The following is a 72089-nucleotide window of genomic DNA, read 5'->3' as shown; positions in this document are numbered from 1 at the left end:
ATGATACCATTAATTATAATGAGATTATTTAGTGAATTACTTATTTGTATAAGATAGTAATATAGACTTAACCGATAAAAAGATTTTTAACACATTGTAAATGTGAATCTGATCAACAACATGTCAATTTCGTTGGTCGCGACGCAACGCGCACGAATCAATCTTCTAGTAAATTATTAATATACATTCAAACCTTTTGTTTTATGATATTTATATTTATATTTTTTTTCTTTTATGCATTTTTAATTGGTATTATTTTTTTAATAGCGGTTCTCTTTGCTTTTTCTTTCTTTTATAGATTTTTGGTTTTAGTTGTTTTTGTGTTTTTTAATTGGTATTATCGAAACCGATAACGACCAAAGTCACACCATGTAGTACGGGGAAAACGATTAAACTCCCACCGCATAGCGTCGGGGAAAAACCTTTTTTGTAATTGATATTATCATAACCAATATCGATATTCGCTTTTATGGTTTAGCACGGGAAAAAATGTTCAAACTCCCAGCGTGTCGCACAGGAGGAAAAACCTATTTTTAGTTGATATTATCGGAACCAGGATCGATATTCATTTTTTTTTGGTTTTCGATGAGTTGAGCAATAACGACCAAAGTCACGATGCGTGGTAGGGGGAAAACGAACAAATTCCCGCCGCGTAGCGCAGGGAGAAAAAACCTAGTATATATATTGTTAACGAGGGCTGATTAATAGTAACTTTATTTTTATACTAATATAGAGTTTTTTATTATTTTATAATTTAATATATTATAATAGTTTATTATTATATTTACTTTTAATAACATATTTTTCTTTTTTAAAACATATAATTCCTTTACTTTTTTTTAATAATTTTTTTTTCTTTTTTTGAACATAGTTAACGAGGACTGATTAATAGTAACTTTATTTTTATAATAATATATAGTTTTTTATTATTTTATTATTTAATATATTATAATAATTTATTATTATATTTACTTTTAATAACATATTTTTCTTTTTTTAAACATATATTTCCTTTACCTTTTTTTAATAATTGTTTTTTTTCTTTTTTTGAACATATATTAATTTATCCATTAATTTGATACTTCTTTAATAATTTACGTTTATGACTTTTTTTCTAAAAACTTAAGTACGTAGTTGTGCTTGATTTGTTTCCCTGACATTCCGTTATAAGTTTTGTTAAAAACGAAGTTGTACTCAAAATAATGTATTTATTTGGTATCATAAAACGGTACGATGATAAACTAAATCGTTCTAATGGTTTGACTTTCTAAATAACAAGCTTTATTTTCAAATCACGTTTGTTTTACAATATCATTTGCTCGGTTTCGCTGTAACGCGCGATATAAAAAAACTAGTGTAAATAAAGTACTGTAACACCTCGAAAATTCATGTCCAATAATATATCGACACGTGTCATGGACTTAAAATGTGTAAAGGATTGATTTAGAGGGACTGAAGTTGACAAACAAGGAATCTATGTGTGTAAAAGGATTCAAAGTGTCAACAATGAATAAATATATCTTTCAATAACCCTACATGATGTTTATACCCTTAAACGAATAAATCATGGATCATACGAAGCTAATTGTGAAAGAAAGTGAGAGATTGCAAACTATAGGGGTTAAATGTGTCAACATGTTTAAAGTATACCTCTGAGTGACCTTTTAGCAAACCCGAAGCTTTGTAATGATTAATTATGCTCACGAGAATAAGTGATAAAATTTCACAAGGTTTCGATAAAGTATGAGAAACTTATGACAATATTCGTATACGAGGGGTTAAAAGCGTCAACGTTGGAATTTAGGACTTTTCGGTGATCTATGAATAACCGGAGACTTAACAAAGTTGGTTTATGACTTGGGGTCCTTAAAAGTCAAGTTTGGGGGTTAAAAGTGCAAGAAACCATGTAAAAATCAAGTTTGGAAGGATCAGGGGCCAAAATTGCAATATTTGAAACTTGCTGACCGGAGAACCACTTTCACACGGGCCGCGTAAGGCTTGCCCAGGACCTTACGCGGGCCGCCTGGGACTGCCAGCATCAGAAAATGTGGACAACTGCCTGTTAAAGCTGTGTAACCGACTTTAAACACTTGTTTTCAATTCTATGGGCTTGTTTGATGGTTTATTATGGCCTAGGGACACCTGTAATGATCCCATAACATCCATAGACCTTGTTGGAATGATCTTGGAGCTCTAAGAAACCTATTTAAGGGCCATGAGTTCATTTGTTCAAGTGCTCATTCACTTGCAACCAGTGTTGTAAAAGTCGCTAGGCGGTCCCTAGTCGGCCGACTGGGGAGTTGGGAGTAATCGGAGTACTCGGAGAGTACTCGGGGAGTACGCGGACATGGTAAATATAAAGAAAATTAATTGTTATATATTATTTATGTGTTAAAATAAGTATAATTCATGTCAACTGAGTATAATTTAAAATGAAACATGTTTAAAGTTCAAATATTCTGAATACAAGTCCGACTAGTCTGAGTACAAGGCCGAGTAGTCCGAGTACAAGGCCGAGTAGGCCGATTTTGACCGAGTTTGACCGATTAAAAGTCAACAAACCACGTTGACCGCCTAGACCGACTAGGCCGACTACGTCCGACTAGGCCGACTAGGCACCGAGTACTCCCGAGTAATCCCGAGGCCGACTAATTGAGACCGCCTAGGAGGAAGTCGCCTCGGAGGGGGTCCGAGGACCGAGTACTCGCCGAGTACTCGGCCGAGTAATCCGACTTTTACAACACTGCTTGCAACAATTCAAGCACTCATTTCTGGAGGTAGCTGACTTGGGAGAAGATTAGGAAGTGTAGAAAAGATAGCAAGGACCTTAAGTAAGAGTTCTAATCCTTTTTTAGTTCTTTTAATTAGCTTTTAAACCAAAAAGTCAAACCATCGTAATTAAGATTTGACTTCGTCATTAATCTTAATTTGTCCAGTCAAAATTCAAATTGAAAGGACCTATGAGTAGGTAATTATGTGGGCAATAAACCCTTAAAAGGGCACCCTCTGATTTCCACTCTAACTAGGTCAATTGTCGGGTCAAACTTGATATTAAAAAGGCAACAGAAAGCTAATTTTCAAATTAATGCATAATTAGCAATGTAGAAGCTATGCAACCTGTTTTGTCATTAATATAACTTGGTAATTAATGTAAGAACATGTCTAAACATGTTCAACTCAACAATTTTCAGTTTAAGCTCGGTTTGGAAACGAAAGTCGCAAAAGTAGACTTTTGCTTTGACTTTCAGTTTTGACCCATTAGGGCATAGTTTAGAAATGTCTTAGAGCTTTAATAGGACCAGGTTTCATATAAGTATAACCCTCTGTGATTATACAACTTGGTCCATTAGTTATCCGATTCATATGCATATTTCCGTTAAATGCCTAAATGTTGACTATTATGCCCATATGACCTTAAAACATGAATTTTGAAAATGTAAAAGAGTAGAAACCTTAGTTACTGATTTATAAACTTGTACCTAAAATTTGACATCAGTTTGAGGTCTAGATTAAGAGTTACGCTCAATAGCGTAATTAGAAAGCTTTTTAGTAATTAAATGGCGTAATTAGCATATAGCCTATCTAAACCCAAATTTTGATACCAAACTTTATACCCACTGATATAAAATAATATTTTGGGATTCTTGGAGATTTTTATTTATTTTTAGGCTAAGATTAACATAGAGTTCTAAGCTTGATCCGGTAATTGTCGGTTTTACCCTTTTAGGCAATAAAATGAGTTTTACCAATCATTTTGATACCAAACCTTTTTCTACTGATCCAATATGATATATAGAATATTTTAAACCTTTTGGAATAATAAAAATATCAGCTTTTCTTATAAAACCCAAAAATCGCTTAAAATCGCCTCTTTACGCGTTTTAAGCGCATAGTATGTATTAAAAACCATTTTAGATATATAAGACTTGATACCTACTGATGCTTTAAGTAAATTTTTATACTTTAGCAGTAAGCAAAAGTTTTAAACTCAGATTTCCAGATTTGACCTTTAAACCTTAGGTGAAATTACCAAAATGTCCCTTCGGTGCATAGTATGGTTAGAAATGATAAATTTCACATATAGGTTATACCCTACTGATATAACTTAGTAAATTAAGTATTTTTACTAATTACATCAGACCCGAAACTCAGAATTACATTTAAACTGTTTTATAACCTTTTAAATGACCAAATTGCCCTTACGGGGCATAATTTGAGTTTAAATACATTTGGGGCATAATAGGAGATATCTTACTGATGTCACAACATACTTAAGGCATATTAACTTAGGAAACTTGTATATGACTCATTTGGTTACTCGTTACGCACTTTTCGCGTTCGGATCGGCTTATGTAACTAGTTTGCATATATTAGCCGAAACGGGTCAAACCATATCGTTTTCATCTCAAAATCCAGAATGTGTTTAAGTTACCCATATTAAACAAGTGTCCAAGCTTTTCAGGTCAAAACCACATTCTAAACCGGTCTTCGCTTTATCATGCGTTTGAACCGTGTCTTCCTTTTGAAAACTAACCGGTCTAAGTCTAAGCTTAATTAAAGACCCGTTAGGATTCTAATAGGTTATTAAAAACCTTCGTTCCAGATTAGGAGCCCAGTAAAAGCTACGTGCACTTGCTGTATTTGATTTATACTTTGCTCAGGTAAATACTCTTAACTTATTTTCCCTATACGGGCTTGGGATACGGTACTATAAAAGTACCGCTTGGTCGGGTGTGTAGTCATTTGAATCGGATTGTGATTAATGTATTTACATGACCCGTTTAATATGTATTATTTGGTGTACGGCCTTTGGGGGTTAAATGACCATGTCCCGGATATCCTTGGCATCATTCAAAGAAATGGCCACGACCTAAGCACGGGGTGTAGGCGTACACCTGACAGTTGCATATGTAAAAACTGGTAGTCCACTTAAAGGAATCAACCTTGTGGGTATTATACCTGTGGCGTGTCAGTTAATCTAGACCGGCCCTACAAAGCGGCCCTGATTGGACGACAAATAAGTAAAACTGTATACAAGATTATTTTTAAATAATTGTCCCAAGTTATAAAAGATATTTTTGCTGAAGTGCATTCAAATCAATTTTCAAACTCTTTTCAAAATGAGTCAGTTAAGTTGTATTTACCAGTGTAAACTGACGTATTTTCCAAAAAGGCTAAGTGCAGGTACTATACGAAATAGGCTGGTTACTCCAGGCATCAATAATCAAATCTCGCAAGCTCTAGATGTCAAAGTTTGTTGAACAGTTTTCCTTTTTATTCGATTCGCCTGTGGATCTGTTTCAACTATTCGATAAAATCACATAAATCATTCTTAAAATGGGTTATTCCAACTTCCCTTATTAAAATAATCATCCCTTAAGGATGAAGTGCCTACGGGCTATAATTAACGTCCTTTGAGACTAAAGACAGTGGTAGCCTACAACTCCCTGTCAAGAAAAGGTACTGAACTTTCATTCAAACCTTAATGCCTCGATTCCATTAAAATATGGGCTTATAAATTAAACTTGTCTACGTGACTAGGTGATGTGTGTAAAATGCAACATATAAATTACATCAAATGAGGCATAAAACTAACCCTTTTTAAGTACTAATGTTGGAAAAAGAGTGTTTTTGTCTTCCTTTTGTATTTTCAGGATTAAATGAGCTCAAATTCACAAAAAAAAGAAGCAAAAAGACAGCTAAATCTAACATAAATACAAGAAAAGGAACATAAGTGGATTGCCCGACCCCTCAACAGCATCCTCCCAAGCAAAATAGAGAAGGCAGAAGACTGAACACACCCCGTGCTCAGCCAGCACGAAGCCGTGCCCAAGAAGCAGCAGAAAAGACAAACCTATAGAAGCTTCTATTGCCCACCACGGGGCCGTGCCCAGTGAACACGGGGGCGTGGCGAAAGTACAGCAGGCGCATTAATTGTAATTGCGAATTACAATTAATGAAGAGAGAGAGTGTCAGACAGGCACGGGGCCGTGTCCAGCGGACACGGGGCCGTGCCCAGCCTTCTGTTCAGCCTATAAATAGGAGTGCTTGGTTTCATTGCAACTCATCCCTTGGCACACCACCTCTCTCACACTTCATCCACCACCCACCACCATCACAACACCATCATCCACCACCATCATCCATTGTCCATCATAGAGTGTGTGAGTCGTCTCGGGATCCAAGATTGATCGTAAGAGTTCTTGACAATCAAGGCCATGTTTGCCTAAGTCTCTTACATCACTTGGTGAAGACAAGTGTTTAGTATAATACTTTTTATTTTTAATCTTTTGCACTTTTTATTTGGTTTTGTATTAATGACTTTAATAACTAGTTGCTTATGTTGAAGGTGATCCTTCCTTATCGTTTGTCCGTGGTGTCTTGGCATTATTTTACTGTCTATATAAAATAAAAGATTTTCATCATTCATATCTCCACGGTCTATATGGAGGTATGTTGGCTACCTGGTCGGGGGTTAAGGGAACGGTTTGGTAAGGGTCTTGCCCTTGTTCAGCGTTTAGAGGTCCTGCAAGGGACCTGGGTCAAATTTAGTAGGATCTCCTTCAATACCCATAGGTATTGGATGGCGGGGATCCAAACTCTTTGACCGCCTCATAAGGTAACTACTATTAATACTATAACCCGGCTATTTAGGACTGTATCCCTGCTGACTTAGGCTACTTAGTCGAGGGTAACGTCACCTCCAAAAGATGGGCCTACCATAATTTGCATTAATAACTTAAGTCATTATCTTTCAATAATCCGGCCCTTTAGGATTGTATCCTTGCTGACTCAAACTACTGGGTTGAGGGTAACGTCGCCTTCAAAAGAGGGGCCTACTACAATAACTAAGATAATCTCTTAAACAAGTGCAAAAGTGCGAAAATAATCAAAGGTTATACTAATACACGAGTCGGATCCAAGTGATTCATCTTGTCTATCTGTTTTTATTTTTTTTATTTTATTTTTCAGCATTTAGTTAGTTTTCATTTTCTTAGTTTAAAAATCTTTTCTAACTTTTTGATTTGATTAGACGTTGAGGATAAACCGGTATTAAAAGCTCTTGTGTCCTTGGACGACCTCGGTATCTTACCAACACTATACTACGTCCACGATGGGTGCACTTGCCCATATGTGTGTTTAGTGTTAGTGAATATCGTGTTTTATAAATTTAAAACTTGGCTAAAAGTGTAAAAAGGGCTTAAAATATACATCTAAAATATATTACACTACACACGCATCAAGTTTTTGGCGCCGTTGCCGGGGACACAAGGATTTTAAGAAAGTTAGGAATCAACGGCCTGATCATATTTTTATTTTTCTTTTTAATTTTTTAGGATTTTCTTAGTTTTTCAGCTTCTGCAGAGCTCAGCACGGGCCGTGTCTGGTCGGACACAGGCCGTGCCCAGCGTTGTTACTGGCAGTTTTTAGTTTTCCAAGTTACAGAAGGCTGACCACGGGGCCGTGTCGGTGCAACACGGGGCCGTGTCCAACTCTCCAGTAACTGGGATCTGGAAAACAATCATTGTAACTCCGACCACGGGCCGTGTTCACTGAGCACGGGGCCGTGGTGAACCTTCTGACCAGCATTCTTTATTTTTTTTTGTTTTTATTGCAGGACTTGGAACCAGACGCCACCTCTACGTAGTGTATGAGCTCCAGTTCTAATAAGGACATAAAAGAATCTCTAGAAGAACCCGAACACTTTCTCAGAAAAAGACTAAAAGCCAAAAACCAAGAGAAAGTTTCGGGAAATCCACCCCCAATGGCGGATCAACGTACTCTCATGGATTATCTACGACCCACCGTAGGTAACCTCGGCGCCGCTATCAATGCACCGAATGTTGAAGCCAATAACTTCGAACTTCGGCCGCATTTGATACAAATACTCCAAAACTCCGCAACCTTCCATGGGCTTGCGGACGAGGATCCCCATCTACATATTACTAATTTCTTAGAAATATGTGATACCTTTTGGATCAATGGAGCATCAAATGACGCCATCCGCCTTCGAATGTTTCCTTTCTCACTAAAAGACCGAGCAAAAGCTTGGCTTAACGCTCTCCCAGCTGGATCGGTAAACACCTGGGATGAACTAGCCCAAAAATTTCTATATAAGTATTTCCCTCCCGCTAAAACGGCTAAATTAATGACTGAAATTAATACATATTCACAAGAGGACGGGGAATCCTTATATGAAACTTGGGAAAGGTTCAAGGAGCTATTGCAAAAGTGTCTACATCACGGCCTTGCGATATGGCAACAAGTATCCACTTTCTATAATGGGTTGTTGCCACACACAAGGCAGACACTTGACTATAGCTCCGGGGGACTTTTAGGTAATCGCCGCCCACATGAAATATATAACCAAATTGAGGAAATTGCTCAAACCAATTTCCAGTGGCACACTCCCCGAGGCAATAAATCTATTGCCCCGGGCGCCCATAAGGTTGATGAAAACACTTCCTTACAAGCCCAAATCGAGGCCCTTTCTTCAAAAATAAAAAAAATGGAAATGACAAAAACGGTCTCGGTTATGGCTTGTGAAGGGTGTGGTGGGCCACATGAAAATTGGAGTTGTATGAAAGAAACGGACGATCAACAAGAGTCGGTAAGCTACATTGACAATAAACCTAGGCCGTCGAGTCCTCCAACGGGCACTTACAACCAAGGATGGCGGAATCATCCTAACCTTGGTTGGAGAGAACCCGGCAATAGTAGTAACCAACAAAACCAACGAACAAACTTTCAACAACCAAGAAATGAGTCACAAAATTTCACTCAACAACAAGGTGGATGAGAAAGGCTTGAAGATACTGTATCTCGCCTCATCTCCGACACTGAAAAGAAAAACTCGGAAATGTCTCTACAATTAGAATCAAATTTTAGAAATCAACAAGCTAGTATTCAAAACATAGAAAAACAATTAAGTCAACTAGCCCAAAATTTTTCCGAGAGACCACCAGGCGCATTACCAAGCAATACCGAAACAAACCCAAAAGCGCAAGTTCATCTCATCACGTTACGAAACCGTACCGTGGGGCCTGCGGAAGCGCCACCGCCGACCGAGGAGACTGCACCACCACCTCTGCAAGAAAAGGACTCCCCTCCATCATCAGAGCCTATCAAAGCTCCTCGAGTTCCGTACCCCGGTAGGTTAATTCGTCAAAAGACCAATGAGCAATTCGCAAAATTCGAAAGTCTATTAAAACAATTGCATGTCAACATTCCTTTTATTGATGTCCTAACCCAAATGCCTAAATATTCTAAGTTCATGAGGGACTTCCTCACTCATAAAAAGAAAATTGAAACGTTGCAATTAGTTAACTTAGGCGAAGAATGCTCTGCCCTCGTACGCAACAAACTCCCCCCAAAAGAAAATCGATCCCGGAAGCTTCACAATTCGTTGCTCGATCGGGGACTCTCCCGTTCGTAATGCACTAGCCGACCTTGGGGCTAGCATTAACCTCATGCCCTCATCAATGTTCAAAAGACTCGGCCTAGGAACAACGAGTCCTACAAAAATGAGCATACAACTTGCTGATCGATCCGTCAAATTCCCACAAGGTGTCATCGAAAATGTCCTAGTAAAGGTAAACAAATTTGTCTACCCGGCCGACTTTGTTATACTTGATATGGAAGAAGACACCGAAGTCCCCCTCATACTAGGGAGACCATTTCTAGCCACCGCACAAGCCGTGGTAGACATGAATGACGGAACGCTCACCTTAAGGTACGGAGATGATGAAGTAAAGTTCGGGGTTGGGAGGAGAATAGAGGACGATGACCCGGTCAACTACATGAAGGTTATTGATTCGAGTTTGGATACCGCTCTCCGACGGTGCAACATGGGATGCAAAACATCCCACTCAGAAAATATATAACCTCACTTTGGGTCTAGCCAAAGACCCTTATAAACGTGGCGCACCACGGAGGCACTCCGCGGAACTACCCTTAGCTTAGTTTAATCTTTTAGTTTTAATTTGCATAAATAAAACACACTCATGGTGGTAAAGGATGATAAGGGAAATGAGAAACATGGCCCCCATGCACAAGAACAAGGCCACACGTCGACAATTTCTCCGTTACAGTAGGTTCAACACGGCCTCGTGCTGAACCCCCTGCAGAAAAATGCCCAGTTCAGGTAACTGGACACGGGCCGTGTTCACCAGACACGCCCCCGTGTCCAGGCTTCTGTTTCTTTTTCTTAATTATCGTTACTGGCACCTGACCACGGGGCCGTGTCCGGTCCCCACGGGCCGTGTCCAGGCTGCCAGTAACATTAATTTTTGCTTTTAAACACCATGTTACACATTCAATCAACCTAAAAATTTATTTTTGGGACACATTGAGGACAATGTGTAATTTAAGTGTGGGGGGGATGCTAAAACCTTGAAATTTTGCAAGTCCTAATAACAAGCCTTACACAAAACTCTATTGGAACCGCTAATCACCCCAAATTTTTGCAAAAAAAAAAATATATTTTTTTTACTTGTCTAAAGTTTAAGTTGGGAATTCTAAGATTAATAAGGTTATATTTTTGCAAGTTTACAACCGATAGCGTCGTGATAAAAAGAACTAACATAAGAAAATTATGAAACGGCATGACAAGCTTAGTTAAAATTCGATTATATATACTTGATCACATAGAAAAAACCCATTCCCACAAAAAATGAGTTTTGAGCCTTTATTGAGCATACAAATACACATCTTTAGACTAAATGCTCATTTTTCGTTTCTTGTGTGAATAGCCGCTTGGTTCTTACGACTTTAGAAGTTGCCACGACGATTCATTCCCGGTCCTTACCAACTTAAACCCAAGTAAGTAAATGATGGAGGCATTAGGACTAACCCTTTTTCTTTCAAAACCATTATTTTCATTTTTCTTTTCACCTACCCAAAAAACTCCCCCTAGTTAACCCCTTTGAGCCTAAACCTTTCATTTCTTTACCTTAAAACCCTTTTACCCACCAAAACCCTTTTTATTTTTACCCTTTATTTTAGTAACAAGCTCGGTTTTCATGTGACTAAAAAAAAATGAAAATGATGAAGTTAGAAATAAACAAACAAAGCTCTTAAAACAAAAAGCTTGTTTGAAGAAATACTTCATTAAGAATAAAAAGTCACTAAAACAAAATGTTTTACGAAAACCGACGCTTTTTACGCTTTTCGCCCTTTTCTACTAACCACTAACCCAACTACCCACCTTTAGCCCAAGCCTTTACCCAAAAAGTCCTCTTGATATTTACAAAGGTAACAAGTTAAAAAGGAGGAGGATTGATTGCTTGGCAAGCCTATGGTAGGGATAAGTTCCACGCCGCTCTCGAGTGATTCACCAAAAATACACCTTCGGCCGAGTGTGAGTGATTTCTCCCGTGAGGTATGTGAACTTGTATATAAATGAAATTTCAAAAAGGCATGCTATGCCCAAATAAGTAATTTATCCTATGAAACGTTCTAAATAAATCATAACGAATAGGATTGTAAATAAATAAAAATAAAGACAAAAAGATCTTGGATTCCCGACACTCTATGACAAGCCAAAACCTTCTCTTCTACCCATTCCATTTGGGAGTGTAGGCCACGTATTAAAGAGTTTTGCTTGAGGACAAGCAAAAATTCAAGTGTGGGGGTATTTGATGTGTGTAAAATGCAACATATAAATTACATCAAATGAGGCATAAAACTAATCCTTTTTAAGTACTAATGTTGGAAAAAGAGTGTTTTTGTCTTCCTTTTGTATTTTCAGGATTAAATGAGCTCAAATTTACAAAAGAAGCAAAAGACAGCTAAATCAAACATAAATACAAGAAAAGGAACATAAGTGGATCGCCTGACCCCTCAACAGCATCCTCCCAAGCAAAATAGAGAAGGCAGAAGACTGAACACGCCCCGTGCTCAGCCAGCACGGGGCCGTGCCCAAGAAGCAGCAGAAAAGACAAACCTATAGAAGCTTCTATTGCCCACCACGGGGCCGTGCCCAGTGAACACAGGGGCGTGGCGAAAGTACAGCAGGCGCATTAATTGTAATTGCGAATTACAATTAATGAAGAGAGAGAGAGAGTGTTAGACAGGCACGGGGCCGTGTCCAGCGGACACGGGGCCGTGCCCAGCCTTCTGTTCAGCCTATAAATAGGAGTGCTTGGTTTCATTGCAACTCATCCCTTGGCACACCACCTCTCTCACACTTCATCCACCACCGACCACCATCACAACACCATCATCATCCATTGTCCATCATAGAGTGTGTGAGTCGTCTCGGGATCCAAGATTGATCGTAAGAGTTCTTGACAATCAAGGCCATGTTTGCCTAAGTCTCTTACATCACTTGGTGAAGACAAGTGTTTAGTATAATACTTTTTATTTTTAATCTTTTGCACTTTTTATCTGGTTTTGTATTAATGACTTTAATAACTAGTTGCTTATGTTGAAGGTGATCCTTCCTTATCGTTTGTCCGTGGTGTCTTGGCATTATTTTACTGTCTATATAAAATAAAAGATTTTCACCATTCATATCTCCACGGTCTATATGGAGGTATGTTGGCTACCTGGTCGGGGATTAAGGGAACGGTTTGGTAAGGGTCTTGCCCTTGTTCAGCGTTTAGAGGTCCTGCAAGGGACCTGGGTCAAATTTAGTAGGATCTCCTTCAATACCCATAGGTATTGGATGGCGGGGATCCAAACTCTTTGACCCCCTCATAAGTTAACTACTATTAATACTATAACCCGGCTATTTAGGACTGTATCCCTGCTGACTCAGACTACTTAGTCGAGGGTAACGTCACCTCCAAAAGAGGGGCCTACCATAATTTGCATTAATAACTTAATTCATTATCTTTCAATAATCCGACCCTTTAGGATTGTATCCTTGCTGACTCAAACTACTGGGTTGAGGGTAACGTCGCCTTCAAAAGAGGGGCCTACTACAATAACTAAGATAATCTCTTAAACAAGTGCAAAAGTGCGAAAATAATCAAAGGTTATACTAATACACGAGTCGGATCCAAGTGATTCATCTTGTCTATCTGTTTTTATTTTTTTTTATTTTATTTTTCAGCATTTAGTTAGCTTTCATTTTCTTAGTTTAAAAATCTTTTCTAACTTTTTGATTTGATTAGACGTTGAGGATAAACCGGTACTAAAAGCTCTTGTGTCCTTGGACGACCTCGGTATCTTACCAATACTATACTACGTCCACGATGGGTGCACTTGCCCATATGTGTGTTTAGTGTTAGTGAATATCGTGTTTTCTAAATTTAAAACTTGGCTAAAAGTGTAAAAAGGGCTTAAAATATACATCTAAAATATATTACACTACACACGGATCACTAGGCTTTTTGTGCTATTATTAAATTATAATTTAGGATTTATGATAAAGGTCCTGAATAATTATATACTTAACAAATTAACTAAAATGGGTATTAAAAACCATGGTTAATAAATCGTCAAGAACGATAAAGCTGTATAGGCTTCCAAATAAACATTGTCTTTATTTGATTTTATGTAGCAATTAAGCTACATGACTAGGTCAGAAGAAGTAAACAGTCATCCGGTAGAAAATCATGAAAATACCAAGATACATGTGACCGGAGCAGAACTGCAAGCATTAATAGATAATGCTGTTGCAAAAGCTATGGAGCGACAGTATAATGAATTTAGTGGGACACATAGTAGAACCTCTTCAGTACCCCACTCTAAGTCTGTCCCTAAAACTCATTCAGAAGCTCACAGCAAGCCACCCTCTAAGAAAGATGAACCCAAGAAAGAGGATGTTCAACATTCCTCAAACCAACACAGTGTTCCATCCAAGAGGATAGTGTTCGATAATGAACCGTGTACCAAGTCTTGTACCTATAGTACTTTGTTTCCTGCAAACCCTGGGATTTCATTGGGGAGAAAGGGGCAATTGATTGTATGACTTGGTTATATGAAATGGACACTGTAGTTGATATCAGTGGATGTGCTGAAAGGGATATAGTGAAGTATGTATCCCAATCATTCAAAGGAGAGGCATTAGCTTGGGGGAAGTCTCTCATTCAAGCTGCTGGGAAGATCCCACTCTCCAATTTGTCATGGGATCAGTTCGTTGCTCTCATTAAGGAGAATTATTGCCCGCAGCATGAGGTTGAAAGAATTGAATCGGATTTCTTATCATTGGTGATGAAGAATTTAGATTGTCAAGTTTACCTCACCAGTTTCAATACCATGTCCAGACTGGTTCTGTATCTGGTAACCCCGGAACCCAAAAGGATTGCTCGCTTCATTGGGGGTTTAGCCTCAGAAATCAAAGCCAGTGTTAAGGCTTCAAGACCTGCTACTTTTAGATCAGCAGCTGATCTATCTCTCTCTCTTACTTTAGATGCGGTCAGGTTGAGATCGCTAAAGAATTCTGAAGAAGGTAAGAGAACGCGTGAGGATGATAACTCACGAGGGTCGGAGAAGAAGCACAAAGGAAACACTGATTCCAAGAAGTTTGGGTCTGGAAAGAATAGTCAACGAACAGAGGAGAACCCAAAGTGCACGACTTGCCAAAAACGCGCACTTTGGAAAATGCAGGCTTGAGACCAAGTCTCAGTCCGGACCACCTGCATGTGGGTTATGCAAGTCTAAGGAGCACAAAACAATAGTCTGCAAGAAGATTAAAGATGCCACGTGCTACAACTGCAATGAGAAAGGGCACATCAAAACCAACTGCCCTAAATACGCCAAGAAACCTGAGGAAGCCAAGAAGACCAATGCTAGGGTCTTCCAGATGAACACACAGGAGGCGATTTAGAACGACAATGTGATCACAGGTACCTTCCTCATAAATGATGTTTACGCAAGAGTATTATTTGATTCTGGAGCAGATAAGTCTTTTGTTGATGATAAGTTCTGTAAGTTGTTAAACCTACCTGTTAGAACCTTAAGTGTGAAATATGAGGTTGAATTAGCCGATGGAACCATAGAAACCGCATCAACCGTGTTAGATGGATGTGTTATATCCATTAGGAACTACTCTTTTCCTTTGTCCTTGCTTCCTTTGAAGTTAGCCGGTTTTGATATAGTTATAGGCATGGATTGGTTATCGTATAACCAAGCCCAGATCGTCTGCAATAAGAAGCAAGTGGTGATCAAGACTCCGTCTGGTGAGCCACTTACCATTCAGGGAGATACCCAGTATGGATTGCCTGAGCAAGTGTCTATGCTCAAGGCATCTAGATGTTTGAAGAAGGGTTGTGTCATTTATATGGCACATGTGACTATTGATGAGCAGAAGCCTAAGGTTGAAGATATTCCCATCATTTCTGAATACCCTGAAGTTTTCCTTGAAGAACTACCTGGTTTACCACCAGATATGCAAGTAGAATTCAGAATTAACATCATCCCCGGAGCAGCACCTGTTGCGAGAACGCCTTATAGGTTGGCACCAACAGAGATGAAGGAATTGAGGACACAACTAGATGATTTGCTAGCCAAAGGTTTTATTAGACCTAGTTCGTCTCCTTGGGGAGCGCCAATCTTGTTTGTCAAGAAGAAAGATGGATCGATGCGCTTATGTATCGATTATCGTGAACCTAATAAGGTCACTATCAAGAATAGGTATCCTTTGCCCATGATCGACGATCTGTTCGATCAGCTACAAGGAGCAAGCTACTTTTCTAAGATCGATTTGAGGTCAGGCTATCATCAATTGAAGGTTAAGGATGAAGATGTGTACAAGACTGCATTTAGGACTCGTTATGGTCATTACGAGTTCCTAGTGATGCCTTTTAGGCTCACTAATGCACCTGCCGCATTCATGGATCTCATGAATCGCGTCTACAAGCCTTACTTGGATAAATTTGTCACCGTCTTCATCGATGACATTCTCATTTACTCGAAGAGCCAAGCTGACCACGAGAAGCATCTCCGTTGCATTCTGAAACTGCTTCATCAAGAAAAGCTCTATGCCAAATTTTCACAGTGTGAATTTTGGCTTCGAAAAGTTCAATTCCTTGGACATGTTGTGAGTGAGCGTGGTATCCAAGTAGATCCCGCTAAGATTGAAGCTATTATGAACTGGAAAGAGCCGAAGACGCCTACGGAAATTCGCAGTTTTCTAGGACTGGCAGGATACTACAGGCGATTTATTGAAAACTTCTCAAGAATTGCAGCACCCCTGACTCTACTCACCCGCAAGAATAGCAAGTTTGATTGGGGGCCTAAGCAGCAAGAATCTTTTGATATTCTGAAGCAAAAGTTAAGCAACGCTCCAGTACTGACGTTGCCTGATGGAATTGATGAGTTTGTAGTATATTGTGATGCATCACACCGAAATGGGATGTGTGCTTATGCAAAAAGGGTCATTGCCTATGTTTCACGTCAGTTAAAGGTGCATGAAAAGAACTACACCACCCATGACTTGGAGCTGGGTGCCGTTGTATTCGCACTAAAACTGTGGAGGCATTACTTGTATGGAACTAAATGTGTGATCTATTCTAATCACAAGAGCCTTCAACACTTGTTTAATCAGAAGGATTTAAACATGAGGCAGCGACGTTGGATGGAAACTTTGAATGATTATGACTGTGAGATAAGATACCATCCTAGCAAGGCAAATGTAGTCGCTGATGCCTTAAGTAGAAAGGAGAGAGTGAAGCCTATAAGAATCAATGCCAAGAGCATTGAGATAAAGAATAGTTTGAATGAAAGGTTGTTAGCTGCGCAGAAGGAAGCTGTCTTAGAAGCTAACTATCCTGATGAAAAGCTATGAATAACTGAGGAGCAGTTATCTTATGGCAAGGACGGAATTCTGAGGTTAAATGGACGAATATGGGTTCCAGTTTATGGAGGACTTCGGGATGTTATCCTCCAGGAAGCCCATAGTTCTAAGTATTCCGTTCATCCTGGAGCTGATAAGATGTGCCAGGATCTGAAGGCAAACTATTGGTGATAGGCTTGAAGAAGTCTATAGCTGCCTATGTAGCTAAGTGTTTGACGTGCGCGCAAGTCAAAGCTGAACATCAGAAGCCGTCAGGTTTGCTACAACAGCCTGAACTTCCCACATGGAAGTGGGAGATGGTGACAATGGATTTCATCACCAAGTTGCCAAAGACAAAGAAAGGAAATGATACTATATGGGTGATAGTAGATAGACTGACTAAGTCAGCACATTTCCTACCCATTAAGGAGACTTACAGCTCCGACATGTTAGCCCAATTGTACGTAGATAAGATTGTATCTCTTCATGGCGTATCAGTATCTATTATCTCTGACAGGGATACTAGATACACCTCACATTTTTGGAAAAGTTTCCAACAATCTTTGGGCACGCGCTTAAATTTTAGTACGGCTTACCATCCTCAGACGGACGGGCAGAGTGAGCGTACCATTCAAACTTTGGAAGACATGCTTCGTGCATGTGTGTTTGACTTAGGTGGTAGTTGGGATAACCACCTGCCATTGATCGAGTTCTCCTATAAATAGCTACCATACAAGCATTCATGTTGCGCCTTTTGAGGCATTATATGGTAGGAAATGTAGAACGCCTATTTGTTGGGCAGAAGTAGGGGAAGCTCAATGATCAGGACTTGACATAGTCTTTGAAACGACGAACAAGATTGTCCAGATTCGTGACCGCCTGAAAGCTGCCAGGGATAGACAGAGAAGTTATGCTGATAAAAGGCGAAAACCTCTAAAGTTTGAGGTTGGTGATAAAGTCTTGCTTAAAGTATCACCCTGGAAGGGGGTGATGCGATTTGGTAAGAAAGGTAAGTTAAGCCCGAGGTATATAGGACCATTCGAGATCATCGAATGTGTAGGAACAGTGGCTTATAAGTTAAACTTACCTGAAGAGCTCAGTGGTATTCACAATGTATTCCACATCTGCAATCTGAAGAAATGTCTGGCTGATGAATCACTAGTCATACCATATACAGATGTGCACATAGATGAGAGCTTAAATTTGTGGAAAAACCTTTGTCGATTGAGGATCGACAGGTTAAGAAGCTTCGGAGGAAGCATGTGCCTATTGTAAAGGTTAAATGGGATGCCCGCAGAGGTCCCGAGTACACGTGGGAGGTAGAGTCCACAATGAAAGAAAAGTACCCTCATTTATTTCAGTAAATCTCGAGGGCGAGATTTCTTTTAAGGGGGTGAGAATGTAACACCTCGAAAATTCATGTCCAATAATATATCGACACATGTCATGGACTTAAAACGTGTAAAGGATTGATTTAGAGGGACTGAAGTTGACAAACGAGGAATCTATGTGTGTAAAAGGATTCAAAGTGTCAACAATGAATAAATATATCTTTCAATAACCCTACATGATGTTTATACCCTTAAACGAATAAATCATGGATCATGCGAAGCTAATTGTGAAAGAAAGTGAGAGATTGCAAACTACAGGGGTTAAATGTGTCAACATGTTTAAAGTATACCTCTGAGTGACCTTTTAGCAAACCCGAAGCTTTGTAATAATTAATTATGCTCACAAGAATAAGTGATAAAATTTCACAAGGTTTCGATAAAGTATGAGAAAGTTATGACAATATTCGTATACGAGGGGTTAAAAGCGTCAACGTTGGAATTTAAGACTTTTCGGTGATCTATGAATAATCGGGGACTTAACAAAGTTGGTTTATGACTTGGGGTCCTTAAAAGTCAAGTTTGGGGGTTAAAAGTGCAAGAAACCATGTAAAAATCAAGTTTGGAAGGACCAGGGGCCAAAATTGCAATATTTGAAACTTGCTGACCGGAGAACCACCTTCACACGGGCCGCGTAAGGCTTGCCCAGGACCTTACGCGGGCCGCCTGGGACTGCCAGCATCAGAAAATGTGGACAACTGCCTGTTAAAGCTGTGTAACCGACTTTAAACACTTGTTTTCGATTCTATGGGCTTGTTTGATGGTTTATTATGGCCTAGGGACACCTGTAATGATCCCATAACATCCATAGACCTTGTTGGAATGATCTTGGAGCTCTAAGAAACCTATTTAAGGGCCATGAGTTCATTTGTTCAAGTGCTCATTCACTTGCAACAATTCAAGCACTCATTTCTGGAGGTAGCTGACTTGGGAGAAGATTAAGAAGTGTAGAAAAGATAGCAAGGACCTTAAGTAAGAGTTCTAATCCTTTGTTAGTTCTTTTAATTAGCTTTTAAACCAAAAAGTCAAACCGTCGTAATTAAGATTTGACTTCGTCATTAATCTTAATTTGTCCAGTCAAAATTCAAATTGAAAGTACCTATGAGTAGGTAATTATGTGGGCTATAAACCCTTAAAAGGGCACCCTTTGATTCCCACTCTAACTAGGTCAATTGTCGGGTCAAACTTGATATTAAAAAGGCAACAGAAAGCTAATTTTCAAATTAATGCATAATTAGCAATGTAGAAGCTATGCAACCTGTTTTGTCATTAATATAACTTGGTAATTAATGTAAGAACATGTCTAAACATGTTCAACTCGACAATTTTCAGTTTAAACTCGGTTCGGAACCGAAAGTCGCAAAAGTAGACTTTTGCTTTGACTTTCAGTTCTGACCCATTAGAGCATAGTTTAGAAATGTCTTAGAGCTTTAATAGGACCAGGTTTCATATAAGTATAACCCTCTGTGATTATACAACTTGGTTCATTAGTTATCCGATTCATATGCATATTTCCGTTAAATGCCTAAATGTTGACTATTATGCCCATATGACCTTAAAACATGAATTTTGAAAATGTAAAAGAGTAGAAACCTTAGTTACTGATTTATAAACTTGTACCTAAAATTTGACATCAGTTTGAGGTCTAGATTAAGAGTTACGCTCAATAGCGTAATTAGAAAGCTTTTTAGTAATTAAATGGCGTAATTAGCATATAGCCTATCTAAACCCAAATTTTGATACCAAACTTTATACCCACTGATATAAAATAATATTTTGGGATTTTTGGAGATTTTTTATTTATTTTTAGGCTAAGCATAACATAGAGTTCTAAGCTTGATCCGGTAATTGTCGGTTTTACCCTTTTAGGCTATAAAATGAGTTTTACCAATCCTTTTGATACCAAACCTTTTTCTACTGATCCAATATGATAAATAGAATATTTTAAGCCTTCTGGAATAATAAAAATAACCTTTTAAATGACCAAATTGCCCTTACGGGGCATAATTTGAGTTTAAATACATTTGGGGCATAATAGGAGATATCTTACTGATGTCACAACATATTTACGGCATATTAACTTAGGAAACTTGTATATGACTCATTTGGTTACTCGTTACGCACTTTTCGCGTTCGGATCGGCTTGTGTAATTAGTTTGCATATATTAGCCGAAACGGGTCAAACCATATCGTTTTCATCTCAAAATCCAGAATGTGTTTAAGTTACCCATATTAAACAGTGTCCAAGCTTTTCGGGTCAAAACCACATTCTAAACCGGTCTTCGCTTTATCCTGCGTTTGAACCGTGTCTTCCTTTTGAAAACTAACCGGTCTAAGTCTAAGCTTAATTAAAGACCCGTTAGGATTCTAGGGGAAGGTTCATTTGAGAAGAAATTTAATGTGAGAAGAAAAAGAAGAAAGGGTATAATGGTAAAACATTAAATAGTTTATAACTCCCCCCATTAATTATGTTATCTCTCATTAATAAAGCCAAAAACATTTTATCCTACACATTTCAAAATTTATCTTACATATATCTTACACTTACCGAAATTTACCCTACGCATATCTGTATTTATCATACACATTTAAGAAATTTATCCTACACATGTCGAAAATTGTCCTTCACCCTAAATTATTTTATCTTGAAAGAGTATATTTAAAAGTGAGTTACGAATTTAATTAGTTAGCTAATTAATTACAATTATAAATTTACCTATATGCCCTTATTAATAGCATTAAATACACATATTAAATGAAGTAAAATGGAGCATTTTTATTGGTTTAAAACTTATTCTTTTTATTCTTACAAAATTTTCTTCTCATTTGAACCCTCCACTAGGATTCTAATAGGTTATTAAAAACCTTCGTTCCAGATTAGGAGCCCAGTAAAAGCTACGTGCACTTGCTGTATTTGATTTATACTTTGCTCAGGTAAATACTCTTAACTTATTTTCCCTATACGGGCTTGGGATACGGTACTATAAAAGTACCGCTTGGTCGGGTGTGTAGTCATTTGAATCGGATTGTGATTAATGTATTTACATGACCCGTTTAATATGTATTATTTGGTGTACGGCCTTTGGGGGTTAAATGACCATGTCCCGGATATCCTTGGCATCATTCAAAGAAATGGCCACGACCTAAGCACGGGGTGTAGGCGTACACCTGACAGTTGCATATGTAAAAACTGGTAGTCCACTTAAAGGAATCAACCTTGTGGGTATTATACCTGTGGCGTGTCAGTTAATCTAGACCGGCCCTACAAACCGGCCCTGATTGGACGACAAATAAGTAAAACTGTATACAAGATTATTTTTAAATAATTGTCCCAAGTTATAAAAGATATTTTTGCCGAAGTGCATTCAAATCAATTTTCAAACTCTTTTCAAAATGAGTCAGTTAAGTTGTATTTACCAGTGTAAACTGACGTATTTTCCAAAAAGGCTAAGTGCAGGTACTATACGAAATAGGCTGGTTACTCCAGGCATCAATAATCAAGTCTCGCAAGCTCTAGATGTCAAAGTCTGTTGAACAGTTTTCCTTTTTATTCGATCCGCCTGTGGATTTGTTTCAACTATTTTGTGATACTTAATATTACAATTTATTCAGTTGAAATATATCTAGCTTTTGCTTCCGCTGTGCATTTAAATTTGTGTTGTTTGACTATGATGATATCAACTACGTCACGATACTCCCCACCGAGTCTACCGGTAATACGTGGAAATATCGGGGTGTGACAGGTACTAACACCATTATATAAGCCCAAAATCAGCTTTAGGCTTTTGTTTACGGGCCGTCCTTGGTGGGAGGGGGAACGAGCAAGAGGTAATAGTTAAAAGAGACTTACTTAGAATCTAGAAACATATATGCTCGGTTACGAAGGACATTATGAAGGCTGAGGTGATTGGGGCAGATAATATGGGTATTGAGGGGGAGTATCAAGTTTTCTTAGTAGCACGAAAAGTTTTGTTTTTAGTTTTGGAAGATTTTTTTGGGAGTATACCGGTTAAAAAAACACTTCTTAATCGTGGAATGCTTATTTTGGACACAACATGTAGTTTTTGCGGGTATGGTGAGGAAACCATGAACCATCTAGCAACAGAGTGTGTTATGGTTAGAGCAGTTTGGTTGCATAATTCCGTGTGGACGAAACCCACGGTCCTGGTTTCAGGCTACGTCTTTCCGGGTTGTGGTGGACAAGACAAACAAGATGAAGGGTTCAATGAATGGAAAAAAAAGTGTCTCCGGGATGTGGTGGACAAGATAAATAAGATAAAGGGTTCGATTAATGGAAAAAATTGATGGACACGATCCACTATGCGACTATTTGGAGGGTATGGAATGGCCGAAATGAGCGCGTCTTTCATGGTTCACCGTTCTCAGTCAATGTGGTGGACCCGATAAAGGAAGAGACGTTTATGTGGCTTAAACGCAGAGCACCTTTTAGCTACTTAGTTTGGGAGAGATAGTGTGATTTTAATGTTCGTGATTTTATTTTGTAAGTTTGTTTGTTTATTGGGACTTCCAGTTTCCTACTGGCCCCTTTGTACTATTTTATGATCTAATGAAGTATATGTTGTTAAAAAATGTAAATGAGGATTGGATTTTGGACATATTAACTATTACGTGCAAGACAAGATAACTAAAAGTTTATGGTTTGCTAAAACGAACTATAATGAAATAGGTATGTAAGTTCCGAAAATACAAATATCAAGTAATATCAACCGTTTGGCGAAATCAAACTGTTGATTGAAGAACAAACATGAAGAACCATAATTGATAACTTGCATATGATTGAATAGAATACCTTGTTAATTGTCTGATACAAGCACTAACCTCTAACACTGCTAACCAAATAATTGAGGGAGGAATCCCCTTATAAAGGCTAGCCAATATTGCCCCACACGGGCTCAATATGAGCCGCCCCCTATGGCTCACATGGCCTAGGCGACCCAGACAACCCAATGTAATATAGAGATGACAATGGTCGGGTTTGGGTTGGGTCTTGGTAATCCCATACCCATACCCGGTTGTAAAATCGTGTCTCATACCCGACTCAATACCCGTCGGGTTATTACCCGTTGGGTAGCGGGTATACGCGTGGGTATCAGATATATACCCATTAGTTTGTTAAAGGATATACATTAGGATTTTCAAATACATTTTTTACTATTATAAGTATTATATAATTTTATTTATACAGTAACTATTATAAATTAAAAAATACATTACATATATATAAGTTTTATCATAGAATAATAATAACTTTATAATAATTATACACTTATATGTATAGAGTTAAGTTCACGAAAAAAATAAAATAAACGTACGAGACGTATGAATTGAAAGAAAAGTAAAAAAAAAGTGACGGTGTCATTTTGGTAATTATCAGCAACTTCAAAATTTTGAGCTTCTGTAGAGTAATTTTGTAAATGTTCATGTAGAGTAATTTTGGTCGTTTGGGGTAATTATCAAAATTGTAGGGTAATTATCAAAATTACACTAACCCCCCACCCCCAAAAAACCTAAACCACCACCCCCCCCCCCCTCAAAAAACCTAAACCACACCCCACCCCCACCCCCCCCCCCCAAAAAAAAAAAAAAAAAAAAAAAACCTAAACCATTGTAAATGTTCATGTAGAGTAATTTTGGTCGTGTAGGGTAATTATCAAAATTACACTAACCACCCCCACCCCCCCCCAAAAACCTAAAAAAACCAAAACCACCTCCACCCCCAAAAACCTAAAAAAAACTTAACCCCCCCCCCCCCTCCAAAAAAAAAAAAAACCTAACCCCCTCCCCCCCCAATTAAAAGCTAAAAACTAAACTATAAAGCTAAACCCCATAACTAAATGCTAACAAAGTTACTCTATAAAGACATTTTCCAAAATTACTCTACAGAAGTCAAAATTACTCTACTAGAGTAATTTGATAATTACCCCACATTTCCCAAAATTACTCTATAGATGCTCAAATTACTCTACAAGACACTTTTTGTTTTTTCCCCAGTAATTTAGAAGTTGCTGATAATTAACAAAATGACACCGTCACTTTTTGCTTTTTCCCTCAATGCGTACGTTTCGTACGTTAATATTATTTTTATTTGATCGTTTACCTATATGTATATACTTCACAACATACATAATAAAATACTATTATCAAATACATATACTAAAAGAAAATTTATTTTTTCACATTATAAACATACTAAAATAAATCACTAATAGACAAGAGTTAATAGAAAATTAAAATATAAATTAAAAAATCCGGGTATATGATCGGGTATATAGTTCGGGTAAACGGGTAAGTGGTTTCGAGTAATCGGGTTGGTATCATCTAATCCCATACCCGACCTATACCGGCAAAATTTTTTAAAACTAATCCCATACCTGGCACAAAACTCGTCGGGTATCTGGTATACCCGTCCCATTTTGTCGGGTTTCGGGTATACCCTCGGACTCGGGTATTTTTATCATCCCTAGTCTAATACAAAACAGTCCAAAATATTAACCCGTTTAAAATATAGAAAACGTAAATCTAAACTATGGACATTACAAGGTATAGTTAGAAAATATGGTTGTCTGCCCTTAATTATTAAGATGAAATGTTCACATTCTGTAAAGTGCAAGTATAGAAATATATAGTTGTAGATTGTTTTGTTGAAAACAAAGTTTATCTTTATATATGTTTTGGTGTAAATTTTATTCGATAACTTGGCTTCATATACAACGACATGATGTTTCTATGATTTTCAAATATATATTGTTATGACATTGTTTTTTTATCATCACGCTCGCTACTTCCTTATCTTTATCTACGTTTTAAATCGCAGTAAAGTGCTAATGATAACCCACTAATTTAATCATTAAACACGAACACGATGTGATACATTGATCAAAGGCATGTTTCTCATGACATTTAGAATGACGTTTCATCCAATAATATAGGAACACGAAAAAAATAAATACTGTTCATAATATCCTATGCCACCTGAATATAACTATACTATGATTTTTCTATGATATTTAACAATATCTTCATAATATTCTTCTTTAAAATGATAAACATATGTGGTTAACCAAACCTCAATGATATATTGATGCGTCAAGCCATGACGTCACCACCTAAAATGGTCCAATACATTCACCACGTGATTTTAAATAAACATTTATTTTTTCAATTATTCATTTCAACTTGCCCACTTGTCCACCACACCCATTATAAAACTTTCATTTCACCCCTCCAAGATTTTAAAATATCTACAAAGACCCCCTCATATCCATGCTTATATAAATACAACATCATCTTCCGTTTTTCCAAAATCTTTTCATTAATTTCCTCTTCTCACTTCAATATTATCCAAAGCCCACTTTATAAATCAAAACACTTTTCTAAGGTATCTATATATATAAATAGCAATCCAATACAGCAGACGAGTAACAAGTTGCGTCGCTAGCATTTTATAAAATGATGCAGATTCCATCGTACGGCTTGGATGCTTTTCCTGTGATAAATAGCGAAATTCCAGTGTTTTGCCGGAGTACAAGTTTTAGTAGTCTCATGCCATGCTTAACGGAAAATTGGGGTGACTTGCCGTTAAAAGTTGATGATTCGGAAGATATGGTGATATATGGTATATTGCGTGACGCGGTTAGTGTTGGATGGACGCCGTTTAATTTAGCCGGTAAAGAGGTTAAAGCTGAGCCGACAGAATTAAAAGCTGAGCCAATTGAATTAAAAACTGAGCCAAATGAGCTAAAAACTGAGCCGGCTTATTTGGCGGCTCGGGCGAAGGGAAAACACTACCGAGGAGTTCGGCAACGACCGTGGGGGAAGTTTGCGGCGGAGATAAGAGACCCGTCTAAGAGTGGCGCGAGGGTGTGGCTTGGGACGTATGAGACGGCTGAGGAAGCCGCAACGGCTTATGATATAGCCGCATATAGGATGCGAGGCTCAAAGGCTTTGTTGAACTTTCCACATAGGATTGGCTTGAATGAGCCGGAACCGGTTAGAGTGACGTCAAAAAGAAGGTCACCCGAGCCGTCAACTTCGGCTTCATCAAGTGGCTCCCCTAAAAGAAGAAACGTAAAAGTGTTAACGGCTGAGCCGGAAGTGCAAAGCCGATCATTAAATGTGGCTCAAGCCGTTACTAGTTAAGTTGAAAAGTATAGATATTTCATATTTGTGTTGCCAAAGTGCAACTACATGAGGCCTATGAGCCAAGGGTAATGTGAAAGATACTTGCCAACCCGACCCGACACGACCCGGGTGTTATCGGATATTTGGATTTGGGTTGGTAAATACCAAAACTACCCTGCTTCAAGAAAGGGTCATGTAAAAAGATTTGGGGTCATAAATGGAAAATTGCCACCATATTACTTGGTGCCTTTTTTGTGAGTATATTATTACAAGTTATTACAAATAATGTGTGATGGGTGAAAGAGTTTTCTAATGTTTTCAACTTTATTTTAAAGGTTTAAAGCATGATCATGACAAGTTGGAAGCTTTCTTAAAACTTAATATTTTATATAACCATTTCTTTAATTTAAAAATGCTATAGGTGGGTACTATTAGGTGGATGCTATTATCATATTCATAGTTAAAGACAAAGCAATGAATTATCAATAAGAGTATAATTATTTTTGTGGGGACGAATGTGTATAAATAAATTCCACATTATTCACATTTTATTTCTATTTCTATTTAATATGATGAATCTATCTTATGAAAACCAATGTCATGTGACATCAATTTTTTTTTTTTTTTTTTTTTTTATATCTTAGAAGATAAAATTATCAACAAAAAATAATGACATAGATTCACTTGAGAATCAACATGTTTTGCTAACAATTGCAAAAAAATATTTATAATCACTGTCAATTTTCATTTATGTTTCTTAACATTTTAATTGATTAGAAAAGAAGTGTTGGATTGTTTAATTAACAAGTTTTTCTTTAAGAAATAACAATCATAATTTTTTTCCCTGAAAAAACTAAAGTAAGAGTCACTTATAATAGAATCTATTATAGACTACATGATATTACATTTACGAATATAAGTTTAGAATTATTTAACTTTAATTTCCTTTACATAAATATTTTGTAAACGTGTTTTTTTTATTATTTTATATCAAACTAGGTTATAACCCCGTGTATTACACGGGTTAAGTAAATAAAAAATCAAATAGTCAATAACGAAGATTTAACAATTATAAAACAATATTTTTAAGACGGTTTTCTGACATCCAAACAAAATTATGTGTCATGTATGATCAAAACCTGTGATGTTTGTCAAGTTTATAAATCTGAAAGCATTGGAACTATCTATTAGAAGACAAACTGTATCATCGACTTTCTCACAAGTTTTAACAGTCATGTGAAAATACATTTAATAACCTAAGTTTTATTTAAATAATAGTGGCATTAATTTATTAGTTCTAAAAAAATGTTGAAATAGTAAATTACAATTTTGACCCATGTGGTTATATCACTCTTACCCTTTTAGCCCAAAAAAGAATTTTTTAACATCTGAGCCCTCAACGTCTTTTTTTTCTAACACTTTTTGCCCTTAACACTAACCCTATCCAGTAAATGTTAGGGGCCAAACGGGTTAGAAAAAAGACGTTAGGGGGCAAAAGGGTTAGGAAAAAGACGTTGGGAGCTCATATGTTAAAAAATTATTTTTTGGGCTAAAATGGTAAAAGTGATATAACCACAGGGGTCAAAATCGTAATTTACCCTAATTTAAATTATATAATAATTATCTACAATTAAGGAATTAAGATATAATTTCTACTCTAGTAATTAATATAGATAATAATAAGATATTTTATGGAACTTTATCCGTAGTTTATTAAATGTTTGAAATATATTAAATTTAATAATTTAAATTAAATAATAATTATATAAAATTAATGATGGTCTAGAATAGTGACAAGTGTCCTCAAAATGGTTTCTTTTATTATATAGTATAGATTATCAATGTGACAATGTGGGACATGTTACACAAGGAGGACATAGAAAACTAGAAAGAAGTTAGTGAAATTTGAAACTTTTAAATAAAAAAGATTCCACCTTTCCACCTGAATAAATCAATTAAATATATTTCTCATGCATAAAAGTAATTCTTCTATCTGGAAATACATTAAATTTAATTGGAGTACACATTATGATTTATATATTGATAATGATAACATGGGAATAAATATTTTATACATGAGTACTAAGCTAATCAATAAAAAGCATAGGTTGTTGGTTTGATTTCTTGAATATAATAGTTAATATTAAGGAAAAATGTCAAAGACTAATTTAATCAAATAACCTTTCGTCACATATTCTTTAATAGCTAACAAGTCGTCATTACTACATTTATTACAATAATTTAAGCAAGCAAAGATAAAGATAAGATTTAAGAGAGCAAAAGTATCTATATTACATAAAGAAAAGTTTATGATAAAAAAAATTACAACTTGCTTAGAGGTAATTTGTGCCTGCTGACTTCAACGCATGTTCTTTAAGTTTGGCGTAAAAATTTCAAACCTCTTAAACTCCTTTGTATGGAATAAAAAGTCATGTCTCAATCTTCAGAACTTTCATCATAAAGTCATAAAGTCATGTCGTTTGAAGCACCGTTTCGAGGTAAGTTTTACATCAATAGACTGGTATCCTTGTTCTGATCAAAAGCCCTAAAACAACAGTTTGTAATTCGGAAAAAAACTTAACTCCGTTAAGTTTTTTTAACTGAGTACCGATGGAGGAAAAATAGTTGAAATGTGGGACTGCCAGTGGGAATAAAAAAAGATGAGACTATCAATGACCAATGACGTCTGCTTGTGATTATTAGAGGCCAATATCCCAATCTGAAATACTTATACAAAAAAGCAGATGAAGGCTAATTTGCCTACTTGGATAGTTAAGCATGTATCAATTCATAGATCTTTGGGCCTTGATTACCTAGGAACAGAGGCTTTACAAATCTAACCATGGGATTAGCATTCCATTACTATCATTTTATATGTATATGGTTACAATTATCTCCGCTCCTAATGTGACTAGGCGGACTATTAGATAGTGTGTATCATCTTACTAGACTAAAGTATGCCATGGGTCAAGGTGATGGGGTATGCATAAAAGTATTTGCATTGAGAAGGGATCCAAAATTCTATATATTTTCTAGGTTTGGAAACATGTTAATCAGGTGTATCGGACTGGTTAAACCGGGTAATGTTTTAAAAACCAGTTCAAATCGGCCCCTAGTACCGGTTGAACCGTCCGGTACAATCGGTTAAACCGTCCGTTAAAACCGGTTAAACCGCCCGGTACACCTGGTTGAACCGCTCGATACACTTGATTAAACCGTTTCTGATCCCATCCCAGTACGGTATAAAAATTGGATTTTAAAACATTGCAACCGGGTGTACCGAACGGTTCAAACCGTACAACCGGCCGGTTTGAACCGGTTTACGTAAATATTCTAAGCCCAAATACATTGTAAAGAGGGGGGGGGGGGGATATTCCACGGTCCTCCCAACCGTCGAGGTGATCCCACCTCGCAGACCGCCACCCAGCAAGCCTGAGTCTGGGGTAAATCCGCTACCGTAGGGGCATTGGGAACGAGCAAGACTCGAACCCGCCACCTCCGGGTTAGAATGCGGGCTGGTGGCCATTGGGCTGACACCCAATGGTTATGTAAAGAGTCACCTGCCACGGCCCAATTTGTACAAAAAATTGTAAAAAGTAGAAGCCCATCACGGCCCAATTTGCAGCAAACTTTAATGCATGTAAGCCCAAATATAAAGATCCAACAAATAAGCAAAAACAAGATTATGAGACAAAAGCCAGCCACTCAGCCAGGTGCCTTCAAGATAAAGCATGCAACCGTCAAATGACAATCATCTTGTACACGTGACATCACCCTTCAGACACGTGTCACTCCGACCCTCTTTATAAACCCACCATCGCTCCCCTCTCCACCATAACAACCATTACCACCGTCCACCACCACAAAATGACGGACATACACACCAAAGAACAAGGCCAGCAACAGTCACGTTGGCATGTAGAACCACAACACCAAAGCCAGCATTGGACCACACAGTCCCAACGCCAGTGGAACGAGCCCCGGGCCCACCAGGTCGTGAAAGCGGCCACCGCGGCAGCTGTCGGTGGCTCGCTTCTCGTCCTGGCGGGCCTGGTGCTCGCTGGGACAGTGATCGCGCTGACACTGGCGACACCGGTGCTGGTCATATTTAGCCCGGTGCTCGTGCCAGCGCTGATCGCTGTCTTTCTGCTGGTCAGCGGGTTTTTGACGTCGGGCGGGTTCGGTGTGGCCGCGGCGACGGTGTTGGCGTGGATGTATCGGTATGTGACCGGGGAGCAGCCGAGTGGTGCGGATACGTCGGATGAGGTGTCGCACAGGCTCGGAGCGAAGGCGCGGGATATTAAGGACCGAGGCGAGCATGCGGGCCGAGGGGGTCATTATGGAACCGCGGGGGTTCATACGGGCGGACCCGGAGGGGGAGTAGGTACTTATGTTTGAATCAAGGATGGAGTATGATCATGATGTCTCTTTGAGGGTTTATAATAAAATGTATTAGAGGTTTTGTTTGTTTTAATTGTGTGTTTAATTATATGTGGATGTAATAATAAGTAATGACAATCTATGCAGTAATTTCATGTGTTTTCTAGTTGGTGTTGAATAAAGAACATCATGTTGAATAAGTTGGTTTCTAGTGATGAATAAATAAAGAGCATCATGTGTTGGTTATAATTGGATTTTAGTCCTCAAATGGGTGTACAACTACAAACACTTAATTTAGTTATAAAGTTGTAATGAAAATTAATTTGTAAAATTCTTGTTGAAACTTCACAAAAGCAATTTTATTGTAATTTTGGTTATTATATTAGAAGCAATTTTAAGTTGTTAAAAGAAATATTTTTTAAAGTAGACTAAAACGATGTAATAAGAAATATTTTCTAAAGTAGACTAAACGATTTAATTAAATATAATAAAATTATATTTAAACTAGGATTCTCTGCGCTAGACAGAAAATAACATTTTAAAAATTCCAAAATAGGCAAATCCAAAAAATTACGGAGTTCAAATTTTGACCATGTTTCCTGTATAAAACAGGTCGACACGATAAGACCTTATAGGTTTCGTGTCTAAACAGGTTAAAATCCGTTAACCTGTTAAGACCCGTTACATTTTTACAATAAAAGATTAAAAAAATATTATATGTGAGTGTGGATAGGGGGTTATCAATCGTGGTACCTGAGATGAATTATACACAAACACACGCGATTATTTTTTCACAATGCAATCCTTAATTTTTAAATCTCTCTCACAAACACCATCATTCTCTATTCGGTTTACAGCTTCCCCAATTCGGTCATGTTCGTGTCTTAAACAGGTCGTGTTCGTGTCTTAACAGGTCGTGTTCGTGTCTTAAACATGTCGTATGATACGTTGGTAATTTTTTCGTGTCTTAACAGGTTGTTTCGTGTAACCTGTTTATTAACAGGTCCATGTTCGTGTTTCAAAAATCTAACACGATAATTAAGATTTCGTGTCGTGTTCATGTTTACGTGTTTCGGATTCAGGTTCGTGTCTTAACAGATCGGGTTAACCCGTTATGTCAGCCCTAGTTCAAAAGAGAAAAAGGTTTATAAAGGAAATTAAATTTTTTTTTTAGCGATATAGTTAAGTTATATATATATATTCTAGCAACAAGCTAGAACCTACAAGATTACATCAAAACAAAACAAATATTGAAATTACATCATTTACGCCATTTCAATGCGAGAACTTTTATATAAATTTAAAGGCAAAGTCTTGAGAATGTACAATGTAGTGTGGACGACTCTGGGTATGTTTGGCAAAAATAGCTGTTGCTGGTAGCTGGAAGCTGTAAGCTGGTAGCTGGTGGCTGGAAGCTGGTAGCTGGTAGCTAGTAGCTGTAGCTTTTTAGATATATTTGGTGTTTGGTAGAGTAGCTGGAGCTTTTAATAAAATGTGTAAAATGACCAAAATGGACATAACTAAAAATTTAGAAAGTTTGTGCATTAAAAAGTTTCCTATTTTTAGAGGTTAAAATAGTCATTTTTTCCCTAAAAGCTTGTAGCTCCTTCTAAACGCTACTAGTAGTAGCGTTCAACAAAAAGCTTCAAGCTCCTAACCTAAAAGCTTAAAGCTCCTTCAACTAAACAAGACTTTTTATTGACTAGAAGCTTTTTCTTAAAAGCTTAAAGCTAGAAGCTCCTAAAAGCTTCTAAAAGCTCCATGCCAAACATACCCTCTGTGTGATAAACCAAAACTAGGATTATTATAATTTAAATAGATAGTCTAGTTAACAAGCCCGTTTTTTTTCACCCCTAAATTTCTTTTTGATCTTTTTTTTTTTTTTTTATATAACCATTCATCTTTTTTTTTTATATGGTGAGCATTTAACAAACACAAGAAGGAAAATGGAATTCTTGGATTTTCTGACTCACCCCCGGCTACTTGTCCTTTGGACCTTTCGCCAGCCCGCCACTAGTGGAAGCAAGCACCTTGAAGGGAATTTCCATCGGATTGACGCACAACTTTTTGTACATGTGCATCAAAGCCAACCAATGAAAACCGGTACGTGTACCATGCACACAACCTTTTGTACTTGTGTGCCAAAGGACATGGTGAGGAGGCTATCTGTTCTCGTCTAATGTTCAACGGGTCAGTTAAATCTTTCTCTTTACTAAACAAGACATTTCATTGAAAATTCGATAAGACATCGAAGAATCTAAATAAGATATGTTGAATTGAAATTCTAAAGCCAATTATGCCATGAATCAAATCCTTTTTGTCTTGCAAAATCTACAAAACGTTGGAGAATGAACAAGTATCATAAGATATTACATGAGGAGAAATAAAAGTACTTCACACTAAATCACTAATCTTTTGACTAACAACATTAACACTTACTGACTGAAATTGGATAATATTTTTCTTACCTACACACTCACACTCATACATACATTGTTTCCAAATAGATCATCAACCCTAGACCAAAGTTAAATTAGAAAATACCATTTTTCAAGAAATTAGGTAATCTAACTTGATATAAATAACACCAAAATCACATTTCATCTTCTATGCCATCTACAACAAATGGCAAATATAGTTTATCTATTGTTGACTCTTTTAACCATCACTACCTTTGCAACAAGATGTCTAGCCACAACCTACACGGTTGGCGACTCGATGGGCTGGGACATAAGCACCGACGTCGATTCATGGGCCAAAGACAAACATTTTGTCGTCGGTGATGTTCTTTGTTAGTATCCTATTTCTAAAAAAATATGTTGGTACTAAAATAACAAAATATGAACTTTTGTTTTGTGACTTTGTCTTATGAATTCATATCTTTGTGCTTTTTGTAGTGTTTCAATTTTCATCAAGTCATAGTGTGGCTGAGGTGAACCGAGACAGTTACCAGGGGTGCAACACGACCAACGTACTACAACCGAGTAGTAGTAATGGGAGCACAACATTCGCTTTGACAAAGCCCGGTGATAGGTACTTTGTATGCGGTAACAGGCTACATTGCTATGCTGGAATGAAGCTACACGTGGTTGTCGATGGAAAAGCGGCAGAAGGGCCTGTAGCAGCAGCCCCAGAGCCGCAGGCTGGTGGCGATTCCACCACTACTACTACTGCTACTACTACTACTGCTACTACTACTACAACCCCTACCACCACCACCACCACCACTAACACCCCTTCGAAAAATAAAAAACCTTCATCACTTGTCCCTAATTCAGTCGTTTCTGTGCCTACCGGATTAAAGTCATTTGTTTTCGTCGGTTTTACATGTATCCTATCTTGGATTATTTAAGAACTTTGTATTGTTTTGAAGTTTGCTTTTGGTATGTTATATCTGTTAAGTAAAGGTTTATGTTGTTGAGTTGTTGCTATATCAAACAACTTTAACATATATCCAGTGTTTTGAACATTGGACCAGTCATCTTATTGGTTCACTCTTTAGCTATACAAGACTACTTTTTATTGAAATTAGGTAAATGAGTCAAATAGGTTGAGGGTTTGTAAATGGGTAGTATCAAGTTGTAAACATGTTAAGCAGGTTATTAGTTTGTAGATAATCGGTATGGGTCGTAAATAGGGTGGCCACCCGTTTAGTTAAATGAGACAAACAGGTCAACCCGAACGCAATATATTGATAAAACTGGTTACAAGCAATTCGAACACAACATATTTATTAAAAAGGTTATATATAACATCGGAAATCTTATTACTTTCATGTGATGTTAAAATGTGTTACACCTCATATAGTCCTAAGAATAAGAATGTGACATGATTCCATTAACATGCTCATAGTGTGATGGAGTCACATGAGACCATCAAAAAGTCATGAAAACCCCCTTCGCCGTTTCACATTAAATATCCCTTCACCTATTTTTCCAATAGAAAAAAAATTGAAAGAATGTAAAATGGTTTTGTTTTTTTGAGTTAAATGCCATTTTAGTCCCTATTGTTTGGGTCATTTTGTCAGTTTAGTCCAAATGTTTCATTTTTCGCCTGTGGGTCCAAAAAGGTTTCACCGTTGCCGTTTTAGTCCATTGTGTTAACAAAATTACATATAAAATGACTTAATTGTCCTTCTCGTTAACAGAAAAAATAGATGAAGTTAACCCAGTGAACTAAAATGACAACGGTGAAATTTTTTTGTACCCACAGGCGAAAAAAATGAACCTTTGAACTAAACTGGCAAAATAACTCAAACCATAAAGACTAAAATGGCATTTAACTCCTGTTTTTAACATTCATCAATTTCTTGCACTTACACAACGAAATTAATATACAATTTTTTTTTTATCATTGAAGTTTACTAGAAGTGTTAGCATTTTGACATTTATTTATTTATGGATCAGTCGATTTGAGCTACGATTTTACGCTATTTAGATTAAAAAAACGATTTAATAACTAAACGGATCAAACAAACGAGTCAAATGGGACAAAAGATCCATTGTAAGCCATTCCAACCTCAGATAGATGTATATTACATCTAAACATGTAATCATACAATGTCAACAAAAGTCAAACAATGAGAAATGTTGACTTTTTTGTAAAGTCAACCCACATTTCTGATCTCCAAAAATCCTTATAGCTGGAATGTAGCTTACTAGTTGATTAATAATCACCATTTCTCACTAAACAGCTAGCTGTGGTTGATGATGTTGAGATTGACAATCATCATCGTTGATCGAACAATGATCCGCGCCTATCGTAGGAACCGGTGGAGGTGAGCACACAGGAGGAAACCCCGTCAACCCCGTCATCATCTCTGTTTGGAGATACATACAGTAGTCATAAAATGTGTTTGGTGTCACGTTTAATTGGAACCCCAATCCGAATAAGAAATCAACTTCTAGCAAGTTCATCTCAGCCGTTGATATCCCTCCAACTTTAGCATAGTATGCATTGTTATAACATCTGGAATGTAAAACACTCATTTAATCCTTACACAAACCTTATAAACACAAAAAACAAAAATAAAAAAGAGTTAATTACTGTTTTCATCCATGTGGTTTGTCAAAAATCATTATTTCAGTTCATTAGTTTAAAAATTGCGATTTCAGTCCTAGTGGTTTCACTTTCATAATCATTTCAGTTGCTGAGGCTTCACTTTCGTAACCATTTCAAGCCATTTATTCTGTTAAGTATAGGGACTGAAATGGTTACGAAGTGGACTGAAATGGTTACGGAAGTGAAACTACAGGGACTGAAATTGCAATTTTTAAATTAATGGACTGAAATAGTGATTTTTGACAAACCACAGGGACGAAAACAGTAATTAACTCTAAAATTATCTATACCTAATAACTAACTGACTGGTCACGTCACCTGTTATAATTCTTACACAAACCTTATTAACAAAAAAAAAAAAAAACAAAAACAAAAAAACAAAAAAATATCTATACATAATAACCAAGTAACTAACTGACTGGTCGCGTCACATGTCATAATTCTGTAAGCCCAAGAGTCTTTCTACCGCTTCTTGTATTTCATTCTACATAATATATTTCTTAAGTTAAATCATATTTTATCTTGAAATCTCGTTTTATAATTCTAAAATCTTCATTATTAACTATTGAATATTTCAATTATTCAACACGTGTAAATGAATGGGTTTCTGATCTAGTAATAATAAAAATAAATAAATAAACACTCACATGTCATCCATGAATTTGATCGAAACAAGGACGCTAGCAACGAGCAATCGATGAACATTAAACGAATTAATCGGCAACAATGGTTGTTTCTTCACAAACCGATCAAGATAAACATACGCTACAACATAGCACGACGGGCTGCAATTGGCGTATTTGAAGATCCGCTCCAAGTACTGCTGGATGCTTATACCAGGCCGGACCAAAGCATTAAATATCGATAACTTCTGAGTGTCCAACGAGCGGTTTAGATCATTAGATTCCGCTACTCGCTGGAGAAGAGATGATAACAGATTTATAAGCTTAGGCATTAGGAGATCTGCCATTGAGGAACACATAGAACACTATTGAAGTGTGTGTGTATATATACATATATACATATATACACATATATACAATAGGATTGTGATATAGAAAAGAGTTTTGGAGAATAGAGAACGCGTTGGGTGTGAGCTGGTGACACTTTTTTGGAAGAATTCATGACATGCATGTCCTTAAGCTACAGGTAAGCCTTAGCTAGATATCCGTTGTTTTTTTATTTGTTTGTTTTTTTATATTTATAAAAAATTGTATTTTTTGAGTTTAGAGTATGAAAACAAACAAAATGGTATTTCTCTTGCTCCAATAATCACGCCAGATGAAAATCCTTTTTCCTTTTTTAAAATATTTTAAATGATTTTAATGGAGAATGAGTAAGAAATGAGAATATCAAATGGTTGAAAAATGGTTGAAAAAGAGTAAACAGCCATTTTGGTCCCTGAGGTTTGGGCAGTTTTGCCACTTTAGTCCAAATCTCAAACCTTTTATATCTAAATCCTTGTGGTTTCAGTTTTGTTGCCATTTTGGTCCAAAAGTGAAATCAGCTCAAATTCCTCAAATTAAATCCTTATGTTTTGTCCATTTCTTCAGGGGTAATTTGGTCATTTCTTTTTTTCACCCATTTATACAATATCCCACCCACAACACCATCACCATTAACTGTTTTTTATGAACTTTAGGTGAGTGTTCCTTGCACCAGCTTGTTCAAGACAGTGACAGTCCGGTGTGGTCACTGCACCAACCTCCTGCCGGTTAACATGCCTGGCTTGATGATACCACCGTTAGTGAATCAGTTTGATTTTGGTCACTATAATATCTTCGATCCTTCTAGTCATACACTTCTGGTAATTAGTATCACATATTTCAAGATTTTATTTTGCAAGTCTTTTTATTATTTAACAACATAATTGATGAAACAATGGTTAACCGGGCAGGGTTAACTCACTGATCTCGTCAAGAAGGGTTAATCCCTTCCTCCCGAGGATCGTTGACTGGATCACCGGTGGGTTGATCTCCTGCACAAGGAAACAAACCGTGACTCGTAACAAGGAGGATGGGGTGGGGGGTGCTCCTTGTTACCACTCTCCGGCGTGAGAATCAGTAATCTGCTTGGGAAGCAAAGTATGATAGTAGTAGTAGTGAGAGAGTTGTGAAGAGATACCTCAAACCTAGTTTGGGGTTGGTATTTATAGCCGAGGAGTGAAGGAGGAGGATGATGGACAGACTGACGACGTGCTGCACCTTTGCAGGTGTGTTAGGCTTGTCGGGTGTGGAGGTTACGCCACGTCAGTCTGTTACTTACGTAGCCTTGACAGATGACTGTCATTGGCGCTACTTACACTGGTGTGTCAGTCCCACTTGTTGGGCGTATAGGATGCGGTGCGGGCCGCATCGCTGCCTGCGGTAACATCTGATGTTATCGCGTCTCTTGCTTGTGATCAAGAAATACGCGAGATGCGGTGCTAGCCGCATCGTCGCCTGTGGTGACTGTTGCTGTTATCCAGCTTCCTTGTATTGATAGAAGTGTTCACTGGACGCGGTGCGAGGCCGCATCGCTGTGAATACTTCCGTTTTCATACACCAGATGTGATGCTATGCCGCATCACTCTACCGTTCTAATATTCCAGGTAAGTCCTCCTCCATCACTGGACAGATTGGATTCAACCACTGTGTCGATGCGTTCCCGCATGGACATAAGTAGGTTGTTAGCTAATGGGGGTTTTGATAAGGGTAATGGTCACTCGCGGTCGATGCTGACGCGAGATCTGGGACCATACCCCTTCAAGTCCCCCCAGTCTAGTGTTGCTGCCATATGCAAGTTGCATGTGGGAGGAGTACTGGACTATGGTGTTTAGAAGGTAGTTTGGAGTTTGGAGAAGATCCTAGACCATGTGGATGGTCTTTGCTGTTTGTAAATCAAGCTGGAGGTCTGGAAGGGTCATTTGACGCCTCTTCCGTACCGGTGAAAATGTTTCGTCTGATGCGAAATTCTCAGCCTCGGGTTGGGTGCCACCTGTTGGTGTGTCGAACCAACCTTGAGACCCTGCTGGGCTTATGCACAAACTTCGAACCAATCTCTGAGATGGTGGTTGAAGGTGTGCACAAACTTCGAACCAACATTTGAGGTGGTGAACGAAGAAGAGAGTTTTCTGATGTCATGATTGGACATCAAATGATGATCCCTTTTATGGGGTGTTCATGTTCTTCCAATTAGCTCTCTAGTAACCGCACGTCCTTTGCGGTTACCTCGTTGCTTGACATTGTTGGCCACGGTTGTGGGAACAACGTTGAGTACTTGCGTCATTGTTGGCCATGTTTGGTCGAACAATGTGATTCTGGATAATGGTCAAATAAACATGGTCATAGGCATGGTAATGCCCACCATTGTTTATTCTATCCATCTTACAAGTAGGGTAACAAAGTCATAAGCAGACTTGTTACCGCTTGTTCGATCACTTGTTGTTCGACAAGGTCTCGTATGATCATTGGGGATCTCGTCCGCATCTCTTCCTTAGGCACCTTCCTTCACGCTCCAATACCGAGGAGTTTTCCTTGAAGTAGTTTCGCTCCTCGATGTGAAGTTAGTTGTGGCTCTTCCGTAGCAACCGTTTGCGGAAGCTATGGTTGTGTCCGCAGTGACTTGTGAGTGTCTGCGGTTTTATCACCCGATATTCGCTTGAAACGGGTGTGTTGCTCGGATGTGGCCCTTGAAGGATCAGGAGTCAGGGTTGCTGATGTGAGTTCACGTATATTCCCTTCCTTCTTCTCGTTGAAGAAGTTGTTTATGCACCCTCTGTGGTTGTGAACCGGATAGGAGGGATTTGAAGCTTGAAGAGAATGAAGGCAATGCGGTTTACCTGTTTCTGAGATGTGGTTCAGTCCAAAGAACAACGCTGGTTCTGAGTATCTGACACACCTGAACGGGCTCGTGTGTGTCATTTCCGCATATTCCACGTGTGCTCGTGGGTAGTGCGGATAGGTATTATACCCCCTTATAGTGTGGAGATATATATTTTTGCCTATTTTTAGGGGTATGTAAAAAAAACGACATGCGGTATGGGTTATGGTGCGGTATACCAGAGATGTGACACCCCAAGGAAACCAAGAATCAACGTAACTTAACTAGCTTCCTCAGTAACCGCATGCTAAATTTCGGGACGAAATTTCTTTCAAGTTGGGGATGATGTGACAACCCGAACTTCAGAGATTAGTGTCATTTAGTCTTGTAACCTTAATAAATTCCCTAAAACGTAAGACATGGTTGTATATGTTGCACATCTAAGGATTTAGTAGGCCGCAATTATTAATAACAAACACATTAAACCTTTGGTCCACACAGTGATGGGTTTTGCGGCCCAAAACACTTGCAAACACTTGGATTGCACAAGTGATAAGCACACAACACATATTACACGACACACATTAAGCCCAACTCTTAGCCCAGTCTTTCCCTTTAAACCCAATCGGTCATGGCCCACTCTTCTCTAACTTATGTATACGTGAATGCATATCAGGGGGCACAGAATCTCCTTGCACAAATATAGCAAACCCTAAACACCCACACCCTTTTTCTCTAAACCGCGACAGCAGCCCCTAGAGTTCGAAGTCTTCCTTCCTCTTGCTTATCACGTCACTCCTTCCTCTCGTAAACAGGTTAGTTCGTGACTCGTATTCTTGATTAATTAACTTACTGATCAATGAGCCATGAGAATAACGACTCATAATGATTATGAAGGGAATGAATCGTTGTTACTAGATTCACTAGATTATGATGTTCGCTTTATAATGAATGATTACGGTTAGTATTTGGATATTGATTGAATGATTTACATGTTTTGTTCTTGACTTCGTATACTTGATTTTCGGTTACGTAACTGTATACGAAGCATGATATCGATCTAGGGTTCTAGGATTGATGATATGAATGTGATCAGGTTTTGAAAACAGATTAACATACCAATAGGGTCGATTAGGTGATATGTTATGTTAGTCGGCTGGATGATATACGCATATATGTTTAATGATTGAACTGGATGATGATTATGTTACATGGCACGTAGATGATGACTCGGATTGTATTGATGAATGATAAATAATTAAATCTACATGAATTGAATGTTATGCTGAGATTAATTTCGATGGATATGTGATCTGAATTAACTGTTCATGAGTAATGTTTAGATCATAACTAGGATTTGATGCTCAATGATATCAGATTGTTATGATGATTATTTGCATGTGATCATGGCAGTAGCCATGTGAGTCTGCATAGGATTGTGTAAATCAATAAAGTCTATACAATTGAATGCCAGCAGTAACTACCCATGCATTTATTTGAGGCTCATATGATGGTGTCAAGTGATTGATTATGGTAATGTAATGATGATCTTTAGTGTTGAATGATGTGACTGTTGTTGATGTTGATGTCACCAACGAAAACACAAGGTGTTTTTGTCACCCTTATGCCCAACGAAGACCCATAGGGATGTCGGCCCAAAAGGGGATATCGGCCCATGTGAGATGGTGAGGGAGGTCCAATGAAATTCTAATGCGATTAGTTAAAAGCTGAATGTTTGGGTCGAGATGTGGTTTGTGTCAGTAAGCATCACGTGAAATATTCATTCTCATATTTAATTTAGAGTAGTAATTATAATGGTTAATATAAACGTGGAAGTTGAACTGATAATATGCTCGGTTGTGGGCTTATAATTTGATGGGTCACACACAAATACTCATGTCGCACAATAATATCGATGGGGTATACAGTTTCTATTCGCATGCTTTATTTGAAACCGCACACTTAAATTGTGATTATGAGATGTTGAACGTGATGTATTGGATATGTAATGGCTCTCGTGTTGAATAGGAAACATCTAAATATGTTATGATTGTTACACGATTCCTAGGTACTATGTGTTATTCATTGGTGAATGTGACCGTATTTGAATATGAGCCTAATGATTAAATGGAATAATAGGGTGTGACCAGTTTAATAACTAAAACAAGTGAAATATTCTGCCGAGCAAATCAAGGTGAGTTCATTGCATTTTCTCAAGCATGCGTCCCGGTGGTTTGGGACAACTGGTAAACATTTGGAAGGGAAACATTGGGTAAATAACTTAATCGGTTTTGGTTATTGCCTGGAGGGCAATGGGGGTGATTAGTTGATAGCGCTATTAGGTGGGAAACCTCACACCGGGCCGTAAGGACGGACGTGAACTAATTATCTGGATAGGGCTATGGTTGTTAGAGGCACACTCCTCGGATACATATGGGCACTCTCCCTAGGGTATCTAACGAAGGCAACATAGCAAACGATCGTTAAGGGGTACCCACTCCCCGGATACACATGGGCACACTCCCTAGGGTATCTAACATGAGCAACATCGTAACGCAACATTAAATCACATTAACATACATATGGTAACATAACTTGTTAACAAAATCTTGAACTCACCAGCGTAGTCTGACACACTTGTTTACATGCTTGTAGGTAATTATTGAAGGAACTTGGGAACTTGCCGTCTGATGCTGCTGGAGTGGTTATGGTCATGATAAACAATTACATTGATTTGGTTTTGATACATTTATACATTTATACTTTTATGCTTCCGCTCAATACTTTGGTTTTGGTTTAACTTTTCAAACGATATATTTCTCTCAATTGGGTATTTCAATACATTATAACTTGTGTTTAATATGATTGGTGGCTCTTTGTTGGATCGTTGCACCTCCAATAGGGACATACCCTAGGTGGTAATTTGGGGGTGTGACAGAAACCGCATGCCGCTTATAATTGGATAATGTAGTCGCTTTTTGTTGCATATGTGGCTGATCTCACGTGTGAGTTAGTGGAAGTTGGTGAGATCATTCTGGCATGTGCTGAAATGAAAGGACATTTGCACTGCCCGAGGCATTAAATGCACTGTAGCAAGGAGTGTAAAGGTCTCTCTTGTCAGGCGCGTGGCGGCCACGCGCGCGTGGTAACCGTCAGCGGAATCGGCGCTTGACACGTGGTGTCGCGTAATTCGCTCTTTTTGAACGTGATGATTCAGTTTCTCCCTCCGCATTAATTGCGATGGGTATATAAGGGGAAACCGTTCGTGGTTTCCTCTCACTCGTTCAAAAATTTGAAAATTTTTCCGGTGAGAGAAAGTTCCATTGTCTTCTCCGATCAATTGTTTGAAGTTGCCGGTGAGGTTTTCTGAGTTTTTTCGAACTCATTTTTCTTCTTTCTTACATTCTGTTACATGGCTGAACCATCAAGTCCACACAATGTGGAGGGTGAGAACCCTGAACAGCCGGTAGTGGCGGCTGACGAAGACGAAGATGATGACGTTGATGTTGCCGGTGGTGGGCTACCGGTGTTGAAGTGGTCAAAGAGTGGTTTTAAAAACCTGATGACCACTATTCAAATGGCCGACGACTGGGAGGCTACTTACCCACAAGAGGGGGACACCGGTGCCGATGCTCCGGCCGGTTATATTACAATGTGGGCCGATTTTTTCACCAAAGGCAACCTTCGGTTGCCGGTGACGGTGTTTGTTGCGGAAGTTTTGGAGAACTGTCATCTCCATATCTCGCAACTTAGTCCATTTGGGATGTTCCGAATTAGGAAGTTTGAGTATACCTTCCGTGCTCATGGGCTGCCCATTACTGTTGAGAATTTCCAGCGGTTTTATTAGTTGACGGTAAACACCGGTTTTTTCTCTTTTACTCAACGTCACGGTAGTTTGAAGTTGATGACACCCCCTAAGGGTGTGACTGGTTGGAAGAAGAAGTTCTTCTTTGTTAAAGCCTGTGCGGTATATGCCAATATGACATTCCGGGATGTCAATATTTGTGTCACTGATGAGGACATTCCTATTGCCACCGCGAAGACTGTGGACTGGTTCTCTAGGCTGCGGCCTATTGAACTCAAGAAGTTAGACAACAACCAGCTGTGGGTGTTGCGGATGATGCTTACTAGGCCGGACAGGAAGGCAAGGCCCGTTTTGCGGGAAAAGAGTGGTGGTAAGCCTGTTACTCTTTATTGTTTTCCTTGCTTCATTATCCTTATAGTAATATGCATGCATGTGTTATATCAGTGGATGCGGTCGGCTTGTGGAGGATGTTTGAGCCCGATTTCGAGGGCCGAGTTGAGTTAATTCCGGTTGGGTTACGGGAAGGTTTTAATCTGGAAATATTTAGCAACTTCCGCGTACCCAAGCGTGATGTGCTGCAGGCACCCGTGCCAGAAGGTGCAAAAGGTATTTTCTAAGTTGTATTTGTTTTCCCAGTTTACCTTCGTAATTTGTTTGTTGATTTCTCCCATGCAGCTATTCTTGGGGACTTGGGAAAGTTTGAAAAGCGCATCCCCAAGAAGTACGTAGAGAAGAAGCAGGTGAAGAAAACCACGCGGGGTCGTGGTAAGGGGAGGGCTGAAGGCTCAGTTGTCCTTCCTTCGGTGTCTCAGGCCGCAGGTACCTATCGATCCAGTTATCGCAGATATACCGATTATGTGGTAGTATCTGATACCCTTGAGGGTTTGGGTGTTCTAGGTAGCGGTGCGGCTGCAGGTGGAACTGCTACAGGTCCCCCCCCCCCGTTGTTGGGGAGAAGAGAGAACCAGAGCAAAAGGCTGCTGGTGGTGGTGAACCGAAACGTCGGAGGTTGCAGTCGAAAAGGGCTGCTCCCGTGCAAAAGAAACCTGCGGTTGCTGCTGGTGAGTTTAACTTTCTGCATTGTTTTGCATGCACAATCTGTTGTATTAATAGTTATTGCTCTTTGCATTGCAGAATCACAAGATGCGGGTTTTTCGTTCTTTGATTTTCCTGCAGGGGTGCCAAAGGAGCCTGAGGTGCCACAGGAGCCTGAGGTGCCAAAGGAGCCTGCGGCACCTTTTGATGTGACTCCTGATCCCACCGTGCAGGTGGAGAAGACGAGTGACCATTACCCTTATCAAAACCCCCATTAGCTAACAACCTACTTATGTCCATGCGGGAACGCATCGACACAGTGGTTGAATCCAATCTGTCCAGTGATGGAGGAGGACTTACCTGGAATATTAGAACGGTAGAGTGATGCGGCATAACATCACATCGGGTGTATGAAAACGGAAGTATTCACAGCGATGCGGCCTCGCACCGCGTCCAGTGAACACTTCTATCAATACAAGGAAGCTGGATAACAGCAACAGTTACCACAGGCGACGATGCGGCTAGCACCGCATCTCGCGTATTTCTTGATCACAAGCAAGAGACGCGATAACATCAGATGTTACCGCAGGAAGCGATGCGGTCCGCGCCGCATCCTATACGCCCAACAAGTGGGACTGACACACCAGTGCAAGTAGCGCCAATGACAGTCATCTGTCAGGGCTACGTAAGTAACAGACTGACGTGGCGTAACCTCCACACCCGACAAGCCTGACACACCTGCAAAGGTGCAGCACGTCGTCAGTCTGTCCATCATCCTCCTCCTTCACTCCTCGGCTATAAATACTAACCCCAAACCAGGTTTGAGGTATCTCTTCACAACTCTCTCACTACTACTACTATCATACTTTGCTTCCCAAGCAGATTACTGATTCTCACGCCGGAGAGTGGTAACAAGGAGCACCCCCCACCCCATCCTCCTTGTTATGAGTCACGGTTTGTTTCCTTGTGCAGGAGATCAACCCACCGGTGATCCAGTCAACGATCCTCGGGAAGAAAGGATTAACCCTTCTTGACAAGATCAGTGAGTTAACCCTGCCCGGTTAACCATTGTTTCATCAATAATATAAAAGACACATATACTACCAAGATCCGTTAAGTTATATCTAAATTACAACACATACGTACAACGAAGTTAATATTTAATGTTTTTTTTACAGGATGTTCAGATTTCAAATGGGGCTTCAAACTTTCTAATTAGCCAGAATTATACAGGTGATTTTTCGCCGACTGACCTGCGAGGATTTAGGAAGCTTGCAAAGCCCCTGTAACGAATATAAGTGAAAATTTGATCTTGAATTTCAATTTCCCTTTTGTTTTTAATTTTCCAACACTAGAACTGTGATAAAATGGATGATTTATTTTTGAAGAAAACAGAGTGTTGTGCAGGGGTTAGAAAATAGAGTGTTGTGCAGGGGTTAGATTTAGGGCAAATTGGAGGCAGAGAGAAAGGAGGTAGAAGAAGTGGGGATGTTGTGGTAACCCGCTCTGCAACCCAGATTCGCAACCCATAACAGTCAAGAGGTAGAGATAAAGGAGATGAGGGAGCTAGGGTTTGGTTTTGAAGATGGTGGCTGCTTCAGTCGAGAGAAGGGAAATGACTGAATCAGTCAAGAGCTAGGGGTCCCTGTATTTATTTATAGAGAAAATGACCAAATTGCCCTTGAAGAAAAGGACAAAACATAAGGATTTAATTTGAGGAATTTGAGCTGATTTCACTTATGGACTAAAATGGCAACAAAACTGAAACCACAGTGACCCAGATGTAAAAGGTTTGAGATTTGGACTAAAGTGGCAAAACTGCCCAAACCTCAGAGACCAAAATGGCAGTTTACTCGTTGAAAAATAATTAGTTAATTTTTTTCTTGTTAAGTTAGTTGACGATGGTAGTATAGGAGGAATTGCAATTAATAATAATAATAATAATAATAATAATAATAATAATAATAATAATAGTAATAATCAAGTTTTTTTTATAGTTTTATTAAATTCGCTTAAATTTTTTTCTAACTATAAAATTAAATAATTAACGTTTCATGTATTGTTATAAAATTTGATATAAATATAAAAATAAAATAACATAAATGGACTCAGTATATATGTTACTAAGGGATTTATATTATATAATACTCTAATTTGCAACATGTTTATGCTTTAATAGGTTGTAAGTTGTGCTTCAAGTGTTTCGTCTGTTATGTTGTGTTGTACCATCTGCTTAAGCCATTTTCTTCATGCTTTTTGAGGCCACCTTGCTTCTGCCTTTCCACAAACCACCGTTCATTATATCGTACAGAGATGTTTAGAGAGAGAAACATATAGAGGGAGAGAGAGAGCGCGGCGCGGCCGTAGGGTTCCGGCAACTGCAACCAGACCACAGATCGTCGGCCACCAGAAATTACACATTCGAAGCTCGCGATTCACTGTACAGGTTCGTAACCTTGATTTGTTCTTTCCACCGAATTAGTTAGGGTTTTTGTTCGTATTTCTGCAATCAGTCAATCCATACGAGGCATTCTTCTTCTTTGGTTTGTATTTTTGTTTGCACCCATTGAGTAGGTTAGGGTTTTCAAATAATCGTATTGACCCCTCATGTTGTGGTCGATTGTGAGTCACAGACTGAGCTTCACTGTCTAAGTTCTTAAAGGCAAGGTACGCGATTTGTGTTTTTCCTGTGCGTCGAGGGTTTTAATTAACGTCTAAGGGTTTTTGATTATCTCATATTTCTGTGAAACTGATGTGGGTTTTTAGTTTGATTTGTGGATTGGATGTGATTGGGAGATGTCAACTGGTATATATAATTTTTTTTGTAAAAGTTAGCTGGTATATATATAAGTTAGCTGGTATCTTACAGGTCAAGGATGAAGTGGTTACAAGTAATATAAGCATGGTACAAGTTTGATTTTTAAAGGATTCGACCACCTGAAGGTAACCATTGTATCATTCTTGATAATATGTTGATGATAAACTGCGTTTTAAATAAGAATTGTGTTTATGTAATCTTTTATGTTCTTAAGCATATATAATTTTTCATTTTTAGGATTTATTTTTTAAGTTGTTATGTTTAACTCATATTCAGAGCGCATCAACACTATAGACCGTCACAACATCACTGGTCGTAGATTGGAGCGGTTTCTCAACTCATCGTCGGTTGTGTCGCCAATGCCGTTAGTAAAACCTGCACCGCTCCGATTGCTCGCCTCATTATACTCTTTCGGGTATCGTTTCGTTGATTTGTTATTGTTTATGTGTATGTTCAATTTTATTTGATGAAACACGTGTGGTATATGTTGAGATTGGATCCGAATAATTGTTTTAGCCATCTGATAGAACTACGTTGAAATCTTGATTTATCATGATCTAGGGCAGTTGCGGCAAGTATGATGTTCGCATTATGATACGTATATGCAAGTTGTCATTGCCTTTGGGTATCAGGTTAAAAAAAGTTCATCTCGGCGCTCCAGGTGACTTTTGTTTTGCACCATTTCTTTTATGTGGATATAAGGTTTGAATTATATAGCCAAAAAATTTGTCACAGTTCTATCGGAAAAAGGTATGATCGGCAAATGGAGTTGATGCGGTGAAAAACATGACGACGGCTGTAGTATGTTGTTACAGACTTACAGCGGTGTGGTGCTTGAATCGGGTGATAAAGGTGGTCAATTTACAATGCCAAACGCCAACATATGTCTGCCATAAAAGTGCAGCGAATGAGACAACATTGTCATGGATCCTATCCTAAGCTGGTTTCGGAGGCAAATGCTGGTAAATGGGGGCAGCAGCATCCCGGTTTGTTTGTGCCTGCGTGTGAGGTGCTTTGGGGCTGCAAATGGTCATGGACTAACATTGGATAGTAGGGTTGACGACTAGAGAACAGCAAATGTACAACATCGAGGTGCAATAAGGTACAGTCTTGAGATCGTTACGGGTCGAATTGTGAGTACTGGTGCAACAGCAAGGGGGGATCTTTGGCAGCTGTGTGGGAGTGTTTTGGGGCTGCTAACGGTTTCTGAACAACCATTATAAGTGATGGTAGCGGCCGCGAGAAAAGATCATAAACAGCTCAAGTGACTTGGGGTACGTATCGGGGGCTAGGGGCCGAATCATGGTGTGCAAACTGTGAATTCGTAAAGTATTTTAAGGGTACGTAAAGTAGGGATGCGTAATTTGGTCCGAACTGAAAATAACCAAGACAAACCCGAAAAAAACCCGACACCGAACCGAACCGTATCATGTAAATACCGAGATTGGTTCTTATATTTCTCCTTCATTCGGGTTCGGGTCAGGTCGGGTTGGTCCAAAATGCCAAAAGAACACCGAAAATACCATATAATAGGATGGGGCTGCTGGGCTATGGCACATCTGTGATTTTGTTTTCTTAATTATAACTAACCTAAATTACCTAATTGCTTAGTATATAATGGCAGAATCACTATCTCCATTATTCATTTGAATTAATAGGAATTGACTTACTATCTATTGAATTGTTTGGCTGCTCTTGTGTGTAATTCATCATCTAACGGGTCCGTTTACTAGCTACATACTAATCATCATTTACAAACTGATGGTATCATAAAGTTTGCATTTTTTTCACCAACTTATCATGTTTTCAATAAATTGTAAATTGTAATCCTTGGCGTTTTATTGATGTATATATTTAGATGGACGATTTAACACTCTGATTGTAGGGGAAACCAGACATAATAAATTAGTGAAACATGAAATCAGGTACGGTTCTCCTACCCTAAAACCATGGAACCGAACTGATGGAGAACCGGAAACGATGTATTAAAACGGGTATTATTTTCGGGTAGCAAGTTATATTGACTTCGGGTATCGGGCCGGGTCGGTTCTTGGCATTTGCTCACCCCTAATGTAAAGGTTAGTTCCATACCCTGTTTTATTCTTTTAAATATCTAGAAGCTTATCAATGAAAACTGACTAAGTGTTTGAAACTGTTTTATTCTTTGTGCAGAAAGTAGCAAAAACTTAGTTCATGCTAACATCGCTTAAACTTTAAAGTGACCAAAACTGCAAATTTTGCGTCAGAGAAGGTGGAGGTGCAGGTGCGGGTGATAACTTGGTGTATTCTCTACTAACAACAATTCCGTATTCTTGATTTTAGTTTGGTATCAAGATGCACGATGGTCGCAACAACGAAGCCCAGTGAGTAGAACCGGCCGCAACGCGCCGGGTGCTACTTCTAGTTATTCCTTAATTTACATGTACATATCCCTTCCTTTTCAATTACTAAAAATGTTGTGAAAATGCTAAGCAGGAAACAGGTAAAATTTGGCACTAGAAACACGCTTAGGGATCTACATTGCATTTTATGTGATAACTTAACAAGAACTATGTTCCCGTTAATTATTTATATATTCTTTTGCATAGCAATTAGAGGATATACATTGCATTTTATGTGATAACTTAACAAGAACTATGTTCCCGTTAATTATCTATATATTCTTTTGCATAGCAATTATCTTTATTTATTTATTTTTTGTTAAGGAAAAACATTGCAGACACTAGATCCATATTTTAAATCTTCTATAAATCTTCTATAATATAAGGGGAATTGAACTCATCCCAACTAGAGGTCTCATTTACAGTCCTATCTTTGAATATTCCCCCACTAGTCCTACCTTTCATCTATTTTTTCTACACCGGTCCCCCGTTAAAAAAAACTTAACGGAGTTAAGCTTTTTTTCAGATTACAAACAGATTTTTTAGGGTTTTTGATCAGAACGATGATAAAAGTCCATTGATGTAAAACTTACCTTGAAATGGTGCTCCAAATGACTTGATTTTTGTTAATTGGAAATTTAAACACACGAATAGAAGCGCCGTTTTCATCGTTTGGAGCACCGTTTCGAGGTAAGTTGTACATCAATAGACTCGTATCGTCGTTCTGATCAAAAGCCTTAAAAAAGCTGTTTGTAATTTGGAAAAAAATAACTCCGTTAAGTTTTTTTAACGGGGGACCGATGTAGAAAAAATAAGTGAAAGGTGAGACTGGTGGGGGGAATATTTAAAGGTGGGACTGTGAATGGCCAAAGACCTCTAGTTGGGATTATTACAAGCCAATTCTCCATAATATAAAGGGTTATTAGATTTTATCACCTCCAACTATTTGTCATTGGTCGCTGCCACCCCTAACTAACACTTTGACGCCCGACACCTCCAACTTAACAGTTAGCGTGTTCTGGCACCGCACTATTAACTGAGCACTAACCCGTTAGGTTTTTGTGCCTAAATGTCAACCCCTTTCCTACATTGATATAATTACGTGGCACCACCTCCACCAACCGCCTGCCACCGTCACCTTCACCTAATTAAACTCATTTTATATGCCGTTACCCCTAAATTAGACTCATTTTATATCAATATGGTTCTTAACCTCACCGACACACTCTCTCAACAACTGCGCGTCACAAGAATTCAGCAACACCCTCTACATAAACTGCACCGATCTACCAACACTCAACGATCGTTGAAGGTAAAATTGCGTTTGAAGTTTCGGAGGCCAGAGCGGAGTATAGCGCTGGATCTATGAAGATCTACGCGACGGTGAAGTTGCCGGAGATGATGAAGGAGGTGAATCATGTGTGGCAGGTTGGTGGTGTGGTTGTGGAAGGTGTGCAGGTGAAGCATGAGTTTCTGCCAGAGAATTTGAGTGCGAAGGGGAAGTTGCGGTTGCGTGTGGTGGTGGAAGTGGTGGTAGTCCTGCCGGTGCTCCGAGTATTAGCCCTGACCATAAGTCGTGATGATCGTCCACACCATCAACCGTAACCGGTTTTCTTCCAGCACCCTTATTCACTTTTCAGATATGAGGATGTGTATAGAGAGAGGGAGAGAGAGAAACTAAGGGAGGGAGAGATAGAGAGATGTAGGGGGTGGCAGAAGGAAAGGGAAGAAGTAGATATGAGAATATATATTAATTACAATTAAAATATAGATTTGTTTAAAAAATAATTGGCCACCTCAGCATCACCTCATAAAAACAAGCCACATCATCAAAAATTGGCCACGTAGGATAAAAAACTAACTGAGTTAGTGTTTGGTTAATGACGGGGTGCCAGAACACACTAAATGTTAAGTTCAGGGTGTCGGGCGTCAAAGTGTTAGTTGAGGGTGGGAGCGGCCAATGGCCAATAGTTAGGGATGATAAAATCCAATAACCCTAATATAAAACTTCGAAGATAAGGGTTGGCCCATATGTGATCCAAACGAGGGATTGCAATAGGTCGGGTTTAGGACGTGTTTAGGTAATCCCAACCCCAAACCAGGTTAGATAAACTTATCCCAAACCCGTCTCAAAACCCGTCAGGTTTCTAGCGGGTTAATACCTATTGGGTATCGTGTATACCCGTGGGTTTCGGGTAAACCCGTTAATTTAAAAAGCTTACTCATTGGGTATACCTGACCCAAAACTCATCGTATCAGGTAACATTACTAATCGGTTAAATTTAGTATTATCACTATTTGAATGTATTAAATAACTACAATGTATACGGAATAAAATACCTATATGTATAAAAAAATGGATGTATCATATAGATGCATACTAGGTTATCTACCCATGTGATACACGGTTTAAACAATTTAAGTTGCTGAAGGCATAAAAATTTCCTTGTATACAACATTTGTTGTATGATTTAAAGCTTTCTCTTATCTGTCTAAAATTAGTAATTTTACACCAAAAGTTGCCTTCATACAGGATAAAAACATGTATGTAGTAGTAAACGCAATGTACAAAATGTGAATCTAAAATTCTACACAAAAAGTAGGTTTACCAAAAAGAGTATTATTCAACCCGTATATATTAACATACTAAGGCTCGTCCAATATCTAACCTTCTTGTGATGGTGATTTACCTGAAAACACGATTTAAACAATGTTAGCTTTTTTTTTAAAATCAAAATGCAACTCATTTATTCCCCAGCCATTCCCCTATAGCAAGGAGCTAAAAGAGATTCGATAAACATTTTATAGCATAAAAATGACATACATTTTGATTGGACGAAGGTTAGAGCCCAAGGATGAGATTCCTCTTTCACCCACACTCGAGCAGAAAGATTATCCCAAATGATTTTGACCTCCTCAGATACCAAGCCCCGTTATCCTCCAACACTTCGACTTTTTCAATATCCAGATTGCCATTTTCACAGGATGCTCTCATTTCATTAATGGTTCTCCCAAACTTCCTGCAAATTTTGGAGAAAACTGTGGCGTTCCAGAGATTTTTCGGGATCCATCTGACCGACAACCAAAGCGTATAACCAAACTATACGCTGATACTCCAATTCTTACCCATCCCACACTTCCTGTTTGTCATACCACTTCTTCCACATATCCTTCTTCTCTACCAAGCACCAGACAATACCTTTTTCGTCCGAAAACGTCATCAAAATCCTAAGACCTCTCGGATGTCTAGCCCCAGTTCTTTCCATTCCCGGATAGACTAGAGACCCGTCGAGCCCATTAAGGGTATAAAGGCCCCCCACCTCCCCCAATAAGGACCTTCAACTCCAAAGCTACATTGGAGGACTAACAAAGTCCTCTTCGATGATGATTGAGTGGATCTCTTTGACTTTAGCCTGTTTACCAATCAACACTTCCTTAGACCATGTGTAGTGGGACATTTTTTTAAAAAAAATTCAAAAAAAAAAAACGCCCGAAAACGCCCAACGCACCATTACATGGGGCGTTATTTTTAAAAATTTTTGAAAAAAATTGTGAACGGCGTTTTATATAAAACGCTCAAGAACAATTGCTTTAGTCTGACATGTTTGACTTGATGGGGCATTTACCTTGCTTTAGTCTGACATTTTTTGACAAGTGTAAAGTTTCTTTCTTTATTTTTTTTTTATTTTTGCATGTGGCCAATGGGATTTCTCCAATGTTTGACTAGCCTGTTTGCTTTATTTATTTTTTTTTTCAAATGATTGAATGGGGGTTATTGGCATAATGCCCCACTACGCCACTTTTGCTATAATGCCCCAACGCTGACTAGGATGCCACATGTCGGATAATGCCCCATGGTAGGGGCATTATACCAACTTACAACTACACATGGTCTTAAAGGGCGCCTTATCTAAAGTCACATGCCTCTCATTATCTCCGTTCCCAACTTATTGTTTTCTTAACAGTGCTCAACCGACTTCTCTACTATGCTTTTGATCCCCACATCCGCTTCCTCTTATTCCATTCCTTAACGTTTACCCCAATCACTGCTCCATCGATCAGGATCGTGTGACTAAACAATGTTTTCAAATCTGAGAAAATCAAATTTTTTTCCTACCACATCCAGCTTCTTCGGAAGAAATGCATCAATCATATTGGGGAATCTCTCGAACACCTTACATAATTTGTCACTATCACATGATGTCAGAAGAGAAGATTTGAGATGAAAAAAGTTGTTGCATTTCCGATCCTCTCGTCTCTCCGAGCGACCATAGCCTCCCACATCTTATGTCCTCGACTCTTGTATCTAGAACACGCCGGTTCATCTACCCCATTGTTCCTAATACTGTCTTGCTCCTCATTATTTCTACGCCTTAGTTCATCGATGTTGTCAAAGAAATCTTCATACAAGGTTCTATGGTTGTATCTCCCCGTCACGCCGACCCTCCTTGCACCCCTGTTCTCCTGCTCACCATCGTTGTAGTTTTAGATGTGTTGATTGTATGTGTTTTAAGTTTGAATATATATACGTAAGTATATAATATTTGTGTGTGGTAACGACATAGACAAATTTACCCATCGTGCAAGGACACATGTCGCGTCCTAGTGGCTTCTTATCATTTAAATGTTAATTCACCCCATAATACACACGTGTGTGTAAATCAAGAATGTATTGTTAACCTAAGAAAGTGAAGAGTAACTTGTTTTTTTTTAAATTTTATATGTTGAGTATCAACAAATACTTGACATGTATATCTCACTTGTGTGTTTCACGGACAATTTTTGCACTTGTGCATAAAGGACAATCAATGAAATCGTCATGTGTACTAGGCGCACAACCTATTGTATTCGTGTGTCAAAGGCCGCCATAGTTTTTCTTTTAAACCGAAGAGGCTTTTGGTTCCAGCTGGTCAGATCAACCTTTGTCTTTTCTTAACTGGATATCTACCTAAAATATGTTGAGTTGAAATTCTAAAGCCTGTCATGAGTCAAATCCATTATATCTTGCAAAAGAGACAATACGTTAGTAAAGTATCATCGGATATTCTATATGGACAAAAAAATGCTTCACACTAATCTTTTGACACTGACTGAATGTGGATAATCTTATTCTTACCTACACACTCTCACTCACACTCATACATACATTGTTCTCCAAATGGATCATCAACCCTAGACCAAAGTTAACTTAGAAAAAATGTTATTATTATTCAAAAAGTTAGGTAATCTAGTTATGGAACCATCACTTGATAGTTGATATAAATAACACCAAAATCACATTTCATCTCCTATGCCATCTACAACAAATTGCGAGTCTGGTGTTTCTATTGCTGGCTATATATCTTAGTCATCACTGGCTTTGCATCAACATGTCTACCCACCATTTACGCGGTTGGCGACTTGATAATCTTTGTAATTGTCAAGTGTTTTTGTATGTTTTGTATATCATTGATCTTGTACAAAGAAAATATATAGATATAGTCCTATATTGTAGTAACATACGAAGATGAGATTTTAAAATGACTTCTAATAACAATAATTGATATAAATAAATACTATAATGAGTGAGTTATGATAGATGAAGAATTATGTCTAATAGATCTTCATGGTGTAAATATAATAAATTAACATCTACTAATTTTGTTAATTTTAGGCTAAGTGTTATAGTTTCACTTTTTTACACTGCCGTTCCCAAAGTGTTCGTCACATTTTTTTTCTTCACCTTTTATGTATAATGGTTTCACTATCCACCACCTATTAAAATAATATTTAAATTGAATAAAGTAAAAGACAATAATAAAAAGTCAACACGTGTTGCTCTCTATTGGCCACATGCCAACTTCCACTTCCTCCACACCGTGAGAGGGCTGGCGCCCGATGCCCTTAACGCCATTCACGCCCCACACAGAGCGCTTTATCATGCATTTATGCCTTCAACGCCCAAAATCGTTGCAATGTGGCAAGGGCGTTACACCATAACAAATGGCTTTAAGGAAAGTGCAAGTAAATTATAGACCAATGAACCTGTCTTCACCTTACACAATTTTATATTGTAATAAAAACATACTTGACATTTGACAAATATGAATAAAACTCAACTCTGAAACAAAATTCATATTCAAAATTTGATTTCCATCATTGCTGTTTACAATCCAAAATACCTGGTTCAACTCATGGCCTTGAACTGTTAAACAAAAACCAATGTGAATATGAATTTAATAACCTTATATTACATACAATATACAATTCGAGTTCATCATAATTAATCACAAGGACATTTCTATTAAATTCTCGTTACACAATATGATATTATGATGTTCAAGAAGCAAAACCGTCTATTCTATTTTGTGTTATACGTATTGTAGCATACTAGGATTGTATATTTACATTCCAATGTTCCAGGAGAACCACCATTATCTGTACAAGGATTTCGTAAAGGACTTTAAACCTCGGCTTCAAGATGGATGTTGGTTGATGCACCCGCTCAACTCTCATGACTGGAAATTAAATCGCAGATATAAAGATAACGTTACTCATTCGCACTTTAATAAACAATCTACTTGTAACTTAGAGGGGATACTTTCAATCTTTTACTAATAAACGGGTCTATTATCTCTGACGGGTCAAATGGGTAACGTGGAATACATTGACTTCAAAACTATATACTAATTATCTAAAATTATTTTTTTTGGTTAAGTGTTAATCCAACATGTACCAATAAGTTACCCATTTTGATCTATTAACCAACCTGCGTGACCCACCCATTTTCAACGTCTAATTAGCAATAGCAAACAAGGAACCCAAACCTGGTCTCGCCTTCTTTACGTCTTGTGACTACCATAGGATCGTCGTTATGAATTTCGTACTCAGGTGAAAGCAGATCAGTTGGATGATTACCAGAAAATACTCCAACGTTATTATATGATGATAGTAACCGTGAAAGAATCTCTTCAAGCTTTCCAGAATGCTCATCATGCCGGTCCATCTCAATAAGATCCTACAACAAATCATATGATGACATTAGTACATAACCGGGCTTAACGTCTAGGCCCAGTAAATATAGTTGGCCTAACTAACTCCCTTCACCGAACCATTGGGTGTCAGCCCAATGGCCACCAGCCCGCATTCTAACCCGGAGGTGGCGGGTTCGAGTCTTGCTCGTTCCCAATGCCCTTACGGTAGCGGATTTACCCCCAGACTCAGGCTTGCTGGGTGGCGGTCTGCAAGGTGGGATCACCTCGGCGGTTGGGACCGTGGAATATCCCCCCCCCCCCCCCCCACCGACAACAAGACCTGATACCCTTGTAGCAACATCACACATCAAGTAAAGAGATAGAGAGATAGAGAGTCTTGAGGCAATGTATACCTGTACAGCTTTATTTGTAAAAAGTGGTAAAAACTTATGGCGGCAATACAAGTTGAAAAGCAAAGTGAAGATTATGAGTATCAACGCAAAGCCGGATGCAGTGCCAAAGTTTTTCATTCCAAAGATGATTGAAGCTATTGTTTGCATGACTACTAAAGAGAAGACCGCGGCATTATGTGCAACAGGCCAATAATTTCCATTTGTATTATATCTCGTAATATAAACATTCAAGATCTGCAAGAACCAAGTAGCTCATCAGCTTAGCCATTGCGCATATAAAGTAATAATGAAATGCAAACCTGATTTCTATATACAAAATAGGCGAAGAAGTAGTAGACGAGAAGAAAAGGTAATATCAAAGGCGCCAAAATGGCAAATGTGAATCCGAGAAGCGTAAACAAAAGAGTCCGTGGAACTTCAGTGTGATAAGGGAAAGTGTAAAGATCACCATAGCCTTCTTTTCTCATAAGAACAAATTGACAAAACCAATTGACTATAAGAACAAATGGTTGCATCAATTCGTATGCGAGACTTGCCCAACCAGTTGTCATAATGTAGGTCATAAAAAAGGGTGCCTGCAAAACAATACACAATTACCACAAAGCTCATCCAAGAGTGAGCGTACCTATGCTTGGACCAACTGGACCTAGGGCTGTTCATGAGCCGAGCCGAGCCGAGCCAGGCCAAGCTCGGGCTCGGCTCGATTATAAACTGAGCTGGCTCGGCTTGGATTTGAAACCGAGCTGAAAATCTAAGCTCGGGCTCGGCTTGGTTTTAAACCGAGCTAGCTCGGCTCGGCTTAGTTTGGCTCAATTTTATAAAAAAAAAAACTAATATATACCTCTTAAAATTTAATAGTCTAAAATATTATTCAATAATTTAAAAGAATATATTCAAAATAAGTTCAACCTAATACAATTCAAACCAAAATCAAGTTTAACAACGCAAAATAAGTTTTAATTTCAATAAAATACAATATTAGTTCATTAGTATGGTAATCAATCTTCAAATATGCCATAAATATCAAATTACAAACCTATATACATGTAAATAATAATCAGTTTTTTTGTAGTATATTATAATGTAAATAAAATTAAAACTTATTATAAGTAAAATAATTCGAGCTAAACCGAGCTGAGCTACAAAGCGAGCCGAACCGAGCCAACTCGGCTCATTACGAGCCGAGCCGAGCTAGGCTCACTTTCTAACCGAGCCGAGCCCGGCTCGGCTCACTTTTAAACCGAGCCAAATCGAGCGAGCTTTTTCCGAGCTAAATCCGAGCGAGCTCCGAGCCGCGAGCTTTTTGAACAACCCTAACTGGACCAGTGGCGGACCCAGGTTGTTTTTTCCAGTGGGTTCCTTTTGGTAGATTCTCAAATTTCATATGCCCGAACATAAAGGTTCTCAATAATAATCCAAACCGAGTGGGTTCCTGGGAACCAGTCTTTACATACTGGATCCGCTCCTGAACCGGACAAAAGCAAATGGACTAGAAAAAAGCCCAGTTTACAAAGTGAGCAAAGGAAAGAAACTTCACCTGACCAGGAACTAAATTGCCAAGAAGGATAGCCATGTCTTTTAAACCAGAAACAGTAAGTAAACGCATACGGTCCCACCAAGTACCTGTGAAAAGGTTGTACAAAAATATATTCCAAAAAAAGAAGATGATAGCTTTGCAGCATGCACTCTTTTTTCTCCCACTACGCGAAACGGCTCCTTCAAGTGTAGCAAACATCAGCATCACAGGTGGCACGAGCAAAACGAAAAACGTCAGCACCAGACTTGGTAGATACCCGGATATGATATTTGCATACTTCCTGCAATATTCAATAGACTGTTTCTATCAAGTATGCTAAATGTATTTAAGGTAATCCTCAAGGATGTAAACAAGCCAAACCGCTCGTCAGTTTAGTCGGGTTCAAATCACACAAGCTCAAAACAAGCCCAGCATAAACGAGTTTGAGCCTGAGCTCGAGCCTAATTCGAGCTCATTTTAAAAAAACGAGCTAGAACCCAAGCTTAACATACTGCGCCGGAACGAGGCTGGTGAGCCTAAACGAGCTTGTTATTTGTATAATTTTTTTTTATGCGAATTTTTTTTTTAAAGAAAAATATCATTCCACACGAAAAAAGAGCAATTACAAAGCAATGGCAGGTAGTCGGGCAACAAGTTGCGCCGCCACCCCGTTTTGTATAAATAATATGATTGTATTTTATTTAACAAATCTTATTATATGTGTAAAACTATAATTAGAAAAATACATAAATAAGTATATCTGTATATGTGTGTGTGTGTATATGTGTATACACACACACACATGCATATAAGTAAATTGAATATTAAATAAATGGAAAACAAGCCAAGCCCAAGCAAACTCGAGCTCGATCTCTCTTAAACTAAACGAATCAAGCGCTTAGGCTTGTTTACACACCTAGCAATATGTCAGCGTTTATAAGCCTCACATGAGCAAAAATTTATCATGGTCAGACTTACTAACACATCATCATTATGGCCCACTGATTACCTTAAAGTTAAAATTCTAAAACTATGCTAACTTTCTATGAAATAATCCCAACATTTATCATACACATATAGAAGACCTTAAAAAACAAATAATGTTTCATCTGTACACACAAATTACAGGAAGTCGACAAACCTTTCTGATACTCCTTTGAGGAACGGAAAAGTGCTCTCCAACAGAGCAATATTACAAAGACCTTGAACTAATGTTGTAGGTAACAAAAACCACACGCTGAAGAGAATAGTGCCGATAAAGACTAACGTCTTACGGATCCAAAGATATCTATACGGTATACAAAGGTTAGCCCAATAAACATCGTGCGGTTCTGGAGCAAAATCTGAGACCCATAACATAGGATCTTTTGACTGGATGGTGTGTGATGCCACCATAGCAGCGTATCGGGTCCTAAAAAACACAAATGCTGCTGCACATTCCTGTATTAAGACCGACAAATCTTTAGAATCAGAAGAACCAACATCAGAAATAACAACAACAACAGCAACAATAATAATAATAATAATAATAATAATAATAATAATAATAATAATAATAATAATAATAATAATAATAATAATAATAATAATAATAATAATAATAATAATAATAATAATAATAATAATAATAATAATAATAATAATAATAATAATAATAATAATAATAATAATAATAATAATAATAATAATAATAATAATAATAATAATAATAATAATAATAATAATAATAATAATAATAATAATAATAATAATAATAATAATAATAATAATAATAATAATAATAATAATAATAATAATAATAATAATAATAATAATAATAATAATAATAATAATAATAATAATAATAATAATAATAATAATAATAATAATAATAATAATAATAATAATAATAATAATAATAATAATAATAATAATAATAATAATAATAATAATAATAATAATAATAATAATAATAATAATAATAATAATAATAATAATAATAATAATAATAATAATAATAATAATAATAATAATAATAATAATAATAATAATAATAATAATAATAATAATAATAATAATAATAATAATAATAATAATAATAATAATAATAATAATAATAATAATAATAATAATAATAATAATAATAATAATAATAATAATAATAATAATAATAATAATAATAATAATAATAATAATAATAATAATAATAATAATAATAATAATAATAATAATAATAATAATAATAATAATAATAATAATAATAATAATAATAATAATAATAATAATAATAATAATAATAATAATAATAATAATAATAATAATAATAATAATAATAATAATAATAATAATAATAATAATATAATAATAATAATAATAATAATAATAATAATAATAATAATAATAATAATAATAATAATAATAATAATAATAATAATAATAATAATAATAATAATAATAATAATAATAATAATAATAATAATAATAATAATAATAATAATAATAATAATAATAATAATAATAATAATAATAATAATAATAATAATAATAATAATAATAATAATAATAATAATAATAATAATAATAATAATAATAATAATAATAATAATAATAATAATAATAATAATAATAATAATAATAATAATAATAATAATAATAATAATAATAATAATAATAATAATAATAATAATAATAATAATAATAATAATAATAATAATAATAATAATAATAATAATAATAATAATAATAATAATAATAATAATAATAATAATAATAATAATAATAATAATAATAATAATAATAATAATAATAATAATAATAATAATAATAATAAGAGACAAAAAGTCCTGACCTGACCCTTCATATCTGATTTATGCTTATGTTTATGTTTCTTGAAAGCAGTTTCTGTTTCAGCAGCAACTATTTTCAAAGGGTTTGTAGGTGGGAGAGCCTCCAAAGTTATTGGTTGTACATATTGGTTTATAGGAGTACTCTCTTTAAGCACATTATATATCTTTTCTGTTTCCGTCTGGTGAAAATCAACATATGTAAGTGTTAAATATCTGATTGATTACTCAAGAAACTAATGTGTGAACTTGATTTCAAAAGCGCGATCCACACCAGGCGCTTAAGTCCCAAAAGCCAAGGCACCCAAGGAAATAAAAAACCAAGGCAGTGGCGGACTTAGAGTGTAAATATGGGTAGCACGGGCAACTCCTCAACCATGGGCGGATCTTAGTGGAGCCGTGGCAGGGCCACGGCCCTGGCAAGTTTTTCGGCCGTAGTGCTAATTTTCCGCATTTCGATCGAAATTTTGTATATATACTATGTTCGGCCCTGGCAAGTTTTTCGGCCGTAGTGCTAATTTTAGTGTCCGTGTCTTTCAGCCCTGGCAGGTTCAACGGGCAAGATCCGCCACTCCCGTCTCTGTAGTGTAAAAATACCCCTTAACTCCATTTCCGTAGTGTAAAAATACCCTTCAACTCTGTTTCTGTTATATAAAGGATACCCCTGATCATAAAAAAAAATTAGGATATCCCTAACTTTTTGGGCTAGTTCCGCCACTGAACCAAGGCATTTAGGTCCCCAAAGCCAAGGCGGGAGTCATGAAGCGAGAGTTTCATGTACAATCGGTGTTCTCTATGCACAACGAGAAGTTGCATCTCTCTCATCTCTTTTACATAACAACCTAACTTTGACCAATTTTTACCTAGATGTGCATGAGGCGCCGGCTCAAGGCCTGGGGAGTTTTTCCAGATCGCCTCGCCTCGCGTCTTAGGAGACCCTTATGAAATCAAGTGTGTGAATACTAACAACATATGCTTACCATTAATTTCTGGATAGCACCAGATTGATAAACCATTTGGTGTGCAAGATAACTCACATTATACCAACTGGTGAAGTGTTTACTAACAACTTCACTATATGATTCTCCTGGAGACCATGGGATACCCCGGACAAGAACTGTGTAGTGACTTGGTTTTCTTGGAAACCTAATTGCTTGTTCTAACCTCATTCTTGCAACATTCTTGAACTCCTATCACACGAAACCTCTTTGATTATGTGACAAAACATGTGTGAAGCATAGGATCTCTTTGTCTAATGTTTATTTATTTATTTTTATCAAAGATTATCAACTGATCTAATTTTTTGCATCAACTATCCTCATCATTAGACAAACTAAAGTAGATGTAAAATAAAATGATTGTAAACAACTATAGGTGTCAATGAGACGAGCTGCTTGTGAGATACTCGAGATCGGCTCACTAAAAGCTCAAAACCAGCCAAGCTTAAACGAGCTCGAGCCTGAGCTGTTTGTTTAATAAACGAGTTGGAGCGTAAGTTTGACTAGGCTCTAATAACTCTATAGCCTATTATTTTTATTTAATAAATATTTTAATTTTATATAATAATAACTGCTTTATATAGAACTAAAATCATAAGTACTGCAAATAACTTAATTACCTATGTTTGTAAGTAAAATAATTAAATATTAAACAAGCCATGCTCGAGCTTTACAAATTATTATTAAGCTTGAGCCCGGGACAATAATATATGAAACGAATTTGAAGAAAACGATGACGTTCACATCCTTACAATGTATAGAAGAACATAAGCAGAGACAGATATGACATAGAGCGAGAAGAAATGCGCCCAAAGCCTGAGAAAAAAGAAGGTAAGAATCAATGGAGACCAAGGAACAATGGTTTTCATCAAGCATACCCTGTAGAACCTTCTGGAACATTCCTAATAGTAAATATGTCCATCTGTGTTTCTGGAGACGTCTGATCTATCGCTTGCCCAAACAAGTTCACAGGAAGGACAATAAATATGCAAAGAACAGCTGCAACGGAAAAAATCCGTATGCTACACCAAACATAACAAGAAATAACAATGCTGTTAATGATAAGTAATGTGAGATATGATTTTGTATGCTTGATTAATGATTGTTCCACTTAAGTCATTTAAACTTTTTTTGAGGGGTGTTACGACACAAGTTTCATTTTCGTTTCAATGCTCTGAAAAAATAATAACCTGACCTACAAGATATAGTTTAGTTACATATCCTGACATGGTGTGTCAGTTGTGTAAAATAGACGTGACATGCCCATTTGTGTAAAATCATGGTGTGGTCAATTAACAAGTAGACCATTTATGCCACATGTCAATTTTACACAACTGACACGCCACCTAAACATTTACAAAAATGTTTACCATGTACAACATGTAGGTAATGCAAGTCGGGTGTCAACTTATATAAAAAAAGAACACGGAAATGATACTTGTGGGGTTAAACCTGTTCGAAAGTTTAAATACCCTACATGGAACAATCGTGCAACTTGGTTCGGATAGTATTGTATTGAATTGTATTGATCTGATGCTCTAAAAGACAAAAAACAAACAAGAAAACTAGTGTAGTGAGTTAGTATCTCACCAGAAAACGATGAGCCTAATAAACACGAGTCCATCTATACCCCCGCAGGCACATATATCATCGTCAGATGCTTCCCATGCCTTAACTAACCAGCCAGCAGATGGGATAAGTCTGTCAAAAAAGTAATATTGGCTCTTTTGGCCTGGCTGAAGCTGTGCGAGCCTCTGCCCGAAATAAACTTTCAAATTATACGGTTGTTTTCTCAATATTGAATATAGCGAGAAAAACCCGATACAAATCACAATATTGAAACCAGCAGATGTCAGTAAGGCTGGTAAGATCATTTCTGACTCCTATTTTTCTTCTTCCAACAAATATATTAACATGAAATATAAAGTTCTGCTTCTTCAAAAATGGTTCACACCTGACAAGAAATTAGAATATTATAAGGAAAAGTGTTGTCAAGCCAACCCTAAGCAACAAAAAGACTACCTGTTTTGACCTGTTACCCAACCCATCTGACTTGCCCGTTAGGCGGAATTCCAACACCGTACCATGTATCTTGAATATACATCTCACACCCATTAAGGTACCATTACTTGTTACTCATCCCAAATGTTTAAAGTTTCGGGACTCTAATTTTGTTAGGACGCTTACAAGACATAGTAAGGGGAAGAACATAGCCAGGATAAATGGTTATCAGCAATTTTCAACAAAAATCATACACAAATTCCCAAATAATATGTAATAAGTTAATATTTAGAATAAACGAGCCCACACAAATTTTATATTATTATTTTTATATATAATAGGCCTAGTATTTATTTAATATCAGCGAGCCGAGCTTTGGCTCATTTAAGTTATCAAAGCGAGCTCGAGCGGAGATTTTACCTCGTTTAAAATTGTTTTCAAATTACCTTGAACCAAGCCAAGCTCGAGCTCTTGGTTTTACTTTTAAGCCAAGCTCAATCTCAAAATAGTAGGCTTGAATCAAGGCTCGGGCTCGACTCGTTTATACCCCTATGGAAATATAAAACATTCAATTTTCCTGTTTGTCAAAAAAGGCTATAATCGATCAAATTCATAATCATTAAAAAAAAGGAATTAGGGCTTCAATAGCTATCGAAATCTGGTATCCAAACATCAAATTTATAAAACTTCCATCATATATTTATCAATTAAACACATGTGTACGATTTAAAATAGGAATTCAACATTGGTTCAAAACATATTGAAACAAAAAAAAATCGCTATAACTTGATCAAATTTCGAAATAAAACAGCAAAATAAAAAAAACCTATCAAATCATAACAAAATTAAAAACCCTAGCCTCACAAAAACTTTCATGCGTACATCAATACACACATTCACACCAACACATATCAAATCCAATCCATCAATTACAATCATAAAACAAATTAAACCGTAAAGAAACCAATAAAAATCAACAAATCAATATCGAAAAAACAGATAAACTTACGTTTGTATAATCGGCCGGAGACGACTATCAAAGAAGAAGATTTTGATAATCAACAGGTGTTTAAAAAATGATTTTAACTTATTCATTTTCCTTCTAAATTTAGAAAAGAAATCAACTTATTCACACACCCATTCATTTTTCTTCTAAATTTAGAAAAAAAAGTTTCCGTTAGTTTTTTTTTTTTGAAAGGCTAAACAAATGTCATTAAAACCAACAGCAAAAACAAACAACTTAGCCAGCAGCTAAGAGAGGAGAACAAACAACAAACAAAACAACCAAAAAAAAGGACAAAACATCAACTAGCCCTACCTAAACAACGTTAAAGGACTTCCAGTTCTCCCAAGAAATCCTTTTCTGTTTCGCCCTGTGCAACACCCTCCGAAACACCTGTCTCTTTAATCGTCAGCCAACTTGAAAGCTGAGAAACACACCCCTTTGAACACTTTGTCATTCCGGTTTATCCAAAGCCTCCGACATGTTGAATAACAGATCATCATGAAACTCTTATTCCTCATCCTGTCACCATCTATTCTTTTAAAGTAGTCGACCGTAGAGCTCACCGAGGACATCCCAACCGCCACCGACATCCTAAGCCAAACCATAATCTGCCACCAAACTGCTCTTGCCACAAAGCATGAGACTAGAACATGGTCGGCCTAACCATGCTAGCCCTCCAGACAGTACATTAACCATTGGGTGTCAGCCCAATGGCCACCAGCCCGCATTCTAACCTGGAGGTGGCGGGTTCGAGTCTTGCTCGTTCCCAATGCCCCTACGGTAGCGGATTTACCTCCAGACTCAGGCTTGCTGGGTGGCGGTCTGCGAGGTGGGATCACCTCGGCGGTTGGGAGGACCGTGGAATATCATCCCCCCCCCCAAACAGTACATTGGCTTTAGGAGTTGTTCCAAAAGGAAGGGGCTTCATTTTCCTCCACTACTCTGTAATTTTTCAAGTCCATCCTAACCGCCTTCACAGAGAAATCCCCCCACCATTGATGCTCCACAGTCCACATCCACCTATTCCGGGCGTTCGGCAGGACTACATGGAATGGAAATCCAGCTCCAATCCCATACTATGGTGTTACTGACCTCCTAACTCCTTAAGACAGTCCCTAACTACTGCCCTTTTGTTCTTGATTAATTTGAAGATGGATTCGAACGGTAGCACAACGGCTCCTCCGACTGACACCCACCTGTCCATCCACATTAAAGTCTTATCCCCCTTAACTACCAAAGGTTTGAGCCTCCAGCCCACATCAATGTTGTATTTTGAGAAATCTTTATCTATCCCACTAATACTCTTCCACACCCCCAACAAGTTGCTCAAAACGGAACCATGGCCCGATTCCTAGCCCCTCCAAGGATAGCCGAAATGACCTGAGTCCACAATTGTGCCTGGCTTGATCTATCTCCACCACCATTTCGACATGAGAGCCAAACTAGCTTCTCTAATGCTTCCAACCCCCCATTCTTTTTAGATATCACTTTCTGTTGAAACATATGTCACTATTTTTGAATTTAATGTCAAAACATTTTATTCATATAAATACCTTCTAATTGTTTTGAGTTTTATTTTTTCATGGGCTGCTGACTACTGATCATGGGCTGGACTTGGGCTGGGTCAGGACTTAAAGATATAGTGCTGAAGCATGAAGATGTAGTTGCTGGGCTGAGAGACTCGTAAGACTAGTGGGTATGGTGAGGTCCATCCTCACGAGGATGGGCCGCCACCTAAGCGCCACATCACCGGCTCGTAGGGGATGGGCCTCCTTCACTTTTGAGGGGGGTGGAGGATGAGGCCCCACCTTAATATTTTATTATTTCCTATGTTTTTTTTGTTAATTTAATAAAAACTTTAAAAACATTAAAAATTACAACATAAAACAACCTGAATAAATTCATTTCATAACATTAAAAAAATTACATTTCATAACAAAAAAAATTACGATACGATACGATTAAAAAACTAGACAACCTACGACGTCCATTTTTTTTTCACCTCTTCTTTCATCCTCCAATAAACCTCGCGTATAAAAAATATGGAGTGTTTTTTATAAAAAAGGAAGAGAATTGGAGAAGAATGGGAGTAGAATGGGAGAGAATTCTATAAAAATGGATGAGATAGAGGTATTTATTTAAATTGAAAAGGAATTTTTTTAATTAATAATGCCGTTACCAACGGCTATTTTTCAAAAGATGGGACCGGCTACCCCGGCTGTGGGGTGCCGGTTGTGCCGAGCCGAGCCCCAAGGGGGCGGTGTGGGGGACCGGCGCTGGTCCTAGCCGGGCCTCAGCCGGCCCCCATACCCTTTAGTCTAATGGGCTGAGAGAACAAAAGTGTGTGCGGAACTGGGCTTAGGGCAAGCTGTTTGTTGTGCTGCTGCTATATAATGTTCGATGTCATGTCTCTATGTTTTAGAGATCAGATTTGAGAGAAAGAGTTCTTCGTATTTTTTCTTTGAGAGTTCAAGAAGATATTTTTCTAGTTCTCTATCAAATCATCTTGTGTACTAGATTTAGAGTTGTGGTCGTAGTTCTTTATTTTATAGAACTGATCGTCTATTAGATTTAGTTGAGCTGATAGTCTGGTAAATTAAGGGCTGTGATTGTAGTAGGGGTGTTCATGGAATCGAATTATTCGAATCCAATTATTCGGATAATTTTTATTTTCCCTTGGATTCGTATTCGATTCGAATTCGATTAAAACTTACCGAATTCTCGAATTCGTATTCGAATAAAAAACCCAATTCGTATTCGATTGGTATTCGATTAAAAATTCGAATCGAATTCGAATAAATTCGATTTGATTCAGATTCTTTAAAAACATGTAAATAACTATCAAAATGAAACATAAATTTTAAAGCAGCCATAAAACACGATATCACATTAAAAAGTTTCAAATAAAGTACTATAAGTCTAAAATTCAAAACGAGAAGTCGGGAATAACCACTTCACATTACAAGTTAATATTTTTAGGGTTAGAAATTTATTGATAGATTTGTTACTTAGGTTTTAGTTATGGGCCATGTAGTGGTTTGGTAATGGGTAATTTTAATAGTTGGAATAAATTTCGAAAATAATTTATAGTATAGCCTAATAAAAGTTATATATGTATTATATATAAAAATAATAAATAAAAATGTATAATTTTTATTCGAATTTCGAATCGAATCGAATCGAATCTGAAATTATAAATTCGTATTCGATTTACTTGACTCGAATTGAATCGAATTCGAATTCTTATAATCGAAACGAATTCTTCATTGTTGGTGCACTTGTGTCTGTACTTTGTCTGTATTCGGTCACAATGTAAACGATGTCCTTGTTAGTCATGTAAGTTTGACCAAGTCAACCATCCTCCTGGTTTGACTTGGACAAACAGTTAGATTATGGTTGTATAATGTTTTGTGTCGAAGGATAAGTCATCGAAGGATTGTGAATATCCTTCGATGAGCTCGAAAGATATCATTCGATGGATGGACTTCGAAGGATATGCCATCCTTCGAAGTATATAGATCCTTCGATGGCTTTGTGATCGACAGATGATCTATCGATCAGTCAACTTGATCCTTCGACCATGCAACCTGTGCTGGGTATATATATACCCATGCAGTGTGTTCAATTAACAACATACACACAGACAGAAAGAAAGATAGACTCGAGAGATAGAGAGTGTATTCTGTCAAGAACACACACACACATAGAGAGAGTTTACAAAACTGATTTGTAAACATTGTGCTTGTAACCGAACCTTCATTCGCATTAATACAATTGGTGTTAATCGGTGAACCTTATGTGTCTTGTGTTTATACTTGTCTCAACTCGGTTGCACTCTAGCCTGGATTCCGCACTTGCTAGTGTGTTAATATAACAAGGTTAAGGTTTAACCTCATCCTCCACGAGGGACCTACAAGTGGTATCAGAGCCGTGGCTCTTTACCTTGTTAAAAACCGGGTTTGTTCAAGTCTTGGTGTGTTTGGACACTTGGTTTAGTACCCGTTTTTGGTGGTTTTTTTTTTTTTTTTTTGCATTTTTAAACATAAAAACGTGTTCTAAACTAACCGGGTGTGTTCAAGAGCGGGTCGGGTAACTTACAACTTGTTTTTACGAAATTTGGTGATTTCCGGCCAAATTCCGGTGTGTTCCGGTGACCGGACTTTCTGGATAAGATTTGCCATTTTGGGCATATTTTATTTTGAAAATCAAAGTTGGTGAAAAGTTGAGGTCAGAACATCCTTTCTGCCGAAAGTTGGTTCACCAACCAATCACCTTTCTCACCAACCTGTCACCTTTTTGTCAGTTGTGTCAGAAGCGATCGAAGGATATCTTTCGATATCGAACGATCATCTTTCGATCAAGGAAGGCTCGATAGATAATCATCTTTCGACCCATCCTTCGAAGTTGGTAACTTATCCTTCGATCCAGGGAATCTATTCGAAGGATAGTTATTCGAAAGATAAGGATCTTTCAAATTGTGAATCTTTCGAAATAATTGCTCGAAAGATAAGGATCTTTCAAATTGTGAATCTTTCGAAATAGTTATTCGAAAGATAAGGATCTGTCAGATTGTGAATCTTTCAAAGTCTTTCGAAGTCTTTGTTCGAAACTCAACAGTGATCTTTCGAACACTGTTGATCATTCGAACAAGTCTTGATCCTTCGAACAAGTCTTGATCTTTCTATTCTTGTCTGTTTGAATTTAACAGTTTGTGTTTGTGAAGGTTTCCAATTAGTATCTCATCAAAATGAGTTGTACAAGTCCTTGGGACTGGAGTATTGACTCACAATCTAGTCAAGAGCTAACCTCTACTGCAGCTTGGGCGAAAAGTATGTTTCCACCGCCATCAATCAGTCCAAGTCAATGGGCATTAGTATCCAATCAAAGTCAAAGCATTCAAAATCTTTTGATTAGTGAGAGTGAAACGGGCAGCAACAATCGTCCACCAAAGTTGAACCATATGAACGATTTTCCATGATGGAAAAACCGCTTTCACACGTATGTTCAAGGGCAAAGCACCGATCTTTGGACATGTTTCATCAATGCATTCAATGCTAATCTTGAAGTTGCAGCGTCCACTTCAGAAGGTTATGCTAACATGCTCGAAAATGACAAGAAGGCTTATGAATTGGAGAAAAAGGCCTTTGCTACACTTACACAAGCACTCAACAAAGATATCTATCATCAGTTCTCCTACTGCAAGACCACGAAAACATTGTGGGATGCCTTAGTTGCTAGAGGAGAAGGCAATGCAGCTACTCGAAAGTCTCGTCATGATTTGTTGAAGAAAGAGTTTGAATCGTTTCAATTTTTGGAAAACGAAACTCTAAATGATATGACAACACGGTTCTATCATCTGATTAGTGAAATGTGTGCTTATGGGGTTGTATCTACTCAACAAGACATGGTGAATAGGTTTGCTGACGCCTTACCTCCAAAGTGGAGTTCTTTTATTGAGTTGTTGAAGCATACTGGAACTCTAGACACGGTTAACATCTATGAGTTCATTCAGAAGCTGGAACATAAAAATGATGAAGAAATCAGGAAAGCAAAGCGAGCTCCCGCTCCTCAGAATACAGAAATGTACCTTCCAGGCTTCGATGCTTTGGCAAGATCCGCTGCAGCTCAGCAACCTAAACTGCAAACTGCATTTGTGTCCAACACAAGTTCTCTTCCGTTTCCTCAATCAACTGCTGCTCCGGCTTTTGATCCAAGGTCTTACATTCCCGTCCCAACACAGCCACAAGTCCAACCACCACAACAACAACAGCAGGCTCATTATACAAACAATCCTCAACCTCAACACCCTAACACAATCCGATTCGATAATTCAAACCTTTCACACCTCAGCATTGAAGTTGCTAAGGAGCATATGGAAATTATTAATACAATGGTCAGTGCTTACTGTGGTTTGGTAGCAGGTCAGCTTGGAAACATCAACATGACCAATGAAGATTATCAACAGATCGACAAGGAAGAAATGGAGTTGATGGATATCAAATGGGCTTTTGCTAGTGCAGTGAGAAGGGCAAAAGATTTCATGGCTCGAACTGGAAGAACTTCGTTGGAAGGAAAGAAAGATACGAAGTATGGGTTTGACATTAATGCCGTAACATGCTTCAATTGTGGTAATAAAGGGCACTTCAAACGTGAGTGCACTCGACCAACAAAACAAGGCAATCACAACCCTTTCAGAAACCAGACGAGTAATACAAATGTGAATGCCCAGCAAGAAAACCGTGAAAGGAGGATGGTGGCAGTTAATAACAATCAGGGCCAGCCTGGAACTTCAAATCCCAATCGGGCTTTGGCTGTTCAAGCTGATGAGGGATGTGACTGGTCTGTGCAGTTTGGTGAAGGTGATCAGGGAAGTGGAACAGCTTGTTATGCAAAGATCATCAATCACATCGAGCATGTTCATAAAGAAGAGTCCTCTGAAAGTGATGACAGTTCTGGTTATTCTGGAAGTTCTGATGAAGAAGGCTCTGTTTCTGGGGATAATCAATCAGAGTCTGATGTGAAGGAGGAAGCAGGTTCTGGTGTTGAGGATTTATTGAATGAAGCTGATGATCTCATATGTCAGAAATCAATTCTGATCAAGAAGGCTGCTACTACATCCAGGGAAATGGAAAAGTTCTTTTCTGAAGACGGATCTTTTTCTTTTCAAACTGCTTTTATGACAAATGTGTCAGCCTCTTCGAGTCAGGTAAATTCTGAACCTCCTGCTCCTAGTGTTTGTGAATCATGTGCTGAAATGAAGCTTGAACTAGAAAAGCTTCATAGTCATAATCAAAATTTGGTTATTGAACTTTCCAAATGCAAAGAGACAAATATGGCTTTAACTCG

General features: G+C 37.7%; 5 protein-coding genes, 1 long non-coding RNA gene and 1 other non-coding gene across 9 annotated transcripts; 4 read left to right on the top strand and 3 right to left on the bottom strand.

The window, feature by feature from the left end:
* Window positions 1-8143: 8143 nt before the first annotated feature.
* On the bottom strand, window positions 8144-8250 carry LOC118480757. Its single transcript, XR_004863734.1, has one exon. It is a non-coding gene; the product is annotated as a small nucleolar RNA R71 (small nucleolar RNA).
* Window positions 8251-25434: 17184 nt separating this feature from the next.
* LOC110869163 (ethylene-responsive transcription factor 2) lies at window positions 25435-26604 on the top strand. Its single transcript, XM_022118452.2, has one exon. It carries the CDS (start codon window positions 25582-25584, stop codon window positions 26269-26271), a length of 690 nt encoding a protein of 229 aa, XP_021974144.1. The 5' UTR covers window positions 25435-25581; the 3' UTR covers window positions 26272-26604.
* Window positions 26605-30074: 3470 nt separating this feature from the next.
* LOC110869166 (oleosin 1) lies at window positions 30075-30833 on the top strand. The gene has a single exon (XM_022118456.2). It carries the CDS (start codon window positions 30121-30123, stop codon window positions 30649-30651), a length of 531 nt encoding a protein of 176 aa, XP_021974148.1. The 5' UTR covers window positions 30075-30120; the 3' UTR covers window positions 30652-30833.
* A 2410-nt stretch (window positions 30834-33243) lies between these two features.
* Window positions 33244-34159, top strand: LOC110869164 (blue copper protein). Its single transcript, XM_022118453.2, has 2 exons — window positions 33244-33424; window positions 33531-34159. Exons 1-2 carry the CDS (start codon window positions 33259-33261, stop codon window positions 33983-33985), a joined length of 621 nt encoding a protein of 206 aa, XP_021974145.1. The 5' UTR covers window positions 33244-33258; the 3' UTR covers window positions 33986-34159.
* Window positions 34160-35065: 906 nt separating this feature from the next.
* On the bottom strand, window positions 35066-36700 carry LOC110869165 (cyclin-U4-1). Its single transcript, XM_022118454.2, has 2 exons — window positions 36342-36700; window positions 35066-35601 (listed from the first exon to the last, which is right to left on the bottom strand). Exons 1-2 carry the CDS (start codon window positions 36674-36676, stop codon window positions 35319-35321), a joined length of 618 nt encoding a protein of 205 aa, XP_021974146.1. The 5' UTR covers window positions 36677-36700; the 3' UTR covers window positions 35066-35318.
* Window positions 36701-46629: 9929 nt separating this feature from the next.
* Window positions 46630-49753, top strand: LOC110869167. Of its 3 annotated transcripts, XR_004863006.1 has the most exons (7): window positions 46630-46781; window positions 47205-47278; window positions 47430-47568; window positions 47720-47814; window positions 47889-48493; window positions 49079-49231; window positions 49326-49748. It is a non-coding gene; the product is annotated as an uncharacterized LOC110869167 (long non-coding RNA). The 3 variants fall into 3 exon arrangements; XR_002552972.2 differs by having other exon boundaries at window positions 47889-49231; window positions 49326-49753; XR_002552971.2 differs by having other exon boundaries at window positions 47715-47814; window positions 47889-49231; window positions 49326-49753.
* A 6559-nt stretch (window positions 49754-56312) lies between these two features.
* LOC110869168 (CSC1-like protein RXW8) lies at window positions 56313-64130 on the bottom strand. The gene is made up of 10 exons (XM_035975089.1): window positions 63827-64130; window positions 63115-63258; window positions 62989-63052; window positions 62219-62428; window positions 61244-61420; window positions 59554-59856; window positions 58438-58713; window positions 57200-57475; window positions 56901-57134; window positions 56313-56531 (listed from the first exon to the last, which is right to left on the bottom strand). The coding sequence occupies exons 1-10, from the start codon at window positions 64108-64110 to the stop codon at window positions 56313-56315; spliced, it is 2187 nt and encodes a 728-aa protein (XP_035830982.1). The 5' UTR covers window positions 64111-64130.
* Window positions 64131-72089: the final 7959 nt, after the last annotated feature.

Source organism: Helianthus annuus, chromosome 7 (assembly GCF_002127325.2).
Source record: "Helianthus annuus cultivar XRQ/B chromosome 7, HanXRQr2.0-SUNRISE, whole genome shotgun sequence".
Lineage (NCBI taxonomy): Eukaryota > Viridiplantae > Streptophyta > Magnoliopsida > Asterales > Asteraceae > Helianthus > Helianthus annuus.
The sequence above is the reverse complement of the archived record's forward strand: the minus strand, read 5'-3'. Positions and strand labels throughout refer to the sequence as shown.

Excerpts from the sequence above, each read along its gene's own strand:
- LOC110869168 (XM_035975089.1), bottom strand. The coding sequence starts at position 64,110 with ATGATCTTACCAGCCTTACTGACATCTGCTGGTTTCAATATTGTGATT. Across the intron at positions 59,857-61,243 it reads AATCAGATATGAAGGGTCAG|GAATGTGCAGCAGCATTTGT; the intron begins GTCAGGACTTTT and ends GTCTTAATACAG. Across the intron at positions 57,135-57,199 it reads ATTTTGTATATAGAAATCAG|ATCTTGAATGTTTATATTAC; the intron begins GTTTGCATTTCA and ends TGGTTCTTGCAG.
- LOC110869163 (XM_022118452.2), top strand. The coding sequence starts at position 25,582 with ATGATGCAGATTCCATCGTACGGCTTGGATGCTTTTCCTGTGATAAAT.
- LOC110869164 (XM_022118453.2), top strand. The coding sequence starts at position 33,259 with ATGGCAAATATAGTTTATCTATTGTTGACTCTTTTAACCATCACTACC. Across the intron at positions 33,425-33,530 it reads TGTCGTCGGTGATGTTCTTT|TGTTTCAATTTTCATCAAGT; the intron begins GTTAGTATCCTA and ends TGCTTTTTGTAG.
- LOC110869166 (XM_022118456.2), top strand. The coding sequence starts at position 30,121 with ATGACGGACATACACACCAAAGAACAAGGCCAGCAACAGTCACGTTGG.
- LOC110869165 (XM_022118454.2), bottom strand. The coding sequence starts at position 36,676 with ATGTGTTCCTCAATGGCAGATCTCCTAATGCCTAAGCTTATAAATCTG. Across the intron at positions 35,602-36,341 it reads ATCAAATTCATGGATGACAT|ATGTTATAACAATGCATACT; the intron begins GTGAGTGTTTAT and ends TTTACATTCCAG.